The sequence below is a fragment of the Leucopleurus acutus genome (genome assembly GCF_964270905.1).
Source record: "Leucopleurus acutus genome assembly, chromosome: X".
NCBI classification, from domain to species: Eukaryota; Metazoa; Chordata; class Mammalia; order Artiodactyla; family Delphinidae; genus Leucopleurus; species Leucopleurus acutus.
This window is the reverse complement of record NC_139148.1, coordinates 103,712,770-103,784,858: the sequence shown is the minus strand read 5'-3', so window position 1 is coordinate 103,784,858 and position 72,089 is coordinate 103,712,770. Positions and strand designations below refer to the sequence as shown.

The 72,089-nt window shown below is 41.6% G+C and overlaps 1 protein-coding gene across 3 annotated transcripts; it reads left to right on the top strand.

Moving 5' to 3' along the window:
- Nucleotides 1-21,784: 21,784 nt before the first annotated feature.
- On the top strand, nucleotides 21,785-59,268 carry LAMP2 (lysosomal associated membrane protein 2). 3 transcript variants are annotated; one of them, XM_082865059.1, is made up of 9 exons: nucleotides 21,785-21,927; nucleotides 32,428-32,546; nucleotides 33,243-33,456; nucleotides 37,981-38,139; nucleotides 39,067-39,254; nucleotides 40,052-40,174; nucleotides 43,459-43,522; nucleotides 43,945-44,109; nucleotides 56,494-59,268. In XM_082865059.1, exons 1-9 carry the CDS (start codon nucleotides 21,864-21,866, stop codon nucleotides 56,634-56,636), a joined length of 1,239 nt encoding a protein of 412 aa, XP_082721185.1. In that variant the 5' UTR covers nucleotides 21,785-21,863; the 3' UTR covers nucleotides 56,637-59,268. The 3 variants fall into 3 exon arrangements, with proteins under 3 accessions (XP_082721185.1, XP_082721183.1, XP_082721184.1); XM_082865057.1 differs by lacking the exon at nucleotides 56,494-59,268 and adding an exon at nucleotides 53,650-55,485 and having other exon boundaries at nucleotides 21,786-21,927; XM_082865058.1 differs by lacking the exon at nucleotides 56,494-59,268 and adding an exon at nucleotides 46,457-48,929 and having other exon boundaries at nucleotides 21,786-21,927.
- The last annotated feature ends 12,821 nt before the right edge of the window (nucleotides 59,269-72,089 follow it).

Below are 72,089 nucleotides of genomic sequence, written 5' to 3'. Positions count from 1 at the left end.
TGGGCATGTTTCCTTTTATCCCTCATGGGGAGGTTAATTATGCTTATCTGGAAAGGGTTAGAAAGAGAGATTATCACTGGTTGTTGTTCAGATTTGCAGGGTTTGAAAATTGTAACTTGCAGAAGCAGCAACGTGGATGCCTATTAAACATGCTGATTCCTGGGTCTAACCTGAGAGATTCTGATTGAGTAGAATGGTGTAGAGGCGGTGGGTCTGGGAATTTAACATGCATCCCAAGTGATGAGAAACATTGTCGTGAGGCCTGATCGATTTCTGGGGCAGCCCTCGGCTAAGAGTTACTCTGCCTCTAGCCCTTACGGTTCCTCATCCTAACTTACCCTGCTCCCATGCTATATAAAACCCTACCAATAGCACAGGACCCGTTTGGCAATAGTCTGGTCTCCTTTCCTCTTGGGGAGAGCAAACTTTGCTCTTACGGCACATGTAGAAGTGTCTGGTGCACAGATATTTCAACTCACTTTTCCTCTATCAAGGGATGACTGCCAATCCTCTTCCTTAACATGTTGAGATACGCTTGGAATTCAGTGTTCTGAACAATCAGCAATTTGGTATGTGTTACTGCGTTGTTGGTTTACCCCCCGATGTGGTGGACACAAAGAACACACCCTCCCGATCCCCGTTCAAGGAAGGACCTGCTGCCCAGCTGCGGAGACTGTGCTCAGACCCCAGCGGTCAGCCACTTCAGGGTTGGCTTCCACGTCAGGTCACGAGGTCATGCTCTTGCCAGGGCAGCCTGCTTCCGGTGATTGAGAGAGAGAGGAGAATAAAGGCCTGGACTTGTCAGCCCCTTGAGGGATACTCTGCCAGGCAACACTCGCTCCAGACTTCCCCGTGGGGTGGCCACGGCTTTGTGACGCTAGCATCACTGTTCAACTTTTCCCTCTGCCCAGTCCCGCCTCCCACGCCTTCCTTTCACAGATATTGATCTCTAAACATCTTGCAACCCCAATTCCACTTCAGCATACGCTTCTGGAAAACCCAAGCCGTGACACTCCACTTCTTGCCCTCACAGCAGCTACACTAGAGAACATAAAGTCCAGGGCAGCTCAGCACCAGGTGACACAATCCAGGTCCCCCTCACGATGCTTCCGTGTCCTGGCCCACAGCCACAGGAAAGGCAGCAGGCATTGCATTGCAGGACGTGAGGCAGGGAAAGCTTCATGGAGTGAGTTGAATTTGAGGTGAACAAGGAGAAGTAAGGAGAGAAATGGGGGAAGAGAACTAATACCCACTGAGTATGCCTTACGACTCGGGCTCTCTGCTAGGAATTTTACTTGCTTTATTTCATTAACGCTCTGCTCACGATACTATGGGGTAGGTGGTTCCTCCACCAATAATAACAAAATAAAAATAGGTACCATTGATTAAGTGCAGTCCTTGCTATGTATCAGGTACTGTTTTGAGCCTTCACATTCATTATTATCTCATTTATGCCTTAAAGGTCTTCAAGGCCTGGGAAGCTTTCAGATTTTTTTAATATAAATTTATTTACTTATTTTATTTTATTTTGGCTGTGTTGGGTCTTCGTTGCTGCATGCGGGCTTTCTCTAGTTGCGGTGAGCAGGGGCTACTCTTCGTTGCGGTGCACAGGCTTCTCACCGCGGTGGCTTCTCTTGTTGCAGAGCATGGGCTCTAGGCGCGTGGGCTTCAGTAGTTGTGGCACGCAGGCTCAGTAGTGTGGTTTGGGGGCTCTAGAGCGCAGGCTCAGCAAGTTGTGGCGCGCAGGCTCAGTTGCTCTGCGGCATGTGGGATCTTCGTGAACCAGGGCTTGAACCCATGTCCCCTGCATTGGCAGGCAGATTCTCAACCACTGCGCCACCAGGGAAGCCCCAAGCTTCCAGATTTTGAAGACATTCATCAGACTCCCAGCCTCTAGCACCAGAGTTCCATGGATTTCACTTAGGATCAACACCTGTGTGATAGTCATTCTCCCATCTAGAGTAGGGGCTCCAGCCAAATGATCCCACTTTCTGCTCCTCCTCTGCTGACCCTGATTCACTCAGGACTCTGTGAGGGAGCTGAGGCTTAGAGAAAATAAGGGACTCACTTCTACTCACACAGCTAGCAGAGTCTGAGTAGCAGAGTTTGAGTTCAGACCTAGGTCAGCCTGACTCCCTAGCTGGATTCCTGACTCTGGTCCTGTTACATCCTACTGGTCTGTGATGTTTTCTTTTCTTTCTGTTTTTATTTGGTTTTGAGGCATGGTGGCTTTGTGTTTTCTTAGGTGTCACAGCCCTTATAAATAAAACACTAACGAAATATCCTCATCTAGGAAAAACTGTGCAAATAAAACCATGTGCCTATATTTACAGAAATTGAAGGCTTTAAAATAAGTAATAACTAAGTCACCCAAAAAGGGCAATTGATATTAATTTTTTTACCACTCAGTGACAGATAAAAGAAATGTAGTTTTGCATTTTATCAGTTACAGGCATACCTCATTTTATTGTACTTCTCAGATACTGCATTTTTTACAAATTGAAGGTTTGTGACAACTCTACATCAAGAAATTTATTGGTGCCATTTTTCCAAAAGTAATTACTCACTTGGTGTTTTTGTCACATTTTGGTAATTGTCACAATATTTCAATTTTTTCATTATTATTATATTTGTTATGGTGATGTGTGATCAGTGATCTTTGACATTACTATTGTAACTGTTTTGGGGCAGCACAAACAGTGCCCATATAAGACAGAGAACTTAATGGATTGTTGAAATGACGACAAAGGATTTAGAATATTACATAAACTTAGTTGATAAAGCAGCAGGGTTTGAGACGATTCACTCAGTGGACAAAGAATGTCATCTGCCATTTCAGTAAACAAAGGAGACGGTGGTCATCAAGGCATCAGTCACTGCAGCCGCCCCCAACGGTGCACACTGAAGGGATTCAGGATGGAGAAAAACTGGATACTGGCTCTAGATAGTTGAGGTGCACATCAAAGGGATAATTTCAATGACTCTTGCATCTTCCCACACATAGAAAAGCACTAAAATCATTAACGAGATGGCTGTTTTTTTGTGACTGGTAGTACTCTTTTACTGTTCGACTACATTTTTTTTTTACGGCAAAAACTCTCTCTCTCTCTCTCTCTCTCTCTCACACACACACACACACACACACACACACACACACACACACACACACACACACACACACCCCTCCTCCCTTATCTCTTTGGAACAGTCCCTCAGAGCTATCTGAGAGGCTGTATCCTGGGCTATAGTCCTCAGTAAGTCCAGCAAATAAAACATAATTGTCAACTTTCACATTGTGCTTTTTTTTTTTCAGTTGACAACTCCAATTTTGAAAGAAGTTCTATGTGGGTAAAATGCTATCAAACAGGGCTTCCCTGGTGGTGCAGTGGTTAAGAATCCGCCTGCTAATGCAGGGGACATGGGTTCGAGCCCTGGTCCAGGAAGATCCCACATGCTTCGGAGCAACTAAGCCTGTGCACCACAACTCCTGAGCCTGTGCTCTAGAGCCCGCGAGCCACAACTCCTGAGTCCACGTGCCACAACTCCTGAAGCCCACGTGCCTAGAGCCCGTGCTCCGCAACAAGAGAAAACACTGCAATGAGAAGCCTGCACACCACAACGAAGAGTAGCCCCAGCTCGCCGCAACTAGAGAAAGCCCACTCGCAGCAACAAAGACCCAACACAGCCAAAATAAATAAAATAAAAGAAATTTATTTTAAAAATGCTACTAAACTGCACTGCGTGTTATAGAGAAATCGTTGGTGAAAGGAAGAGTCAATCAATTTGGCAAACTTCATTTTTGCTTATTTTAAGAAATTGCCACAGCCACTCCAGGCTTCAGAAACCACCACCCTGATCAGTCAGCGGCCATCAACGTGGAAGCAAGACCCTCCCTCCACCAGCAAAGAGATTATGACTTGCTAAAGGCTCTGATGATGGTTAGCATTTTTTAGCAATAAAGTATTTTAAAATAAGGTATGTACGTTTTTTTCAGACATGATGCTATTGCATACTTAATAGACTACAATATAATGTAAATGTAACTTTTATATGAACTGGGAAACCAAAAAATTCGTGTCACTCACTGTGTTGCTGTGGTCTGGAACCGAACCCGCAATATCTCTGAGGTATTCCCATACTTACATAGTCTTGATTACCATTTATTAGTTAATCCTCTGTGTTCCTTTTAAACAGCTTTATTGAAGCATAACTGACATTCAATAAACTACACATATTTAAAAGGTACAATTTCATTAGCTTTGAAATATGCATATGAACGAAACAGTTGTGGTGTCTCTTTCTATCCAAGTCATCTACAGCCAACCCAGGAGAGGCGCCAGGCTTTGGTACAGATTCTTGCGCCATAAAGGATACCAGGTGACTAAGTGCGCTGGAGAAAGACTTCAAAGCAACTACTTTCAGTGAACTCAGAATCACCAACGTTAGACATAAAGGACCGCCGCACTTTTTTGTTCTTTTCTCCGAGAGGCCGTGACTAACTGGTCAGAATTGCAGGCTACTCTTGGCGCCAAGGCCAAGAATAAAGCAGCATCGCACTGCAAAAACAAACTGCGTTTAAGGGCTAGGCCTCCAGGGGGAGAAAGCTCCTGGAGGAATGCCTGGAAAGCGGCAAAGCCTCCGGAGTCACTAGCTCAAAGTACAATAGTCGCTTTGCTGAGCAAGGTCGCCTTGACCGCTGGCAGCAATCGCGGCCGCCCACAGCTGCAACGGGCCCTCCGAAGGTACCAAACGCAGGAGACACAAAAAGCCAATGTTTCGCCCAGATCGATCTGTTCCTGTTCCCGAAACGCTGACCCACATGTCCAAAGGCGCGACAGGCGGGCCAAGATCCCTCTCCTTCCGCCACCTCTCTCGGCCTGGCCCGTCCGGGTGCGCCCCGCCGAGGAACCAAAGCACGGAAACCCATGTTCCCAGCTCCTGTAACAATACCAAGAGGGGGTGGAGAGGGCAGGGAGCCAACCACTTCTGGTTAAGTTTCGTTTTTATTAAAATCTTCACGTGACTGCCCGACTCTTGACTCAGCGATTTCTCCGAACAGCCTCCTTTAATGTATTGGTTTGTCATCACCGCCTTCACCTTTTTTTGTATAGTCCTATCTACCAGTTTTGAACTTTTATGGGGAATTCTCCCATTGGATACAAAGAACAAATAAATCACGGGTTAAATTCATTTAACCAATTCATTTCAAGCCCGCAAAATGATAAGATACGGGTTTTAAATGATCACTTGACAGTTTCCTCCCTCATTCTCCACGGAAGCAACTGCCACACATTTTCTCGAAAAGATCTTAAAAGGTTTTTTTTTCTTCCCACTCCTCTCCCTTAGTTATTGGATTATTATAGACATATTTTTAAACAAATGGGAAAATTATATAAAAACTTCATAAACAGATGTCCTGGAATCCACCGCCCCTCACCAGACACACCCCAGCAGTGACAATTCTGAAAAGTTTTGTGTGAATTGAATTTTTAAAACTCAAACCTTGATTTTTATTTTTAAAAGTTTATTTTAATCTTTATGATAAAAATACTACAGCTATTATAGAAAATGTGGACAATCAGACAATTCAAAAGACAAAAGGAGACTTACCTGGTGGTCCGGTGGTAAAGAATCCACCTTCCAATGCAGGGGGATGCGGGCTCGACCCCTGGTCAGAGAACTAAGATCCCACATGCCGTGGGGCAACTAAGCCCGCGCGCCACAACTACTGAGCTCATGTGCCTCGAGGAGAGAGCCCGCGTGCTGCAAACTACAGAGCCCACGCGCCCTGGAGCCCGTGCACCACAACTAGAGAGAGAACCCGCATTCCACAACTAGAGAGAAGCCTATGTGCTGCAACTAGAAAGAAGCCTGCAGGCCACAACTAGAGAGAAGCCCGCATGCCCCAATGAAAATCCTATGCGCCACAACAAAAGATCCTGCATGCCGCAACTAAGACCTGACGCAGCCAAAAAAATAAATTAAATAAACCAATATATTTTTTAAAAAGACAAAAAGGAAGTTATTTACAATCTCAACACTCAGAAACAATCCATGTTAATAATTTGGAGTCTTTCCTTCCAGGCTTTTTATTATGTATTTAAAAAAATCATTGTAGGGCTTCCCTGGTGGTGCAGTGGTTGAGAGTCTGCCTGCCGATGCAGGGGACATGGGTTCGTGCCCCTGTCCGGGAAGATCCCACGTGCCGCAGAGCGGCTGGGCCCGTGAGCCATGGCCGCTGAGCCTGCGTGTCCGGAGCCTGTGCTCCGCAACGGGAGAGGCCACAACAGTGAGAGGCCCACGTAATGAAAAAAAAAAAAAAATCATTGTAATTATACAATTTTGTTTATTTCCAGTTTTTTCTCCCTCATTACAATGTTTGCATTTTCCCATTGTATAACTTTTAATGACCCTTTGATAGTCCATTGTATGAATGTAACATGCTTCACTTAATCCTCCATTTTGAGACATTCAGTTTCAGTATTTTCAATTGAGTGAACTATTTGAAATAGCCCTGTGGTAAATTCTTTCTGTGAAGTGAGGCATCCTTTGAAATGCAAATAACCACTCCCAGATCAAATCTACCTTTATAAGGGTAAGGGCGGAAAACTTTTCTTACCCTTCTAGATTCTTTGGCTGATCTAATAATTAAATTGACATAAGGCAGATTAACAGGAGAAAAACAATTTTAATTATATTTAATTACATATGTATAGAAGACCCACAAAGAAAATGACGAGTCCCTGGCAGTCAGGTACTTAAGGCTTCTGTACCTTCCTGAGCTAAGGAGAAGGGGGTAGGGGTCTGGGGCTTCAAAGGGAAGGAAAACAATTCACAGGAAGATGGGAAGAGGAAATGTTTAGTAAACAAATGTTTGTCATGCCTTGCAAGGGAGTCTTTGTGATATAAAAGTTCTCTCTGGGAATAGCTCTCTTCCTCGTATTGGCCCCCTACCTCAATTCTTCTAGGCAGTTAAGGGGGAGGTAAAAAGCTTTTCCTGAGTCTGCTGGGGTTTAATTGCCTTCATCTCAAAACAATACACATGGCAAAGTGTTACATCTTGGGCTGATCTGTTCTGCTGCCCCTCAGCAGTTTTTGAGTTCTCATTTATTGGGTTTGCTTAAGGTAATACACACCTGAACTTTTTTTTTTTTTTTAGTTTGGAAGTTGTTTGAGGTTTTCCTACAAATATATGTTTGAAAAAAACCCCAAAACTATCGTTCTAAGCATTCTTTGTGTTTTATCCACAGCGCTTCAACACCATGTATATCCATAAGTATCTAGATCAGGGACAGGAGTGATGTGACTCCCTTCCCACTCTTTTCCACTGAGTAGAGGAGAGAAACTTGGAGAGAATAGGCAAGCACCGGCACAGTGATTAGGCGTGGGGAGGAGGGGGAGATAGGGACTGAGCGCCTGGGGACTAGAGGGAAGTAAGAGTGTACTTGTCCCCAGGTGTTTATAGCCTGGCGGGTCAAACTAAATCAAACCTGGGACTTCCCTGGTGTTGCAGTGGCCAATGCAGGGGACACGGGTTCGAGCCCTGGTCCGGGAGGATCCCACATGCCTCGGAGCAACAAAGCCCGCGCGTGCCACAACTACTTAAGCCCGTGCACCAAGAGCCCGTGCTCTGCAACAAAGAGTAGCCCCCGCTCTCCGCAACTAGAGAAAGCCCGCGCACGGCAATGAAGACCCAACGCAGCCAAAAATAAATAAATAAATAAATTTATTTTTTAAAAAAATCAAACCTGTGTGTAATATTGGGCAGGCCGATTCTAGGTCACACAACGTTTTATTCTTTCATAGCTGTACCCTCTGATCTGGCCTAGTGTCAGCACAGGGAGGAGAATAAATCCATTCCTTCAACAATGGTTACTGAGTATCTTTTACGTACCCGGCACTGTACCTGATGCTTAGGATCTATCAGTGAACAGCAAAGGCACAAATCCTGCACTTTGTGTTATTAGCATTTTAGTGGGGGAAGACAGACCCTAAACAATAAACATAATAATTAATAAATTATATTTTATGTTAGGAGGAGATAGGGGCTGTGAAAAAAAATGGGCAGGAAAAGGGAGTTTGAAAGTGTTTGTGTGTGGGTATGTGTGTGTGGGTGTAGGGGGGTGTTTCAGTATTAAATAGAGTAGTCAAGACAGGCTCCATTAAGAAAGTGACAGGTAAGCAAAGACTTGGAAGAAGTGAGAGAGCCATCTGGATATCTGAGGGAAGACTATTCGGGGCAGGGTGGGGGAGGGATAAATTAGGAGTTTGGGATTAGCAGATACACACTACTCTATATAAAATAAATAAACAACAGGGACCTACTGTATAGCACAGGAACAATATTCAATATCTTGTAATAACCTATAATGGAAAAGAATCTGAAAAAGAAAATATATATATATATATATATATATATATGAATCACTTTGCTGTTCACCTGAAACACTGTCAATCAACTGTACTTCGATAAAAAATAAATTAAAAAAAAAAAAGAATGTTCCAGGCAGAGAAAACAGCCAGTGTTAAGGCCCGGGGGTGTGACTGTACATGAAGAACAGAAAGGCCGCTAATGCGGATGGAGAGGGGCAGAGCATCTTGCTTAAGTGAGTAAATGGCTAGATACTAGATTACAAAGCAAGATGTTAGCAAGGATTCAAATTGAAGGTATGAGTACTTGAGCAGCCCCTGAGTTGGAAAGAAGTCATCAGATGAAGATGGTTCTAGGTAGATTTCCTGGAACTTGAGTGGCAGAGGGGAGGGAAGGGTGGGGAGGGCACGGAAAACAGAGACAGGGCCTCACACTGCCCCACAATTGTTGTCCAGATGTGCAGGTTTCTAGAGGGCTAGATGAGAAACCAAACTCTTTATTGAGACCATTGAAAACTGGCATGTGCTCTTATTCTGGGACTTTTAAGTGGCAAAGGAAGCAAGCAAACCAACCAAAAAAACAAAAACATTTTCCATCAAAATCTTATAAATGCCAACTTTGGGGGCAAAATGCTCAGGGCTCTTAGTCCCTAAAACTTGCTAGTCTTTCATACAGGGGTTGTTGTATTAGTTTTCTATTGCTGCTTTAACAGATCACCACAAACTTGGTGACTTAAAACAACACAAACTTATTATCTTACAGTTATGGAGGTCAGAAGTCCGAAAATCGAGGTGTCAGCAGGGCTGCATTCCTTCCGGAGGCTCTGGGGGGAGATGAGTTTCCTTGCTTTTTCCAGTTTCTATAGGCTGCTTGCATTCTTTATCACGTGGTCCCTTTCCTTTTATAACATCGCCGTCCTTTGTATTTTCATTCACTGTAAATTCCCTCCTTTAACAACTACTGAGGCACGAGGAATTTCAGAAAGCTGTGGGATCTAAGTTGATAGAGTGCTTAGAAGTCATCTTATCTAACTTTTCTTTTAGTGCTGAAATGCATTTTGCATTTTCTGGATAAATGCTCCTTCAGCTTCTTTGTAATACACTTTAAGTGACTCAGAACAAGTCAGTGCGAGTTCTTACTTTTTAAGATCTTATGGTTAGAAACTCTTCCTTCCTACTGAACTGAATCCTGGCTGCTGACTTCAAACTAATCTTCCTATGTCCTCTCCAGTTCAACCTGTAGGACTTTGAAGACAGCTACCCCGTTAGGACTTCTGTTCTCCAGCATGAGCAAGTCCCCGTGGGGAGATCTCGCAGTTCCTCTCCATTCTGGTCTCCCTTTCCTGGAGACTTTCTGGTTTAATGTCCCAAAACTGTGGTAACCCACCCAGAACTGGATCTATGACTCCGGGGCAGAGTCCATGGGGATATCACCTCTTTTGACTCGAGTTTTCTACCTAAGTGGTCCAAGCTTGCACTTTACACCTTTTTTTTTTTTTTAAGAGTCACTCTGTTGACTCACATTGAGTTTGTCAGTAATAAGCACCTGCAGATCTTTTTCGCCAAGTATGGTCTCTTCCATCCTGTACCTGTGAAACACTAAAAACAAACAAACAAACAAGTCAAAGCAGACTTTATGTTGATCTCTGTTTAGTTTTATCTCACTGGTTTGGACCCACTGTACCAGTCTGTTCCACATTGTTAGAAATCTTGATGCATTTGAATCTGAATCATCAGAATAGCTCGAGCTCCTAGATTTGGATCATTTGCAAAGTTTATGACCACTTAATTTTAAGGAAAATATTCCTATCATTTAAAACACAATTTTCTTTTTTCTCTTCCATACTTATACTCACTTCTAACGCATTGGAAATTAGCATTGTCCTTCGGTGTGATTCATTAAACACTGAACAAATCTTGGGTTTTTTTTTTCTTTAGAGCAGAGAACCATAATTGCTTTTCCCATATCTGACTTACAACAGCGACAGATTAATTTTCTGCCAAAACTATATTTTTAAGCAAGTAAATGGACCACAGACTTTTCTAGATATGTTTTCATTTAGGATAGAGTTTCTCAAAATGTATCCCACAGACCAAATACACCTGAATCACCTGGCTATTTTCTACAAATGCAGATCCCTGGGCCCCAACCAGACTCTTAGATTCTCTGGTAGTGAGGCTCAGAAATTATCATTTGACATAAAGCACAGGTTATTCTTATGGACACTAGAGTTTAAGAACCCTGCTTTAGGACTTCCACACAGTGATCTATAGCAGTGGGTCTGAACCCTGACTGTACAGGAGAATCACGCAGAGACCTTTTAAAACCTCTGACAAACAGACCACACCTGGCATTAAGTCAGAATCTCTGGAGGTGGGATCCTGACACCTGTATGTTTTAAAAAGTTCCTCAGGTGATTCTATTGTGCAGTCATTATTGAGAAACACAGATTTTTTTGAAGTATAGTTGACTGAGAAACACGAATTTATATGTTCCACAATATAGATTTTTTTCACATCTTTAGGTAAAATCTATATTTTATATATAAAATTGTATACCTAAAGTTCTGTTTTCTTTTTTAAAATTTTATTGAAGTATAGTTGATTTACAATGTGTGTTAATTTTCACTGTACAGCAAAATGATTCAGTTATACATATATATATATATATACCTTCTTTTTCATATTCTTTTCCATTATGGTTTATCACAGGGTATTGAATATAGTTTTGTGCTATACAGTAGGACCTTGTTGTTTATCCATCCTATATATACTAGTTTGCATCAGCTAATCCCAAACTCCCCATCCATCCCTCCCCCACACCCCTCTCCCTTGGCAACCACGAGTCTGTTCTCTATGTCTATGAGTCTGTCTCATTCCACAGTATAGATTTCGGGGTTAAATAATATTTAACAACGTGTCAAATCTCAAAAAAAAACCCTTTGAGCTCATAAAATGTCACCTGCTTACTTTGGACTTTGAATTATTTGTGCTGGAGTAAAAAAAGAACTTATTGCAAAAAAAAAAGAACTTATTGAGAGGAGAGACGTAAGGTGCCTCTTATTCAGCACTAAACATTCCAATAGTTTACAGACACCATTATTATTCAGACAAGGAAGGTTGATGACTGCAGCACCATGTTAAGCACTGCTGGCAGCGCTGGGGAAAAATATGCTAGTAGAAGGCACGCTCCTCAAGGAACTTAGTCTAGTTGGAAAGTCAAAATGGACCTCGGAGAAGCTAGAGTGAAAAGCTATACAAAACATTGTAATGAAGTACCGAACTGTAGGACACATGTTAAATGCTAGTTTATAAGCTCACCAGAGAAGGAGGGTTTGAACTGCATCTTGAAAGCATTTCAGGATTTGAATTGTTGGTGGAACAAATGGACATCTTCATGGATGAAGGATATTAGTTCTGATGACTTCAAGTGCAAGCAACAAAGTTCCCCAACTAACAGTGACTTAAGGTTATACAGACTTTTATTATCCCACTTAACAAGAAGTTGCGAGGTGGGCAGTCCCAGGGTTTGTGTAGCAACTCAACCATATCATCGACATTTTTGTCTTTTTGCTCTGACATCCTCAGTGCAACAATGATGTCTCCCCTCATGGTTCCAAGATAGCTGCCACAGCACCAAACATCACATCCTAATTCTAGTACCTCAAGCAAGAGGTTGATGGAGTGTTTTTCCAATTCATCTCATTTTGTGAGAGGAAAAATCTCTCCCAGAAGCTCCCTCAGAGTCCTCCTCATGTCTCATTAGCCAGAACTAGGTCACTTGGTCATTCCTATATCCATCACTACCAAAGGCTTGCATGAGTGGTTTAGAGCAATTGTGACTCATCTCTTGGAGCTGTGCACATTTTCACCTGTAACATAATCAAGGTTCTGTCACTAAGGAAGTAGGGGGAATGACTCTTTGGTAAGCAACAAGTCGTGTCTGCCACAGATGTAATGTCAATGAAAACTTATGTAGCAATAAGGAGACCAACAAAGCTAGAGAAGAGAATGTATAATGTGAAGATAAGATTGGCTTGGTAGAGAGGAACTAGATTGTGGAGGCCTTAAAAGCCAAGCAGAAAAATCTAGAGTTAATATAGTCAGAAAGAGAGAGCTAGTGAAAGGGTTTTGAGTAGTAAGAGGATGTGGTAAGAGCAATATCTGAGAGAGATCAATGTGACATTGGTGTGTAAGAAGGATTAGAGTCAAGGAGAGCAGCTAGACAATGACGGCCTGGTCTAGGGTGGGAATAGAGTGCTAAGGATAGATTCAAGAGAAATAGTAAAAGAAACATCAACAGCATTTGGTGAGTGGCTAGTTTGGGTATGGAGGAGCTGGATTAAAGATAAAGTTAAGACATTAAAAACAAAGTCTAGAAATCTTCATGAGGACAAAGGAAATGGGAAGGGTCATCTGGCTTGGGGAACAAGAGAAATGATGAGTTTGGTTTAGGAGAAATTAAGTTTGAGGTGACAATGAGCTCTTTGAGTGGGTATGTCCAATGGGCAGATGGATTTTCAGAGACTAGAAACAGCACCTGGTGCTAGAGACTTTGTACAACCAGGGTAATGGTTAGGAACATGGACACTGGAGCTAGACTGCCAGGGTTTGCACTTAATAGACATGTGACCATGGGCAGTGCTATGATCAAATGTTTGTGTCCCCCCTAAATTCATATGTTGAAGCCCTAATGCCCAACGTAATGATGTTTGGAGGTGGGGCCTATGGGATGTAATTAGGTCATGAGGGTGGATTAGTGCCCTTATGGGAAGAAACATGAGAGAGATGATGTCTCCACCATGCGGGGACACAGAAAGAAGGTAGCTGTCTGTCAACCAGCTCTGGCTCTCACCAGACACTGAATCTGCCAGCACCTTGATCTTGGACTTCCCAGCCTCCAGAATTATGAGAAATAAATATTTGTTGCTTACGCCGCCCAGTCTATGGTAATTTGTTATAGCAGCCCGAGCTGACAAAGACAGGCAGGTTATTTAACCTTTCTGTGCTTCTGTTTCCTCATCTGTAAAACAGAGACAATAATACCTACTTTATAGAGTTGTGAGAATTCCATGTGAAAGGCTTACAACAATCCCTGGCATATAGGACACGTGTAGCCATTACTATCTTTTTGGTGCCACCAGCTTAGAGGTGACCCTAGAGGCCTGCCATGGATGTGCTCTTCAAGTCTTCTCATTTTAGCTGCTCTTTTTAGAACAAAAGATACCAGAATCCTTCATTATTAGACAGGCCTATCTTGGAAACCCAGAAAGAAGCTAGGATTTTAGACTGTTACAGCTGAAAGTGACCATGGCGATTTTCTAGTCCAAAGTTTCTTGCAGTTTTTTTTAGCCACAGAGCCCTTTGTTCAAGCAAAATTTCCCACAAAAACCCATGATCTAAAACAGAGAAAACTGGGGACTTCCCTGGTGGTGTGGTGGTTAAGAATCCACCTGCCAATGCAGGGGACACAGGTTCAAGCCCTGGTCTGGGAAGATCCCACATGCCGGAGCAACTAAGCCCATGCGCCACAACTACTGAGCCCACGTGCCACAGCTATTGAAGCCTCCACGCCTAGAGCCCGTGCTCTGCCACAAGAGAAGCCACTGCAGTGAGAAGCCCGCGCACTGCAACGAAGAGTAACCCCCGCTCGCCGCAACTAGAGAAAGTCTGCGTGCAGCAACGAAGACCCAACACAGCCAAAAATAAATAAATAAAATAAATAAGTAAAGATCTAGCAGTAATTTAAAAAAATACATAAAACAGAGAAAACTGGAGCCATTCTTGTTGGTGTGGAGTGAAAGTCAGGACGTCCTGCCCATCTGCTCTGAGAAACCTCCTCTGAGCCCATGGACTCCCTGGAACACACTTTGAGAAACACTGCTGTTGTCCAAACCCTTAGACAGCAGAGGAAATTGTGATTAAGTGGCTAAAGAGATTAAGTGACCTGAACAGGCCACGGAGTGAGTAGTGGCCAAACTGGGCTCAGAAACCAGCTTTCCTGGGTTTTATGCTGAGGAGCGTGAGCGAGTGTTAGGTGCGAGCCCTGTGCTGGATGCGGCAGGAAGGTTGGTGTCTGAATCCTGGTTTCACAGGTCTGCAGGTGGCTGTGTCTACCCTGGAAGCCACCCTGGCTCTCAGAAATCACTGTGTCTGGAGAGAAAGGGGGGGGGATATGGATGGAAGGAAAGGGATGGAATCAAGTGAAGTGTACTTATTGTTCGTGCCTCCTATTACATCCCTAATGAAGGAGTTGACCAGATGGACTGTCTTCCTCAAAGCCCATTGTAAAGCCAACAAGGACTTCCATGAACAGTCAGCCGGAAAAGGGAATAAATAACATCTGGAAGATGAAGTTGCTAGGAAACTTACACATTTCAATTCATAAGAGCGCTAAGGTCTCCATTTAATAAATTCCGGAACTGAACAGGGCCCTCAGTGTTTTCCTGGCCTTTCTCAATGACATGAAATTTTAATGAAGGGGGCCTTTTAGAGCACAGGGTCTGAGCTAACTGAGAATAGAGCACTAGGCAACAAATACAGAGGTAAGAGTTCTATTCCCAGCTCTGCTGCCTACTTGGCCAAGTAACTTGACCTCCCTGGGCAAAATGAAGGGGTTGAAGCAGACAAGAGCTCTTCTGATTTTAAATGTCTATCATTCCCTATCAGGAGCCTGCAGTAAGTGGCTGCCATCTTACTCCAAAGAGCTGGCAGCAGCCTTCTCAGTTACACTTGAAGCCTCAGGTTATTGTCACCATCAACAATGTCATAAAGTGGGGAGCTAAGAACCTCTGACTCTGAACCCTCTCCTCCAAACCCCAACTGCAAAGGAAGGGAATGATATGACATTATTGCCTAAGCAACACACAGTCTCACAGTTTTGTGGGTCCTAATGTCCTGGGATCCCTCTCCTTCATAATCTATTCAGTTGAAAGAGAATGTGGAGATTCCAGTGAAGAGTTAAGGGAGGGGTGTGTGTGTGTGTGTGTGTGAGAGAGAGACAGAGACAGAGAGACAGAAAGAAAGAAAGAAAGAGAGAGTGCGACAGAGAGACATATAGACGAAGAGAAAGTGGTAGAAGCGGAAGTTAGCAGTTTGTCCTCGGTCAGCGGGCTGGTCTAGTGGAAAGAAGGCATGTATCTTGCCACTTTCCCTGATGTGACACAGATGGAAAAAACTTGGGAAATATTCTGCTGGGGAGACCATTCCGCCAGCTCAGCACTTAGGCCATATGATCTCCAAAAGCGAGAACCTATTCTGAGACTTGCCATTCATTCGTGAATTTGATAAGCATTTACTGAGCGCTTACTATGAGCATAGATCGGTGAAAAAAATGGCCATGTCCCACTTGCTGTACAGCATAAATTATTGCGACATTGTAAATCAACTATATTTCAATAAAAAATAAATTAAACAAAAAATGGCCATGTCCTCTGCCCTAAAGAAGCTCACAGGCTCCGGTGGGGTCTGGGCCAGTGAACAGACAATTACAGTGTGCTGAACGCCATGATGAGGGAAGTCCAGAGCTTTAGGGAAGCACGTTGGTGAAACCCCCTTAACTCAGCCTTGACTGGTTAAAGTAGATTTCTTGGGAGAGAGTCATGTCACCTGAAGGAGAAGCAGAAGCCAGCCTGGTGTTGGAGGAGGTGGGAGGAGAAGGAATGTTCTAGGCAGAAGTAGGACCACAGGTTATTTTAATCTTCCCCTTGGTGTTTAGCAATGTTTTACAAGCGTTCTTCATTGGACATGTATGCATTTATATAGAAAAAAGTTTTAAATATGAAGGATAGCAATGGCCCTTCCTTAATCAGTGAGCACCAGTGAGAAGTCATTAGGTCTATGACACACTGGCAGAGAGAAGGGAACCCTACAATTACTACGACTAATAACTGTAACAGGAATGTTTGTCAAGTGCTTACTACTTGTCAGCGTTTTTCATGTACCTCATTCAATCCTTGCCATAATCCTATGTCATAGGTACTACTATTATTATCTCCATTTTATGGATGAGGAAACTGAGGCCCAGAGGTCACACAATTAGTAAGTAGTAGAGGCAGGAGTCAAATTGATGCAGTACAATGCCAGAGCCCCGCTTTCAACTACTGCACTATACCACCCCTCTTTAAATGATTAAAGTGAAACACACACACACACACACACACACACACACACGAGACCAACTAGTGTTTAAAGTTGTCCCTCTTCTAAGAAGTAACTTCCTTCCATCAGCTATGTCCCTTCTCCTCCAAGTCGGGAGGGGGGTGTGTGGCGAGGAATATCAGATGCACACAGAGCATGGAATGACCTTCCTAATGTTGCATGATAATCAGATGGCTGAATGGGTTCCAAAGATCCACTTCAGCATCACAATGGCTGGACCTCACTCTGCTCCGGCCACACCAGCGGTGCTTACCTTGTGGCAAGTTTCCACTTTTCAAAACAGTGACTTTCTAAGTAATTTATTAAAATTCCCTTATTATTAATGATGTTGTTATGTGATGCAATTCCTATGTTAACCACAGGGTGATGCTGCAGACAGATCTAGGGATTTGTTTGGGGAAGAGGGGTTTAAGAATATTTGCGTTTTATAAATTATGGTACAGGAACTTCCCTGGGGGCGCAGTGGTTAAGAATACGCCTGCCAATGCAGGGTACATGGGTTCGAGCCCTGGTCCATGAAGATCCCACATGTCGCGGAGCAACTAAGCCCATTCACCACAACTACTGAGCCTGCGCTCTAGAGCCCACAAGCCACAACTACTGAGCCTGTGTGCCACAACTACTGAGCCTGCATGCCACTACTACTGAAGCCTGTGCACGTAGAGCCCGTGCACCACAACAAAGAGAAGCCACCGCAATGAGACGCCCGCGCACCGCAATGAAGTGTAGCCCCCACTCGCTGCAACTAGAGAAAGCCCGCATGCAGCAACAAAAACCCAACACAGAGAAAATTAAATAAATAAATATAAATTATGGTACAGCTATGCAATGAAAGCTAGTTAGAAGAATGAGGCAAAGCTATACGACTTTTAAAGACCATCTTCAAGATATGCCACTAAGCGAGAAAAGCAAGTCAGTAAACAATATGTAGAGCATGCTCGTATTTATCTAATTTAAAAAATGTAAATATATATGCAGGTACATGCATAATTTTTTTCCCGAGAGTTGAGAAAAAGAGATTGTTACCAGTTATTACTTTGAGGAGTGGGACTGGAGTCCAGGAGCTAGTGGGAAGCAGCCGCATAGCACAGGGAGATCAGCCCGGTGCTTTGTGACCACCTAGAGGGGTGGGATAGGGAGGGTGGGAGGGAGATGCAAGAGGGAGGAGATATGGGGATATATGTATATGTATAGCTGATACACTTTGTTATACAGCAGAAACTAACACACCATTGTAAAGCAATTATACTCCAATAAAGATGTTAAAAAAATTTTTAGAAAGTGTGTTTCCCTTAAATTTCATACTTTAAAAAATTATTTGATTTCTTAAAATGATTTGCACTCATTAATTTAAAAACCATTATTACAAAAAAAATCTGATTGCTGTAAAAATTGAAATACTGTAGAAGTTAATGAAAGTCTCTTCTCCCCCACCTCTGAACCCCATTCCCCAGAGGACAGGTGACCTCGGTTTGGGGTCTCTTTACTCAGAGTGTGGTTTCCAGAATGGCAACATCAGGATCACCTGGGAAGTTGCCAGAAATGCAGATTCTCGTGCCCCACCCCGGACTGGCTCAAACTCCACAGTAGGGCCCAGTAATCTGTGTTTTCAGAAGCCTTTTTGGTGATTGTGATGCATGCTGCAAGTTGAGAATCATTAGCAGGTTAGACCAGATCTTTGGGGGACAGGTCGAGAAGAATCCTGCTGGGGGAAACAAATAACTCCAATGGCCTGTTTCCACTCACCCAGCGCACTCTAGTTCGAGGCTGGCAGCCCTTTGAGCCCACTGTGACCTTTCCGTTGGGGCTGAGTGATGACCGTACAGTCACAGTTTGGAGGCTTACCCAGAAAAGGGGGCCATGCCAGAGGGGAAAGGAAAAAGGAGTGTAGGAGAAACTAAAAAAAAATGAGTAGGGAAAGGAAAAATGGCAGAGAAAGAATGCAAATAAAATAATTGCATGATGTGGGGAGAAAAAAATGTAGCCTGCCATTTCAGTAAACAAAGAATGTCGCCCGCCACCAAGCCAGCAGCCTCGGCAGCCACCCCCAACAGTGCGCCCCAGGGGCATTCAGGATGGAGGAAAACAGGATAGTGGCCCTAGATAGGGAAGATGCATATCTAAGGAATAATTGCAATGAGCCCAGATTCTTGCATCTTCCCATACAGAGAAAAGCACTAAAATCATTAACTTGAGATGTCTGGTTTTTTTTGTGATTAGCAGTAATTTTTCATGTTCGACCACATTTTTTTTTTTCCAGCAAAAAACTCCTCTATATCGCGGCTCCTCCCTTGCCTCTTTGGAACACTTCCTCAGAGCTCTCTGAGAGGCTGTCTCGGGTGCGGGCTATAGTGCTCAGTAAACTCCCCCAATAAAACAGAACTCCCAACTTTTAGACAGTGGGTTTTTCTTCGTTCAACAGATGGCACCAGTACCTCAGGGTCGCTCGTTTATTTAATAAGCATTTGTCATTTTTTCCATTCTAAATCTGTATCTTTTTGTTCATTTCCTCCCTCGGACCCACACATCTCATTGTTTTGTCATTTACCAACTCTGAGAGGGTCATTATTTCTGCCACCATTCAGTGTGTTCACATTTAGGGCAGCGTTTGCCGGTGACTCCGGGTTGCCTGGCTAAAAAGTCATGAGCTCTCAGAGCTGCTCCAAAGAGTCAGAATCTAACTATGGTGGTGGGGGACTGAGGAGTTTTGCCCTAGGTGGGGGTACGAGGTCGGGTAGGAGAGGAAGTGCACGTAAAAGCGCTCTGTTTACAGCAGTATCAATAATCAAGTCCACAGATGTGAAGCTCAGATCCCAGGGGATCTCACAAAGTTCCTCAAACCAAACCATGTACCCTAGTCCCACATATGGATCTGCCTCTGCTGCAGAAGAGCTCTGGTCAAGTTCTTTCAACTGGGTGGGGGTGATGGGAGACAGTGCACAAAAAAGGGAGTAGTTCTCACAGTGTTGGAGGAGGGGACATTAAACAACTGCAAGTATGGACACTCAGACCAAACAAAGTTTTGAGAATTTTTGGCTTGTTTCTTCTGACAAAATAACCCAACCTTTACTCACCACCCCCAAAACATTGTTCTGTCTCCTGAAGGAGGCTGTCCCAGTCAAGGAATGAGCATTTGTTTTTGTCAGGGGAAAAGGTGGTGATGGTGGTGGATTTCGCTTGTAAGGCCGCTGATATCTCTCTGTGTTCCATGCTTTCATTTGATGACATCTGCAAGAAGTTCAGGACAACAATTTGTTAAATGGAATGTTTGACTCATTGGGACACTTTGTTTTCTTTTTACTCTCATAGAATCCTAGAATTGTAAAGCTGGGGCTACCTTAGAGAGATCATGTCTGGCCCATTAATATTGCCTTGGGGAGTTTTGAGAAAAACATAATGCCCAGGCCCACCTCCATATCAACTGAATCAGAATCTCAAGGGGCGGGACCAAGGGGCATCTCTAGTTTTTAAGCCCTACAAGTGATCCCAATGTGCAGCCAGGATTGAGAAACAGCTCTAGTCACACTATGTTATTTTTGGATAAAGATATAGAAGCTCAAAGAGATGAATTGACTCACCCAAGGTTATGCTGCCAGTAAGATGTATCTCATACCCAACTCTTCTGACTGCCCATCCAATGTTCTTTCCATCATCCTCTTTTGTCTCTTCTCCTGGAACTTAGAATTTCACTGAACATTAAAGTTAGGCAGTTTACAGCTGAGGGAGAAGGGAGAGAGTTGCTTCATTAAGAATGGGGGGACAACTTCTGAGTGCTCAACTCAGTTGTGGGTTCTTCAGGACATAGCTGTTGCCTAGGCTTATTGATGGTGGGGCAGTCAAATGACTTTGTTTTGCTAAAGGCAGTGCCTAATACTGTAGTGTATGTCAGTCCCTCTTAGAGGAAGTCACTTGCTCATGACTCAGTTTCACCCATGACAACACATTCATTGCTAAGTGTTCTCACTTTCAGGAATTAATCACATTAAAGCAAAAGACAGTGGGGGGTAGATCTTAATATTTGAGCAGGGGCGAGTGTTAGGGTGAGGAGTCACAGGTCCCACTTAAGAACCAGTAAAAGCTATAAACTTCCCCAGAAAAATACACATACAGAAACCTTGCATGTAATTTTTGGGGATTCACAGACACCCCCCGACCCCAAGTTCATCCATTGGAACCAGATTAAGATCTCCTGGACTAGGTGATTTTGAAGCTCTATTTTAGTGTTGCTCAAAATGTAGTCTGGGGACCATAGGAATCAGAATTACTTGGGGTTCCTGTTAAAAAAATAAAAGCAGATTCCTAGGACTGCCAAAGATCTACTGTTTCAGAATCTCTGGGGAATGAGGTTGAGGAGTTAATATGTTATTAAAAATCCCCATATAATTCTTTTGGAAACTAATATTTGAGAATCAGTGCTTTATCCCAACTTGAGATTTTTATAGTTTTTGAATGCTTTCGTTTGTTGAATATTTTAGGTTTCATCCGTCCAATTGTCAACTATACCAAGTAGTATGTTTAGTATGAATTCTAATTAAAGAATATTTACATGTGTATAGGCAGAGGAAAAACAACCTGAAGGATGGACAGATAGATAGATAACAGTGTCTTTCTGTGTAGTAGGAATATGGATGATCTTTGTTTTTTTCCCTTTGTCCTTCTATTTTATTTCTCTCTTTCTCATTTTCTTTCTTTCTATGTTTAAATAAGACTCTTCCTCTTTCTGAGTTCAGTTTCCCCATCTGAAAAACAGGGTGTTGTAACTAGGTGAACTTCAAGGCCAAGCCCTGCTCTGGCGTTCAGTGACTCTGTATCACCCTCTAGCTCCCTTGTCCTTTTAATGACATGAACTGCATGGGCATCAGTGTTTGGAGAATAATCATGTATTATTTTTGTAGGTATTCCGTTGCGATGCCTAGCAACCATTTTTACTCCAGCAAAAGTATCCTCTCCTTCCTCAAGGAGTCGGAACTGAAATAATCTCTGCTATCTAGCCCCCCTGCCCCCCCAAAAAAGTTCGTTTCTCTTTAGCCTTAGAAACGGCCGTCCGCACCCATCTCCTAGGAGCGCAAGAATGAGTGTGAACCAAAAAGCCAGGGCGTGGTCACCCCGCCCACCGGGCCATGCATCACCACCCCTCTGGCCGCCTTCGAGCGCGGTGACTGGCTGAAGGCAAGAAAGAGTCCCGCCCCTGGTCTTATGACCGGTGCTGAAGCGCCGAGTCCTGGGTTTTGCAGCGTTGTGGTCGGTGGTCAGCGGCGCTCTTGACCCGGTTCCGCGAGGCTTTTCTCTGCTGTCGCTGCACTTCTCGCCGCAGCAGCCTGCCCTGCGGGATCATGGTGTGCTTCCGCCTCGCCCCGGTTCCGGGATCCGGGCTCCTTCTGCTCTGCCTCGTCCTGGGTGAGTTGTCGGGCCCTCCTGCTTAGTCCCTGAGCCTGGGCCCGGGGCGCCCAGTTCAGAGGCCACAACCTGAAAGACTGGTCCGGGGAGAGGGGGTTGAGAAGCTGAACGACTGATACTGGGCCTCGGCGCTTGGCCCGAGGTGACGAGCGATGACCTAGAGAAGGCCCGACCGAGGGATGGCAGGGGAGAAGGGCCCATAACGGGGCAAGTAAGGGGGGGGGGTGGACGCCGAGGGAGTAGGTAGGGAAGAGAGAGGAGTGGAGCACATCGGGTTAGAAAGAGTAACTTGGGGGAGATACTAAGGAGTGATGAGCATAGGAGGGCGGTACGTGCAGATTCTGGGTGTCATAGACATTTAGAATCTTGGTCCTAGTATCAGGCAAGAGTTTTGAAGATGGTGGAAAACTGTGGGGCGGGAGAGAAAACTGAGGGAAGAGACTGCCTGCGTGGAGAAAAGCTTGGGGTAAGTGGGGATACGAGTAGATTCTGAGAGGCAGTGAGAGGCTTGGGTGGTGGGGGGTAGGAATTTGACGCTGTGGAGGAAGGGTGATTAAAGAGGTGAAGAATGATGATGGATTGGAGTTTGGTACTTGGGGTTTTGATGGGGAAGGGATCTAAGGTGGCTGGGGCAGTTTCCAGGGGAGAAAACTTGGACCCAACCTCTGGAGACTAAAAGGGATGAGTAGGAACTTTGGTGGGGAGTGAATATCTGACTTGGAGGTGCTGAAGACATCGTGGGGTTTTTTTTCTTCTTCCTTTTTTTTTTTTTTTTTTACCAGTTTTGTTACTTCCTCCCAGCTAGACCCTGACAAAAATGTCCCCAGATGTTGAGGTTTTAGAGGGATGCTATATCTGAGTCTTGTATACTGCCTCTTTGCCTTGAGAAGCTCCATTTCTTCTTCCCTCTCACACAACTGGCCTATTACCTCGTTTTCGGAGGAGGAGGAGGGTAGGTAATTTCCTAAGGATTGGGTTGTTACCAGGTCCTAAGAATGACTGGCTGAATGTTGGCTGATGGTGCTATGATGCACCCCACCCCCAAGCATTGGGTCCCTGAGGCCTTTTAATGCCTGAAAGGTGAACTTTGACCAGAATATCTCTTCCTGAACTGATAAATCCTGTGCTTGTTGCTACCACTGACTCTTGCTGTTTGTGACCTAATAAAAGATCAGAAGGAATAGATCCAGATGGGAGTAGAGAGGAAGTAGATATATTAGGGGCTTGAGAAGGCAGTGAGAGGTGCACATTTTGTAATTCACATTTCAGTAGAATAAAATCAACACCCTGGAATGGTGGATTCTCAACCAGGGGACATTTGGCAATATCTGGAGACATTTTTGGTTGTCACAATTGGGGATTGCTTTTGGCATCTAGTGGGAAGAGGCCAGGGGTGCTTCTAAACATCCCACAATGCACAGGACAGTACTCCCCCACCCCCGACAAAGTATTATCCACCTCAAAATGTCAGTAGTGCCAAAAGATGAGAAATCTCGCTCCAGATCCATGGCGTTGGAAGGGGTCTTGATGATCTAATCTAGTGATTCTCAAGGATCTTTCCGGGGGAGGGGGTTCTGTCAGATCAAAACTATTTCTAGAATAATATTAAGACATTTGTCTTTTTCACTTTCATCCTCTCATCAGTACAGTGGAGTTTTCCAGAGGCTATAGAATGAATGTGTGATGACATCACCACTCTCAGGGGTCTGATGTGTTTTATTCACTTCTTAGTTTTAATTTCTAGTACAGCAAATACCAATAGATGTAACTCACATAAACCAAAGCTCTTTGAGGTCTTCAGTGGATAGAGTAAAGGGGTCCTGATGCCAAAAGAGAGTCCAGCTGTGCACACAGTGCAGGAAACTCTTCTGTAGCCCTTCTTGAAAGTGGGCCACAGAGGCTTTGCTCAAACACAGTTCGAAGCCTTAACTCCCCTGTGAAGTACTCAGTGAGGGCCAAGCGACCCTAAGAGAGGATTGTTTACAACGAAAAGCACCTTATCACTGACTAGAACACATCTGACCAAGGCATCTGGTAATCAGTAGTTCACTGCCAATTGGATCTGCACAAACAACACTGTTATTGTTTAGAGAAAGTGAAAAAACATAATCATTGTCTTGTTGGCTTTCATGTCATTAAATTTTTTTTTAATGAAAGCTTTTTTTTGTTTTGTTTTTACAAAAGCAGTGCTTGCTCATTGCAGAAAATAAACAGGCAAAAAGAAGCACATAAAAGAACCCATCAGCTCATCTGATAGTTTGCCATTTATTGATTGGGACTAACTAGATTCATTCCCTTGGAAGATTTCCAAGATTGATTCCCTCCACTTTCAAGTTCAGAACAGGGTTTGGAGAAGTAAAAGTTAATAATGTAGGTAGGTCAGATTTTTCAGAGGTACCGGGATGAAATGGAAACTCCCTTTTCTCTACAGCTGCTTGTGCTCCCAGCTATTGGTTCAATGTGGAGCTCAAACTCCTTCCATGTGTTCTTTTTTTCCTTAAGAATTTAGCAATTCTTCAGTTGCGTGGTGGGTTTTGCATGTTACTTTTATATATCAAAATGGATACCAAGAATAGTTTTTTGAAAAGTCAAGAAATATTTGTAAAGTACCTGCTATGAATTTCATGCTGTTCCTGACTACTGCAGAGGGTACCAACGAAGGAGGATCTGTTCCTGAATTTATGGTCTCATTCGCTTCCAGCTGGGCCGTTTTCACTTTGTAACTTTATAACACTATCCCAGCTGCAGCAGGTAGCTTTTAAAAATAGTTGCTCTAGAGTAAATATAGAAAAGAATTCTCAGAGCCTATGTATTTGTCTTTTTCACAGAGATTAAGTTATGCTGGTATTTATTTGAATGAATTATAACTGACTAGAGACCTTTATGAAGAAAAGCTGTATAGAGGCATTACAAAGAGAGTAGTGGATGAAAAACTTTTCGTAGCATCACTGCTTATGTTCCCTTTGTGACATAGATTTCAGATTTCTGTGGTTATTGATTGCTGTAACTAGTCTGACGTCTGGTTTTTATAGGGTTGAGGCTTTTCTGGGTGGGGAAAAAACCTGATATAAGTGTCCTGAGTGTGTACTTCACTGGTAGGAGTCCCTCCTTTCCACAGTTGTTTAAGGAATGACTTTTGTGTACCAGCCACTAGGTGAAAGGGATAGATAGAGCAGTGGAGAAGACAGATCAGGTTCCTGCTCTCACGGAGCTTACATTTTAGTGGGGGAAGACAGCCCAACAGGTAAATAATAGAATTTCAGTGATAAGCACTGTGAAGAAAATGAGGCAGGTAATGAGGAAGAAGAGCAGACGATAGGGAGTGGGCGGTGGGGTTGACCCTCCTTGACATTTTGTGGTCAGAAGGCCTTCACTGTTGGCTGACATTTGAGCAGAGACCTGAGTGTTGGAAGGAGGCCAGCCAGGTGACTTATTTGGAGGAACAGGAGTAAATCTTGTCTTTCCCAAACTCTTAGGTTATTAGGCTAGCCTATTTTCCACTCTTTTTTTCCCCCAGTAATAGTCAAGTCTCCCCTGTGGTCTTAGTCTCTGAGAGTGGAGACTGTCTTCTGTACTGTTACTTCCCATTGCCTCCCTAGCACAGGGCCAGGTGGCACATGGTTACCTCTCAGTAAATTTTTGTTGAGGGTCTTCATTGGTGGGCACTGGGGATATGACGGTGAACTAGACCAACTCAGTCTCCTTTTTCTTCTGTGAACCTTAAATTAGGTCTTGCAAGATATTTTGTGTGTGTTTTCCATTGGAGAACTTCAAGATCAGTGCTAAGCAGTACAGATAGCAACTTATTAAACTATAATCCCATACAATAATGCTAGTATCTTACCTGTACCCCTTCACATACACCTACATAGTAGTGGAGGTTCACCTGGGGAGCTAGGAAGTCCTAGGTGAAAAGGAGAATAAGGTTTCCACAAAGAACCAATCTCTATCTTTTGGAGGTGATCAAAAAGCAAGAAAGTAAGCACTGAGATTTTTCTGTAGCCTTACCACTGATAACTTTGATTTCAAGATTCTGCTGAAATTATTCTAGCTTTAATAAAGATACTTGAAAGGACAGGCTTATTGTTCATCCATTAGTCCTTGGTTATCACATCTGATAGGATTTATAGATATTCACATCTGACTTCAGTGCTCCATGGTGCAGGAAGACTGCTCTTCCTCCTGTAGTGACAAAAGCATTCCAATCATAATTTCAGATTAAAATGATCAGAGATCCCATGAGATCCAAAAGTGTACTTTATAAGTACTTGTTGGTATCCTGCTGTGCATTGCAAAAGAATTCTGGAGGTCTGCCAAACAGCACTCAGCAATAAGCCCTTTCCATTAGTTGAATGGTGTTGAGTCTTATTTCCTTACCCACTCTCTGACCTTAAAAAAATTATTTCATAGCTTAAAATCTATTATTACTTTTAGTTTTTAAGAGATTTACCAGAAATCCAGAGTATCAGAAACCGAAACGGTAATCGTACTTATATTAGGAATTGAGGAACAGTCAATTTGACTTAACAGACCTATGAGTTGAAAAGAAAGAGTAAATAGATATTGTTGCCTATGTCCTGATTTTTTTTTTTTGGCTTGTTTTGTTTTTAAGACCCTTTGCTCAACCTCATTCTGAATTGATGAGTTTGAGGACAAGAGTCCATAACTAAGTATGATGAAAGTAGACATACCTAAAATTAGGGAAGGATCCCTTTAGGTGCTGTGTTTACTAGAAGGGAAACTTTTTTTTTTTTTTTTTTTTTTTTTTGCGGTACGCGGGCCTCTCCCTGCTGTGGCATCTCCCATCGTGGAGCGCAGGCCCAGCGTCCATGGCTCACGGGCCCAGCCGCTCCGCGGCATGTGGGATCCTCCCGGACCGGGGCATGAACCCGTGTCCCCTGCATCGGCAGGCGGACTCTCAACCACTGCGCCACCAGGGAAGCCCCTAGAAGGGAAACTTTTAAGCTGGAATCTCTAACTTGCTTGGCAAAGTTCTCTTAGCTCTGAAGGGCTTTCATGCTTTCGAAGAATGTATTGGAGAAGTGAAGTACACACTACAATTCTTAGCAAGGTTAACTTGCCCAGAGTCTCACAGCTAGTAAATTGGACTGCCTGATTTGAATTCTAGCTCTTCAATGCCAGTGATGGGACTCCTAATCGTCCCATTATATTGCCTCTTAGATCATTGTTTTTTATTGGTTTTGTTTTACCACTAGTGTTATGTTCCCACCCCACCCCCATATTGTTTACAAATGTATGTTTTTCAACTACACTTTGGGTCAAATAGACTTATAAAAACCTAGCCACTTTTTGCAGTGTGCCATGCTTGGAGAACAGAGTTTGTTCTGAGTTCTAAAAGAACCTATAAATGATCTCTTTGGAAACAAGACTAAGAGGATATTTGAATTTGAGAAAGTTGATTTTGCCTTTTTCTTCTCTTTGGAGAATAAACTGTCAGCTCTATAACTACATACTCTAGGATATATTCAGCTGTGGTTTTTTAATGTCAAAGCATTTTAGACAAAAATGGTTTGGCCATTCGAAACTCAAACACTTCAGTAAGGATGGAAATGGCTTGCTGAAGGTTTCTTTAGCAAAGTGTAAATGTTTCAACTATAAACTTAACTTCTGGGAAAAGGATTATTCCTAGCTTGAAATCCATGTCAAAACTTATTGCGAAAAATGGACATGGGGGTTGAGGGAGTACCCAGAAGCCTGATAGGCTGGGTTCATGATTTGGAAGAGCTAAAGGCTCTTCCTGTAATTAGATTAAGCTGTGTTCTGGGTCGTTATTGCATGGTATTTTCACCTTGATCTAATCAATCAGTATTTATTGAGAATCTAATACGTATTCAGCACTGCTAGGAATGATAGGAGATAGAGGGAAGTAATAAACATGGTCTCCCCCACCATGACACTTGTGATGGATGACATTCATATAAAAGACACACGCCTGGGGGCCGTGGCATAGATAAGATCATCTGTTTAAGGGAGCATATTGAAATTCAAATGAGTGGCAAAGACCTTATCAAAAGGGAATCTTGAATCTACCCATGTATATCATTCATTCATGGACTTTGTTACTTTTTTATTAGTTAACAAATTACTTGCTGTATACTATAACTTACCATGGCACATCAGTTTGTTGCGAAGTAACAGTTGAAAACTGTTGTTTTGGAGCTTATGACTGTAGGGGAGACAGGATTTACAGGCATAAAATAAATGAATAATTCATGATAGTGTAACATACACTCAGGTGTGGGGCTACGCACTATGACTGCTCCTTGAGGGCTTTTGTAGTCAAGGAAATCTTTATGGAGAAAATGGCTGCTGAAAAGTGGACAGCATATCAGTTTGGGTTCTTAATTGTAAGAAACAGAAATAAAATCTCATTGTTGTTTTTTTTTAAGCAGAAAAGGAATTTATTAAAAAGATATTGGGACATGTGCAAACCCTCTGACCCTGCAATTTCATTCCTAGACACATACCCAATAGACACACATACACCTGTGTTCACCTGTGTTCACCGATGTGTCCATTTGTAATAGAACCAAACTGGAAACTATCCAAATGCCCATCAGCAGTAGCATAGACAACTAGTGAAAGAAGGCTATACACAGAGAGAAATGACAAACTGCAGTTACACACAACAGCATGGGTGAATCTCACAGACATAATATTGAGTGAAAGAAGCCAGATACAAAAGAGAGCATAGTGAATGATTTCATTTACACCAAGTTGAAAAACAGGCAAAAGTAAACTATACTATTAGAAGACAGGATGGCAGCTGCCCTTGGGAGGGAAATCGTAACTGGAAGGGGGAACTGGAGGACTTTGAGGAGTACTTGGAATGTTCCTGACACAATGTTTCCTGACACAGGCGGGTTCAGTTTGTGAAAATTCTTTGAGCTGTATACTTTGTGCACTTTAAATCCCTTCCGAATGTATGCTGTGTACTTTTTTGTATGTAACACATCAGTAAATTTTTACTTTATAAAAAAATGTTCATTAGGTAACTCAGAATTACTGGAGCTCTTGACTATATACCCCAAAGCCTAGTTCAGTACCCTAACGCATGCCACTGAACTGCACTGCCATCACCAAGCATTAACCTGCAGCTTGCACTGCTGGCCACTGCCATTAGCTGTTCTGGCCTTGTTGCCTGGGACCCTGATCCTGCTGTAGCTACTTCCATCTGAGTGTGATAGTTCCCTTCTTGGCTGCATTTCACCGCCCTCTTATTCAGAATCTGGGGTGGATGCCTTTGCTGGGTGGAGCCTAGTATAAGTAAGTGCCATCCTTACCACAAGGGAGGCTGGGAAAGCAAGTATCTAACATTTTCAGCTGTTGTGGTGGGTGGGGATATTTGCCAGAAATTGTAACAAAAAGGCAGGGTGGCGGGTGTTTCAGATTTTGGGACAGCGAGAAAGAGTGAAATCCCTCCTGAGGTGAACAAGTAGATTTCAAATGTTAGGAGCAGTAGAAGCCTGGGAGGTTGACTAGAGCATGGCGAATGGGACCAGTGGAACAAGTTCAGGCAAATTAAAGGGTGTGTTCTGGGAACATGGCTTGAGAGAAGTTGAACGAATAGGTTGGGACAAGATTAAAGATTACTTTGAAAGTCAGGCAGAGGAATTTAAATTTAATGTGGGAATTTTGGAGCCAGTAAAAGGTTTTGATCAAGAAAGTATCCTGAGAGAAGAGGTATTTAATTTTAAAAAAAGTTTTTATTTTATTTATTTTTGGCTGTGTTGGGTCTTCGTTGCTATGCGCGGGCTTTCTCTAGTTGCAGTTCGTTGCGATGCTCAGGCTTCTCATTGCAGTGGCCTCTCTTGTTGTGGAGCACAGGCTCCAGGCACGCAGATCTCAGTAGTTGTGGCTCATGGGCTCTAGAGCACAGGCTCAGTAGTTGTGGCGCATGGGCTTAGTTGCTTCGTGGCATGTGGGATCTTCCCGGACTAGGGCTCGAACCCCTGTCCCCTGCATTGGCAGGCGGATTCTTAACCACTGCGCCACCAGGGAAGCCCCAGGAAGAGGTATTTAAGGACCATTAATCTGACAGCAGTTCTAGGGGTAGCTAGGAGGTATCTATAGTAAGTTAGGGGTGTGGTGGTGGAGTTGGAATAGAAATAAAAGGCAAGGGATTGGATTTCAGAGGGGATTTGAAGGGAAAAAAATCAATAGGACTTAACAAAGAGAATGAAGTAGAAGCTAATTCCCAAAACCTTTTGAGCCTGAGTGTCGGGACAAGGTCCTGCCTTTCCTTTCAAGCCAGTGAGGCTGAGAAGGCGGGCTCCGATTGGAGGAAGTTGAAGAGTAGATTTTCATTGTGGAATTGTTGAGTTTGAGGTGATAGGCATTGAGTAAAAGTGGCTCCTGTGCAGCTGGAGATGTAGACTGGGATGCCAAGGAAGCCCTGTGAAGGCATAGCTCTCACAGCGACAAGGACTATGAAGGCATGAGAACAGAATGTTTTGGACCCTCGGAGCATTTCTCAGTTCTCATTTATGGGTTGGCAGATAGGCTGTTTTGATATTAATGTAGTGGCAAATGTGAACCACAACCTGTGCCTTCTGCTCCATAGCGTGGAGTTCTCCACCCCAGCACACGTTGATACTAATCATTGTTTTACACTGTTTTGTTTGTTACTCTAATATCTTTGGAAAGAAAATGATTAATACGTGCCAGGCTTTTCTTGGTTGTTTCTGATAGTTTTGAATGCTTTGATTATTCACGAGGAGAATATGTTAAAACGAGGGACTTTAAACAAGACCAAGAGAGATTGTGTATGGACAGCAGGCCTCCAGGTGATTAGAAGAATTCTAAGCTGCAGTTCTCAACACCACTGCAGGGTAGCCTTGGATCAGTGATGCCAGCTCCATTCCAGATTGTTCTGAGAAAAGAAAGCCTGTAAAACCTACTTGGGCCTCACAAGGTCTTATTGGGGCCTTAGCCAATACATTTAGGCATTGTCAGCAACCACAAGCTTTAGCATATCAGATTCAGGCTTGGTGAGGCAGCCCGGTCTCCAGAGCATGCAGAGCATGACGGGAGCTTTGTGTACAGCTTGAAAGCTGTTGCTGAGGCATGCCTTCTTGGTATTCCTGTTAGGACTTTATTCTCTGTAGTCTACAGCATGTCCCCACTTGTAGGTGACGCTGGTGTGCTCAGGTATCATTCAAGGCTATGCAGCTATCTTAACAGGAAACAGCTCACCCCTTGGGTATATGTGTGAGACAGTGAAGAAAATCCTTAGATGATGGCCCATCATTTCTGCTGCTGGTAAGTGTGCTGGCGTATCGTATTTTGAGTCCTTGGGCTCTTCAGTGCAATAGGTAATGTCCCCATGTTTAACCTAGTGTAGAAGATCAGAGTCAAGTTAGCTGAAAAGTCCCAAGGCTCTTTTGTCCCTGAAAGGTTTCTCTGCTAAAAGAGAGGTAGCAGGTTGAGAATGTAGGAAGGGACTTTAAGTCCGTGTCAAAAGATTTTTATTTATTTATTTATTAGTTTTGGCTGTGTTGAGTCTTCATTGCTGCGCGCGGGCTTTCTCTAGTTGCGGCGAGAGGGGGCTACTCTTCGTTGTGGTGCATGGGCTTCTTATTGCGGTGGCTTCTCTTGTTGCGGAGCACGGGCTCAGTAGTTGTGGTTTGCCGGCTCTAGAGCGCAGGCTCAATAGTTGTGGCGCACAGGCATAGTTGCTCCGTGGCATGTGGGATCTTCCTGGACCAGGGCTCAAACCCATGTCCCCTGCATTGGCAGGTGGATTTCTGAACCACTGCGCCACCAGGGAAGTCCCATGTCAAAAGATTAATTAGGCTTTCTAATCAATTGGATTTTATTGTGAAACAAAAATGATGAACGCTGCATTTATAAAAATTAACCTTTTGCTTATGGATCTAACAACCTTTGCAGTACTGTTCCTTTGGTCATGTGGTACACACGCTTAGCCCTGGCCCACATCATCATTTTTTCACATTGGAATAAAATAGTTTGCCAAGACTTCTAAGTGTCATAGGTCACATAGCTTGTGAGAGGATTTAAAGCAGCAAGACCACAGAAATCAGATCTATCATTATTTATGTAGAGAAAGTTCCACCAGCTGGTTTGAGAAAAGCAGGAGTTTAACACCCCTCCCACGCTTCCCCTTCACCTCATTTACCTTAAAAAACAAAAGTCCTAACAAGTAAACTATAATTGCCCAAAACAAAACTAGCAAGGCACAGAGTGTGGAAACGATTATTAGGAGGTAAAAGGCAAACGTCACCAGTCTGTGCCATTACCTGAGCATCCTATGTTGAGTAAACTTTTTGGGGAAGGGGTATTGCTAACTTTATCAACAGGATTTTGATAAAAAGATAATCGCCAAGTTACCATATATATTAAAAATACTTTGTTTCATTTTAGAGCTGGTTGAACTTCAGTGCTGGATAGAGCTTGTTTTTATTTTATGTATGTTTTTATAGGCCAATTTAAAAATCTTACTCTTTTTAATAAATCTAGGAGCTGTCTCGTCTTATGCATTGGAACTTAATTTGACAGATTCAGAAAACGCCACTTGCCTTTATGCAAAATGGCAGATGAATTTCACAATACGCTATGAGACCACAGACAAACATAATGTAAGTATTTTTATTTGTCTTTGAGTTTTATAGTAGGAATTTACTTCTACTCTTTTTTTAGCCTTTGTATTCATTTATACAAATAAGATTTCATATGTTAACTGACTTAACGTGTAAATTCTGTGGAGCTATTTTAGCATGTACTCTTGAAGGTATTCTATTTAGTGTTGGAATGAATATTTTTATTTTATTTATTTATTTAGGAATGAATATTTTAATTCATCAGTTCTTCAGAGGTTTTTTGGAGTTGGTTAAGGGCAAATAATCTTTAGGCTGTATGGTGTTTCTGTATGGTCTAACTACTTCTATCGTGTTTGTAACATGTACTAACATCAAAGCTTGTCCTTTTTTTAATAGCTTGCTATTAAAGTCTCCTTTGGGGGGGGTGGGGTATCCTCTCAATCCTTTTTGCCTTCTTATTTCTTTTGGTTAAGGTCCTGCCTGCTTACAATCTGATTTTTTTTAAAAAATCAACTTAATAACAGAGGTTCAGGTCGGTTTTCCTTTTCCTTTTAGACTTGCATGGATTTGTCCAGAGGGACTGGTGTGTAGCTGAAGAATATGAGACTGGTCAGCACAGACGGGCCAGGCTGGCCACGGGGGGTGTGAAGTCAACTGCAGTGGCACCCCGCTTGGAAATGCTTGTGCTCATTGCTGCCTGTTTGGGCCTAACTCCCAGATTTTTTTTTCTTTTAGAAAACTGTAACCATTTCAGACCTTGGTCCTGCAACGTACAGTGGAAGCTCTTGTGGGGATGACCAGAATGGTCCCAAAATCGCAGTGCAGTTTGGATCTGGTTTTTCCTGGATTGTGAATTTTACAGAGGAGAAGTCTTTTTATTCAATCGACAGTATCTCATTTTCCTACAACACGAATGATAGCACAACATTTCCTGATGCGAAAGAAAAAGGTAACCTTAAGAATTGGATTGTGTTGTGTTCTCTTGCTCTTGATTAATAATAAAAAGAAATGTAAATAATTTAAAAGCCATCCTTATGCAAGTCTGTCCTCCTGTTTGTAATGGAAACATCATGTCTTTGTATTCCCTTGCATGGCATAGTGTTTGACACAGTAAGGATATTTGCTGTCATTGCTTGGTGCTTTACTATGTACCATGTATCAATAGTATCCTAAGTGTGTTGCCAGCAGCATCTCACTTCATCTTTAACAGCAACCCTGGGAAGTAGATGTTATCTCAATTTTACAGGTAAAGGGAATGAGGCTTGATGAGATTAGATGTCTTTCCCAAAGGTCACACAAGCTAGTAAGTGCATGAGCTGGTGTTTGAACCAAAGTGTGTTGAGCTTACAGAGTCCATGCACTTAACTACTATTATTTATTTCATTCAATAGTGGGCACTCAACAAGTGTTGAATGAATGAGAAAATCCTTTACTAATAACTATTTTATTTTATTTTATTTTATTTTTTATTTTTTTCTTTTTAACATCTTTATTGGGGTATAATTGCTTTACAATGGTGTGTTAGTTTCTGCTTTATAACAAAGTGAATCGGTTATACATATACATATGTTCCCATATCTCTTCCCTCTTGCGTCTCCCTCCCTCCCACCCTCCCTATCCCACCCCTCCAGGCAGTCACAAAGCATCCGAGCTGATCTTCCTGTGCTATGCGGCTGCTTCCCACTAGCTATCTACCTTACGTTTGGTAGTGTATATATGTCTATGCCTCTCTCTCGCTTTGTCACAGCTCACCCTTCCCCCTCCCCATATCCTCAAGTCCGTTCTCCAGTAGGTCTGTGTCTTTATTCCTGTCTTACGCCTAGGTTCTTCATGACATTTTTTCCCTTAAATTCCATATATATGTGTTAGCATACGGTATTTGTCTTTCTCTTTCTGACTTACTTCACTCTGTTTGACAGACTCTAGGTCTATCCACCTCATTACAAATAGCTCAATTTCGTTTCTTTTTATGGCTGAGTAATATTCCATTGTATATATGTGCCACATCTTCTTTATCCATTCATCTGATGATGGGCGCTTAGGTTGTTCCCATCTCTGGGCTATTGTAAATAGAGCTGCAACTATTTTAAATGTGTACAAGTTTAGTAACCTGAGACCAGCAGAAATAGTTCATCTTCAAATCTTTTTTACCATTTAGGTAGGATTTTGGCTGAAAAGTAAAAAAGGTAAGGGAAAAAAGTTTTAAAAAAATGTAAGACGACTGAAATCAACATTTGCTGCTATTTTGAGAGAATTTTAGGTCAAAATGAACTTGGGAAGGCATTGGGAATTAGGCCATTGTTGTGACTACTAGAACTGAAATGTGTGTTAAAATATTTTGAAGGCATGGATAATGGAGATTTCAGTCTTTTTTTTTTTTTTTTTTTTTTTGCATTACGCGGGCCTCTCACTGTTGTGGCCTCTCCCGTTGCAGAGCACAGGCTCAGCAGCCATGGCTCATGGGCCCAGCCGCTCCGCAGCATGTGGGATCTTCCCAGACCAGGGCACGAACCCGTGTCGCCTGCATCGGCAGGCGGACTCTCAACCACTGCGCCACCAGGGAAGCCCCCAGAGATTTCAGTCTTGTTAGGGATATAATTCTCTCCTTTCTCCCCCCTCCACTGAGATTGGGATATTAACACAGTGTTTGTAGTAGCTTAGCATTTCTTACAGATAGTATTTCATCCTGACCCCAGAAGCACAGGTAGATGGGCTTTAGTTTCCTGGACTTGGGGATGAGTGATTCATTTGGATTTATGGGATATCAAAAGATCATACTTTAAAGATCCAGAAGTGAATGAGCTCGTGTAAAACTTGGGAGGTATCACTAACTGAGACTTGGAAATTAAATCCTAGTTTTCTTTTTACTGATATCTTCGCTTGAGAGGATAACTAAAGAAAGTTTATTATTGGGTATCTTGGTATTTAGCTTTCTGCCATATATTGTCTTTCAGAACTAGTATTAGGATTTGCCCCTGACTTTCACCGAGCTTAAAAACTAGTTGGAGAGACAAAGTGAAGTTGTTTACCCAAGTTACATGGATAAATTGGAAAGCATTGAGATCCTTGTGAATTTGTTATTGTTTGTGTTTTGGGCATGGAGGGTTCATAAATCTTTTCTGACAATGTGAGGAAAGCTCTAGACCCTCTCAAAGTACAGAGTAAACTTTGCATATGGTACACAGTCCCTGAGCCCATCAGTGGATGCCTGTGGACAAGAGGTCCTGATGAGGAGCAGAGGTCAGCGTGCATTGAAGGAGTGAGAAAGCTTGGTGTAGAGAAGGAGGGCCTGAGCTGAAACTCGGCCTAATGGTAGATTTTGAATAAGTGGAGAATTTTGAGCAGAATATTTCCAGCAGGGGGAAGCATAGTATGCACAGCAGTAATTGGAGAGGTGCCTGATTAAAGTAGAGGCTGTGTGTGTAGTGGAAGGAAAATCAAGTTGGCTAGGTGCAGTGAGTCTAAATTATAGGGGGCCTTGGAAGCCAAGGAAAGGCATTTATAGCTTGATGGGGTAGGCACTGGGGAACCATTTTAGGTTTTTAAGCAGGAGAATGATGTAACAAAAGCAGAGACAGTAGTTTATAAAGAATGTTCTGCAGGATTAATTGGAAGTGAGGAGACTACAGGCAGAGATTCCAGTTTAAGAGGCTGTTATAGGAATCAAGTGATGATGTAATGAGTAGCCAGACCAAGGGGGGTGGCAGTAAAAGCAGATGGGGTTTAATTTGACAGATTTGATGGAAAAACTGTGGACTCTGAAAGGTTAATGCCAGTCTCTCCCCCCTTTATTTATTTATTTATTTATTTTTATTTTATTTTTTTTGGCCACGCTGTGCAGCTTGTGGGATCTTAGTTCCCTGACCAGGGATTGAACCTGTGCCCTCAGCAGTGAAAGCATGGAGTCGTAACCACTAGACCATCAGGGAATTCCCTCATCCCTTTTATTTTAAACAGGGGAAGATGCAATTTATATTGCTAGCTTCTGTGTAATATTTGCAACTATTTGAGATTTTTAAATGGCTTCCTTAAATAGACTGTTGATGATGTTTTTTTTCTTTTTTTAAATAAATTTATTTATTATTTATTTTTGGGTGCATTGGGTCTTTGTTGCTGCGTGCAGCTTTCTCTAGTTGTGGTGAGCGGGGGCTACTCTTCATTGCAGTGCACAGGCTTCTCATTGCGGTGGTGGAGCTCGGGCTCTAGGCGTGCGGGCTTCAGTAGTTGTGGCTCGCAGGCTCTAGAGTGCAGGCTCCGTAGTTGTGGCGCACGGGCCTAGTTGCCCTGCGGCATGTGGGATCCTCCCGGACCAGGGATCGAACCCATGTCCCCTGCATTGGCAGGCAGTTTCTCAACTGCTGCGCCACCAAGGAAGCCCTAAAAATGACATAGTTTTATAGTGTAACTCCAGTTTGTCTACAGCTTGTTTTTGCACTCGTTTTGTTTTTGAGGCCTATCTACATACAGCTAGTTCATACATCTATTCACTGATGTTAACAGTGGGAAACAGTTTTGGAGAAAAATGTTCTGGTTCACTGGTTTAAAATTTTTTTTCCTTTGGCCGTTAGGGGGTGCCAAGGCAGCATAAGTCCTGCCTTGCTATGTGATGGAGAGGCACAGAAGGCAGCCTATATTAAGGGCCTTGAATACGTTCCTTCCTTGCTTCTCCAAAAGAAGCTAAGCCATTTGGGTGGATAAGTGTGATCATAGTCTTTTGAAGTTTCACCATATAGGCATTATAATAACTCTGCACAGAAAGGTGGTAACTTTTGCTTTCATATTCTGAATTTTTCCTGAAATGGAATAGTCTTTAAATCCTATCCAGGAAAAGGTTTCGAAAACTCATTTTAGTTACTATAACTTACTTTGGGATAGTAGCACAAAAATAATCGTTGATTATTCCATCTCTCTTCTTTGTTTCATCACTAAGTCCTGTTGATTCTACCTTAGCTCTGTGTCTTCAATTTGGCCTCTTTACTCTCTTCTTACTGCCCCTCACTATCTTGGTTTAGGCAACTCCTCCTCGCCTTTCCCCTTAACCAGCTCATTGGCCTTCTAACTAGTTTCCCTCTTAAATGACTTTCCTTAAAAGTTTTCTGCTCTGCCTAACCTCTGCAGTTTTGCTATGTTCCTTAAAATAAATGATACATTTGTTATTCCCAGCTTTAAAAACTGAAGCTGACCTGCTATTGCTAACAAAATAAAGCCCAACCTGTCCTTAGATCATAGAAGATGCTTCAAAGTGTGACCACCTGCAACTTACCTTTCCTTCCTAATCCCCATCACGTCTTTCCTCTTACTCCTTGTGTTTCAGCCACAGTGAATTTGTCAGTTCCTGAACAGGCCTTGTCTTTTGTCACTTCAGGAATGGGGTGGGGCAGGCAGACAGAAGAGATGAAATTCTAATGTATATTTATATGATCACTTTCCTCCTACCTTCTTGGAAATAGCTACTGTTAATCTTCTTTTACAGGAGTTTTTACTGTTTCTGACCATGTGGCATTCAGAGTTCCATTGAATGACATCTTTAGATGCAATAGTTTATTAACCTTAGGAAAGAATGATGTTGTCCAGCACTATTGGGATGTTCATGTACAAGCTTTTGTCCAAAATGGCACAGTGAGCACAAAAGGTGAGCACTTAAAATATATATATTTCTATACTTGGGTCCTAACTTAAGATTAGAGTGTACCAGGTAGCTTTAGTTGAAGTCGTTATCTTAAAGTATTTATATGTTAAGACTTACACCTTACTCTGCACTGTAAAGTTTTTATAAATAACAGCAATTCTTATTCTTGTGGAACTTGCACTTTTAAGTTTCTGATGTACATGTTGTGGAATGGTCTTTTAAAATGTGCTACCTGCAGTGTTTTCAGTGGATAAAACCTAATCTTTGTTTGAACAAATCCTCAGATAGCATTTGATCCTCAGCTCTTCAGCTTTTGAAGATCCAAGACGAAGGCTGAGAAATGGGATTTCTGTGTTCTAATCTTGACTTTTATAAATTGATTTTGTAACTTTTCTGTGACTTTATTGGCAATACAATAATTTCTCGTGCACCAGTTCTGGAAAACTACCAACACTTCCTAAGAAGAGGTTGAAATAAAAGGTTCATTTGTATTTAAATCCTTCAATGATTTTTAAACTTTTTTCAGTTAAAAACAGTATTTTTCCTTATAGTGGTTATATGTGGAAAAGAAGAGGGCAGGCCTAGGTAGGGGCAAACTGTTTTCAAACTTAAACCTCTGATTTTCACCTCAGAGGCAGATGAAGTTTTGGGGGAACAAAGGGACTTAAGGGTATGAAAAGATGAGTGTGTGGCCACGCATGAGCAGATAATGCATTTGTATGTGTCTGGAGCCTGTCTGCCATGTCATAACTCTTAAGACTGTCTGCATATGAAGCAGCAGTTTGAGGACCTCTGCCTCATTTAGTTTAAAATAATACTATTAAGATATTCTCTACCCTAAATATAACCCTTTTGGACTTTTATTGTGAGAAATATTTTGCTCTTCCCTGGCCTTATGAATTAAAAAATTTATTTTGTCCTTTGTTTCAGAGTTTTTGTGTGATAAAGATAAAACTTTAACCACAGTGCTGCCCATTGTTCCCACCACTGTGCCATCTCCTACTACAACACCCTCTCCAAAGGAAAAGCCAGAGGTTGGATCCTATTCAGTTGTAAATAGCAATGGGACATGTCTTCTGGCTACCATGGGGCTGCAGCTGAACATTACTCATGATAAGGTATAGTTGCCTGTTTTTATTGATACATTCTTTCTGTATCTCCTTTCAAATGTAGTGGGTCCAGACTTCACCCCAAGAGTAGTGTTATTAGAATGATGCAGTTTTAAATAGAGATTTGTGTTGACTTGTAGAGTTTTGATTAATTTGAGTTATTATAACCGTGAAGAGTTAATGTCACTGTCAAGGTGTTGTATTGGCCAGCAGGAAACCTAGTAGTTTAAAGGACTCTTCAGGGTGTAGATTTTTTTTGCCATCAGTAGATCAGAATACGAGCAGTTGATCTTTATTTCAGTTAGTTTAAAATATAACTCCTTCACACTTTTACCTGAACCACACTAGGTGTGGAACAGTGCAGCTGTTTCTCCAGCTATTTGGTGACTTGAATGGTATAGGTAGATAGGCAGGTAGAGGTAGGGGTGTACGATGGCACTTCTGGTTGCAGTGCTCCACTGGGGCTACAGAGGGCGTGCCAGCAAACCAAACCCATTTTCAGAGTCCTGGGATTTTAAACAAGCTAGACAGATGGCTCTTGTTCTCCATTAAAAAATGTGTTTTCATTTGGCTCATTATTTGAGGAAGCTTTCCTGTTGTCTTCCTTTTTTTTTTTTAAGTCTTCTGAGTCATAGCTTGAGGACCTGGGCCAGCTTTGAAAGTAAGGTATCAAACACTTAAGTATCCATATCTAGGAGACAAAAGGATTTTTTTGTTCTCCACGAACTTGGTCTTATTAGAGTATAAGGTTTTGCTGTAGATTTTTATGGTTCATCTGTACCTCTCTCCCTCTTCTTCCCCTGAAGGTTGCTTCGGTTATTAACATCAATCCCAACACAACCAACTTCACTGGCAGCTGCCATCCTCAAACTGCTCTCCTTAGGCTGAGCAGCAGCAGCATCAAGTATCTGGACTTTGTCTTTGCTGTGGTGAGTAACGGGTTTATCAAAACTTACGGGAGCACATCTGAAAGTCTAAAAAGGGGTGTGTGTGTGTGTGTGTGTGTGTGTGTCTGTGTGTGTGTATTTGTTGAGAGGGATAATTACCTCTATTTTCCATTTCAACACTACTCAATTATAAAGTGTATACAGTCCATTGATCCCTGTTAATCCCTCAGGGTCACTTCGATGTTCTGTGGGCTGGACTCGAATTCTGCTATTCTGTTTTTATGTAGACCTTAGGGTAGGAGTAAGAATTAACCCATATTAAAAAAAAAAGTCTAATCTATCCATATAGATATATGTTACAATAAAGTTTATTTATAAAAGACAAAGTAAGTTCCATAATATTTTTTCTACTATTGGTTAGAAAATTCTCATGTTTGTCTGTTATAATATTTTAGGCTTTTTCAAGGCTATATATTTATAATAGTATCAGTAATAATGATAGCTAACACTTATTGAGTACTCACTATGTACAAGGCTCTGTGCAAGTACTTTACGTGCATTACGTCAGGATAGTTTATAATGGCAGCATTCAGGTTTTTGTTCATGATCGCATCAAGGGCTGAACCCTAAGCAGAAGTTTCCATGCATGTTCTGCTTCTAGGTAGCGTAAATTGATCATTGGGGACCTTAATTTCCACCTTCTCAGAAGCAGTTGTTATCCCCATAATTTTTCAAAGTGTGTGTGTGTGTGTGTGTGTGTATGTGTATGTACACATGTTACAGCAGATTGGAATGGGGAAGAGGGGCTATCAATGAGGGAAAATGTTGGACCACCAAAGTTATTGTATAAGGGCCTAAAAAACAGTTCTGCTTTCAAATCGGATTACTCTTATCTAGGGATGGGGAAATAGTCTCAACGTCTGATATATGAAAAGTTAGGTATGTCTTTGTTTTGTGTCTGAACTTGGTATTTTGAGTCTAAAGCCTCTTTTCTCTATGGAATACATGCTGAGTAATTGAGGATTATATTTTAGAAAGGTTTATAAAAACCTTCCCCTTTCCAGCATTCAAATAATTACTCCGTTGTAGTACATATATGACCAGTGAATTACTATTAAGAATGTCTAGTTAAGCTTGTCATCTTCAGTGTGATAAGAGCAGGCTTCCCAAGTTACCTCACAGAGATTATATTATAGTCAATAAGAATGAAGAAAGTAATATTTTAGATTCACTCCCTTCTGAGTGATTGAGCTTGATCTTTCTAGCTGAGGTAAGATCCTAACAGGAACATGGTTTCTTCTGACTCTCATGGGGAAACATGTAATATTTAATGATTACAATATTTAATTGCCCAGCAGACTATTCTAAAATGTAATTCAAAATAGTGACATTTTAACCATGATATAGGCACTTTGAAAAATCAAGAAACGTCTGCAGTGTCACCAGAGTTCAGTGGGGCCCATCTCACCTTCAATCCTATCATGACACTTACTTCTAAGGATAATTTATTGAATTTGGTGTATATGCAGGATGTTATGGTAGGATACAAAGAGGAAGGCCTGTATTCAGATGCCCATGGATTAGTGGTAAAGATAGCAATGTACTAATAATTACCATTTTTATGGAAGGCCTTGAATGTCATGCTGGCTTTTGGAATTGATTCTTTGGGCAAGTAGAGTGCTGTGGGATGAGTGCTAGACCAGAGGAAGATACAAAGTGCTATAAGAGTGTAGAAGAATGAGCCATAAATTCTAGCTAGAGTAGAGTCAGGAGGGTTTAACAGAGGAGATGGCATTTAAGCTGGACCTTCAAGGATGGGTCAGATTTGTACACATGGGGGAGAAGGTGGGGAGTAAGTGAAAAAGTACAAGCTACCCCTGGATAAAGGAACACAATCAAGACCAGGTGGAGAATGAGACATGTAGCATGATTAGTGAATGATAAGTTTGGAAGAGTACTTGGGACTAATTGTAGAGAGCCTTGAATGCCAAGCCAAGGAGAGATGCGATAAGGTTGTTCAGGTCCTCTTTATGCTTCCTCCTGAAATTCTCTTAGTCTGCCCCCTGGTTTTCATTCCCTACTGATTCAGGCCTGCATTACCTCTTACCTGGATGTTTCACACAGCCTCCTAACTAGTCCCATCTCTTCCTCCCCTCCCCCAATGTACTTTGGCATCAGCTTGATCTTCCTGAAGCTCAGCTCTTCCTCAGAAACCTGCAGTGGTTCTGTTTTGCTGACAAGAAAACATCTAAATTCCATGCCAGGGTAGTTTCACGCCTCCCCTCCCTGCCATGCAATGTAACCTGCATATCCAGCTTTATGATTCCTTCTTTCCCTTTATATGAATCTCATGCTTCCCTTACCCTGTTCCCTGTGCACATCCCAGGCTCTGCAGCCAGACTTCCTGGTGCCAAATCCCAGCTCACCGACTACTGCGTAGCCTTGTGGAAGTTACTCAACACCCTCCATAATTCAGTTACAAAATGGGGTGTTGTAATTCTTCCATTCCGTGAAGCCTCATGTAAAGTTTTAAGAACAGCGCTTGTCACTTTGTAAGTTCTCAAATGCTCGTGTGCTTGTGATTATGCTCATTTTCTGACTACCTTTACTCATGTGGTTGCTTTCTCGAATACTCATTTCTGCTTGTTTCCTAATTGAATCCTACCCAATTCAAATGGCCCATCCCTAAGCTTGTGTTATCTTTGCTCCTCCCTTAGTTGGAAGTAACTTCTCGTCTTTTAATTTTCATAACCTATCACTTTTTTGTTATATGGTTATTTATTTATACCTATCTTCTCTTACCTGGCAGATTGCAAACGCGGTGGGGGCAGGAACCATATCTGGTCCATTTTGATGGCTCCCTGGAACACTTAGATATGTTACCTTGTACATACTAAAAGCACTGATTAGAATGACTGGCTAATCAGATGAGTGCTTCAGAAAGAAAATAGCAGCGAAGGAAAGGTTAGAGCTGGAGAGGCTGAAAGGCAAGGAGCCCCGTTAAGAGGCTGTTGTGATCCAGGCTAGAGGTGGTGAGGGCTCAGAAAGTGATAGAAAGAATGGAATGGAGGGAGTGAATTGCTGAGTGTCTAAGAACCATATGAGCACACCTCTGGTCCAAAAGTTGGAAACAAAATGAAGAGGGAAAGGGTTTCTGTCACATTTTGAGTCCCTTTACTTAGTTGCAGTTTATTCTACTGGTCCAGGTCTAATCCATGGTTTTATCTTCTGGGTAATAGTATTAGATTGCTTTCTTTCTGTAGACATTAACTGTACCTGTAGACAGTTGTGATGCATTGATTAACTGGAAGCTCTTTTTCACACAGAAAAATGAAAACCGATTCTATCTAAAGGAGGTGAATGTCAGCATGTATTTGGTTAACGGCTCTGGTAAGCAAAACATTGGCCTCTGGGAAAAAGAGTATGGGTTACACTGAAAGAATAGAAACTGTAATTATCTTGTTACCAAATAGTGCCTTATTTAATGGACCAGAAGATTCTATGTCAAAATTGTACTTTGACCATAACTTAAAATCAGTAACTTAGAACTAGAGTGTTCTATCTTTTGCAGTATCCCATATTTTGAAAACATGGTAGATAATAGTTAACGATGTGAGTGAGTTTTAGACTGTAGAAACATCTATAGAAAGATACGGAACCTAGTGATCTTAAGAATGGCTTTTTGTGGGCAGACCCTGTACCCTAAGCCCCCATATTTCACAGAAAAATCCTGGGGACTGTCCCATTTTTTTTTTTGTTGTTGTTGTTGATGGGATAAGAAGTTACTAACATGTTTTTTTTTCCCCTTAAAGTTTTTAGCATTGCAAATAACAATCTCAGCTACTGGGATGCCCCCCTGGGAAGTTCTTATATGTGCAACAAAGAGCAGACTGTTTCAGTGTCTGGAGCATTTCAGATAAATACCTTTGATCTAAGGGTTCAGCCTTTCAATGTGATGGAAGGAAAGTATTCTACAGGTAAGAATCAAGCAAGTTTTATTAATAATTTATGGTCTTAGGTTGACTGCTGGGTGGCTTTTCCTTTGAGTCATGGGAATATAAGCACTGAAATACAGGAATATGAATTCACCTCTCGACTCTGTTGTAGAGTTCTCATAGCCTTGAGCAAGTTGTGTAACTATATTTAGCTCATCATTTTGCTCAAATTAGATTTGTTTTGTGATCTCAAAACCATTTGCAACAAAGTTTTTAAAGCTAAAACTGAGGAGATTTAAGTGAGCTTTACTTAAGGTGTAGACATTTCTCCATGGGTTGTAGTTTGTGGCCAGGGTGGCACTTGGGAGCAGCAGTTTTTGAGCATCTTGCTCTGCCTTCTTGGGGCCATCTTCTCGCTGGAAACATTTTCATACCAGAATTAAAGCAGTTTGGTCTCATTTTGTTAAGACAAAAGATTGCAGTAGGAAAGCCTCAGATATCATGACCTATGTTTTGGCCAGCCAGAAAGATCTGGAGAGTTTTAAAAGCATGTGCCAGTGTGAATGAGGCTTTTTGAAGGTCTACTCAGGGCTAATGGTGGTATTTATCAGATTTTTAGTGAAAGCTTTGTGAAGGGCTTATTACAGTGTGTTTATATGAATATGAAAGATGCATTTGGCATTACAAGATTAAAATTTGCTTGAAGAGGAAAAAGTACATAAAATTCCTTAATTGACTCGTCCTTTAAAACCAATTACTTAAAATTGACGGTTTGTGGATCACAGTTCTGCCCAGCAGAGCCATCCCAGTCATCCACATCCTTTTTAACAATTAATTCTATGGTTTAGAAGGAAATGTGGAAGCTGTGTTTAAAGTGAATGTGCTGTGAGCTGCTCAGCAGTTTTGCAGTAGTGCTGAACACCTAGCCTGACTTGGTTAGGCCAGAATAAATTGGGCTCTTCACCCTACCATTCTTGTGATTAGAAGGGTTAATCACAATTTAAAAGTACTTTCAAGAATTCATTTCCCCCTTTGTCAGTTTTGCTTACAAACTTCAATTATTTTGATCCTTTAATAGTTTTACTTTTGAGTCTTTATTGATCTCCCCTACATTATTACCTTAATTTTAGGTCCAAATTTGTGTTTAGAACTTAAAATCATTTGCAGTGTAAAATCCGCTCAAGCCTGTTTGTCTAGTCAGCTGTAATAGACATGAGCTATGGTTTTTCTCTAATTTGAAACTTTGGTTTTTATGTACATAGAATTAGAAATGTCACCCAAAGGAGTATACAACATTTAGTACTGATAATGAATGCGTAATCTATTTGTGGAGCTAGGTTCTTGACTGTGGGTACCTATAAATACAACACACTGGTAATAATTCACTGTTTAGGAGAGGAAATAGACTTTCAGTAAGGTAAGAGTGTTGATTGGATTTTACTGGATCAGACTACTGTCTAGAAATGGGGAAAATAGCCCCTGTGGGCTGCCAGCCCTGACCAGATTGATAAATGTGGTAAACACACTCAAATTAGTAAGAGGTCCCAGTTTCTTGACTTTTGCAGCCACTAAAAGCATATACTTGAAGTCGGGAATCTGCAAACTTTTTCTGTAAAGGCTCAGACAGTAAGTGTTAGGGTTTGGAGGCCATGTGGTCTCTGTCACAATTATTCAGCTCTGCTGTTGTAGCATGAAAACAGCCACAGGCAATAAACAAATGAGTGAGGCTGTGTTCCAGTAAAGCTTTACTTGTGGATACTGAAACTTGAATTTCATGTAATTCTCATGAATCACAAAATCATCATCTTTTGTTTTTTTTCCAATCATTTAGAAATGTTCAAAAGGCATTTTTAGCCCTTGGGCCAGATTTGGCTCACGGGCTATAGTTTGCCTGATCTTTGCTCTAAAGGATTCCAGAGTCAGCATGGCTGTTTTAATCCCACAGTTAAACCTTCCTGATCTGCTCCGAGTTTCCCAAAAGACATTCACTCTACCACCAAGAGTCTAATCCTGCTATGTAGCTATGTGGCTAGATTAGCTCTCTTCATTTCTGATAAAGTAATACTCCTATTTTGGAAAGCACTTGGAATATATACAAAGAAATACAGACACATGTATGTGTTTTACTCAGATATAAATGAGTGTATATTCATATATATCTATATATATATACACATACATGAATGAAAGGACAAATAAGGTTTAGGATTTTAATTCTAGGACACTGCATAATTTTATGTAGCTTTATCACTAAAATATACCTGTCTTAATTACTTTAAGTTGATCTTATAAGAGCATTTCTGAATTTTGAATATCAACATCTTTTACTTTTGGACATCATTTTTTTTATTATACTCATTATTTGTTACACACTTTTTCTCACCTACAGCCCAAGAGTGTTCGCTGGATGATGACACCATTCTAATACCAATTATAGTTGGTGCTGGTCTTTCAGGCTTGATTATCGTTATAGTGATTGCTTACCTAATTGGCAGAAGAAAAAGTTATGCTGGATATCAGACTCTGTAACACTAATCCACATGTGACTCTGTTACAAAACAATAAAGCAAGTACAAGATCCAAGATCCAACATGCAATACTATTCGATTTAAGGTATATATAGTTGCAGTTCTGATCTTAACAACAGGTGGTACAGAGGATTTTGAACTTAAATAGATAAAAATACCCCTAAAACTATAAACTATAAATTAGTCACATGATTTTGGTTTTCCCAACTAAGGAATTTAAAAGTTATTTCTACAACAAAAAACATGTGCAAAATCACGTGGATTATAGATTCTATTTTATTGTCTTGAATTAGTATTGCATTGTTCTCACTTTAAACATTCTGACTAGAAATATACAGCTTAGGAAAGGGTTAACCGCACCTCCACATGTAGTCGATTTGAGACAACACATTCTACGGTGGATTTGTACTTGCTCCTTTGCATTTTTTGGTGATTTTGTTTGCAGGTTAACTTAGCTGCTTTGGCATTGCTGTGTATTTGACTATGAGAGATATGCCAATAGATTTGAACAGGGTCTAGTATTATTATGTTCTTAGCAATGCATGCTTTTCTAATGCCTTTTGAATCCATTTGTATTTAATGTGGCTGTAGTGACAAAAGATACAAAAGCTTTAAAATTTTGGAATAGGTGTTAATCTTATTGTTTAATCTTTTTAAGAAAAAAACTGGATATTTCCGTCTTTTGAATTGTAAGACACGAGACTATTCCAACTGGGCATTTCAATCCATTTTCTAGATGTTTTAGAGATAATTGCTAGGCAGTGCCAATTTGGGGTGTTAGTCCCTTGTACCCGTAAATTGGCTTCTACATGCAGTGCTAAAATTAATGTAGATTTCTCTTTAGCTTTCTAGTATCCTTGTTGGTGATGGTTTGTTTTATTCTCTTCTTTTCTTTTCCTTAAAGAAGAAATGCCAGTATGTCCTAGAACCTAGATAAAGAACTTGCACCTAACCCAAAAGTCTTGGCCTTCTCTTTGTTCATGAAAAAGCTGTTCTTTGTTTCCAGCTTGTGTTGATTGCTACAACATTTACTAATTTGGCTTTCACATTTAAATAGTTCTGTGCTAATCAAAACTTACATTATTATTTTTCATTATGGTAGCATCATCATTAATTCATGTACTTTGTGTTCAGCTCTGTGCTCTGGGGAGTTGCACCAATTGTCCATTTAACCTGCACCACCTAATGTTTATATGAGAAAGCAAAACATTTCTGCTTGATAGTTAGCACATCAAGTATTTCTTGCTGCTTTTGTCTTTCTTCCTTTTTTTTTTGGTATTGAGATGGCTGAGCAAATATTAAAAAATTGTTAACATGCAGCAATATATGGCAGGTTCCGTGTTTGGGGGGATGGGAGATTATGTGTGCCTCCCATTCACTAGAAAATGAGATATCTGGGTTCCAAAATGTTGTTTGCGTTGAATAAATTTGGTAGTCTAGTGACACACACGCAGAGGCAATTGCATGTTAGCATGTGTATGTCTATAACTACCTTTCGAGTTATATTGGCATGATAAATATTTTCTCCCACCTAAATTTGCTCTCTGTTTAGAGTAGCCTGAAAATCTTACTGGCTCAGAATAAGATTCCTGACTAAGCCCCTCTCTAAAAGCTACATTGAGCTGCATTGCCAGCTTAAGGCACTTTTTAAAGGCTAAATATAAATCTGATTTTTTAAAAAAAATTTTTATTTAAATAGTGTTTTAGTGTAAGATTGTTAACGTTGTCAGAATGGATAATGCTTGCAAGAATGTGAGCCTTAGATATTTCTCATGAGTCAAAACAAAGCAGCTTTTTTAAAAAATAAAAATTGGAAGCACAAGTGGGTGGCACACTGGCTTAATGCTGTTAATGTTTCTAAAAGTTTCTACCTTTAGATTATATATCTGATTTATATTAAAATACCTCTAATTAGTACTGTTTTATAGAAAATCTGACCTAATTGAATATTTTTGTATTTTACATGGGCCAGTTTATATGCTATCATTTACACTATCATTTCCTATAGCCATGTGTTCTTTGTACCTTTTGTAGTTTTGCTTTAACGGATTTACACCTTGATGATCTAACACTCTATTTGGTTTCTGGGTGTTTTTCATGGGTTAGCATTTGTATAAAGAAACTGGTCCATGTAAATACTTTCCATGTTTTTTCCTCAGATGTTTAAACCACTAGTTGATGTATGGTATTTCTCTTCAGATATTTGCCTGTCCATTTGCTCAACATATTGCTTCTAAAACAAACAATAAAGATTCTTTTATTTCTTAAGGAAATTTGCTCACATTTCTTTCCCATTGGCTAAAGTCTAGATTTTGTATACTACATAATGGCAATTTCTTCCAAAAGGAAAAACTTAAGAAATGCTTAGAAGTAGAATTAATTATTTCCAGAATGTTCTGTGTATTGCTGTCTGGAAGAGTGGTCCCATACATAGGTCCCTACTGATGTTGGAGTGGCTACAGAGTAAGAATCAGGTCTGGGATGAGACGTGTGTGGCGTGCACTTTGTGTGTGTGTGTGTGTGTGTGTGTGTGTGTGTGTGTGTGTAAACTCCCCAGCTGAATCTAATGTTTAGGCAATTAGGAAACCAGTGATCTAGAATATTTATTTCATAGTAAAAGTGACAGAATATCTCTGTACACTTTTCTCAGGTCCTAAATTGAGGCTGATATTTAGTATCTGTACTAGGTCAGCCACACAAACTGACCTATTGATCCGAGCCAAAATAGGATTGTGTGTAATTTTTTTTTTTTTTTGGTGGTACGCGGGCCTCTCACTGTTGTGGCCTCTCCCATTGCGGAGCACAGGCTCCGGATGCGCAGGCTCAGCGGCCATGGCTCACGGGCGCAGCTGCTCCGCGGCATGTGGGATCTTCCCGGACCGGGGCACGAACCCGTGTCCCCTGCATCGGCAGGCGGACTCTCAACCACTGCGTCACCAGGGAAGCCCTAATCTTTCTCTCAGATCACCTTAAAATTCTTGAACCTTCCAATTTCCAGATAGCTTCCCAGTCCACCTTAGTATATCACACACACAAATTTAGCAGCCTGGCTAGTCGCTTTCCTCTGGATTACCCAGTTAAGCCACGTGACTGCCAGTTACTCATCAGAGCTCCCAGCTCTACTAGCTACCATGTGACTTGGTCAAGCTACTCAACTGGGGTCTCTCTCGTTTTTTCATCTGGGGACTGAGGGCTGTTAAGTCCTGTTACTCTTATTTCTTTGAGTGATAGTTTTTCATTTCAATGAAGAAAAATATACATTTGAGTATTTTTAGAAGGAACCTGATTAGAAGCTACATCTTAGGCATCAAGAACATATTTACATACAGTGTAAAACACACCATCTGAAGTTTCTTGCGTTTTTTTAGGAGGAATTATAAATTATGAGACTCAGATATTTTTAGGATTATAGCCTTTTATCTCTGTTTATTTAGATAGATAATGTTACATTGTCTTGGGCTCAGCTCTCTCCTACCTATCTCCTGATCTTTTACCCTGGTATATAACTTTCTGCATCAATAATTACCATATCTTATTTTTGAAACTAGTATAGAATAGCTTCAAGTTTCTTTTCAGATTCATGTAATATATTTCAAACAGTTTGACTATAGATCTAAAAGGTATATAATAGATAAGATGTCACATAAGGATGTGCTTCTAAATGCTGATTCTTCCAAAGAGAATTTTTGACACATTGGTTTTGAAGAGCTGTTTGTTTTATACTTTATTATAAATGTACATCTTGGCTTTTCAGCCCTCACACTGAAAACTGGATTTGAAAAATTTCTGAACTAACAGAAAATTGAAGATTAACAGCATTTAAAAAATCTACATGAACCTTTCCATTGAAATTTCAATGGTCAATGAAACTTTGTCTTTAAAAATCTTCATTGCTTCCGTGACTATTAAACTCTTCTACAAATACACTTTTCCTTTCCCCAGAAAGGTCTCAAGTGTACATTAGGCAAATAGATCAGGTCAAAATGACTTATAGAATGAGGTTTTCTTTTCTTGGATGTGATTTTATTAAAATTACTGTTTTACCAAAATTTCTTTCATTACCTAAAGAATTTTTAAAGGCCGAATTCATAAAAATCAATTATTATAAATTAATACTTCACATACTGAGCATTTTAAGTAAATGACAGCATCTAGAAAGATCTTTGTATTAGCAGAATTGCCTTTTTGATCTACTCTGGGAATATTTGTCTTGCATGAAAGCCTTAAGAAAGCCTTATTGGCAGTATTTATGAAAGTCGTTTCAGTACTAGGTCAAATACCCAATTTGGGAAAGAGGACTATGAATTCGTTGCCAGAATAAGAAATTAATCTAATGAATTTTTTAAAAACCAAGTTATATTAAATCCAAGACATAATACTTTATGGTCATGTCACCTAATAGTTTATATGCTGGGTGGTAATTTGGGAAATTGAAGGGGAGGAGCTAACTGGGTGCTCTTAACACCATATATTCACAAGTCACATCTGGCAACCTCAGCTATCTGGATTTTTAACAAAACCAAGAAGCAAGTAAAAAAGATCATTGAGCTGGCAGCCAAAATTGATGTCATAAAGTCCATAAACTTTAGGATTGCATCTTGTTCCCAGTTATTGCCCCAGAGACTAGCAAAAGGCTGGCACATTTCTTACATGCAAACACAATCAGATGTGCCTTGCAGCTATTCATTTTTATTTTCGGCACAGTTCTAATAAGTTTAATTATCTGATTTATCAATCCCTGGTAAATTGCAAGCTAGGAGGAGAACTAGGGCAATAAGAGGCAAGGAAATGGAAAATAGAAGCGGTGGTTCAACACGCTAGCCACCTCCTCTCTCTGCAAACATATCTCCATCTGCACTATCCCTTTCTTCTCCAGTCTCAGTAGGTTTTCTTCTGGTCAGTGCTTCTGGAATCCCATTTCCCCTGCCTCCCAGGAGACTTTGTGCCATCATCTTCAACCTGTAAAATGCTCATGGCTCTTTCCCACATCCTGTAACCACAAGTCTCTTCCACCCTGAAGGTATCCTTTCTTGACCCTGTGTCCCCCTTCTACCTACCTACCTTTCTTCTAAACGTCTCATAATGAGTACTGTGTGTTCCCCATCCCAAGTTCTTGATCTCCTAACCAGTCAATCATTTCCCATTCACTCCTAAACCTGCAACAATTTGACTCCTAGCCCCCACCCTCCGTATTGCTACATCCAGCGGACATTTCTCAGGCGTCTCTAATATTTTACACTGTTCTCCCATGATAATTGAAACTGTTTCCTTCCTTGGCTTCTGTGGCACCATTTTCTACCTGCCTTTCCTACTTTTTCCTGCTCCTTGATTCTTCACATATTGGTGTTCCCAAGGGTTTTATCTCTGATCCTCTTATTACTCTTATCTGCCCTTGCTGAGAAATATCTTTGTCCCTGGTTTGAACTAGCACGTCAACCACTTGGTTAGGACGTAGGTATCTTAAACTCAGCAGATCTAAAACGGAATGTCTTCCTCTTCCACATATCCCTCTCCACCCTCCCCCGACATGCAAATTTTAAAAATTAAATTTAAAAAAACCCACACAAAAATAACTACAAATAAAACTGAAATGCATATATTCCCCCTGTATTCCCTATCACTATGAATGGCACCAGTGTCTACATAATCAAGGGATTGGAAGCCATTCTACAATATTGTCTCCTCCTACATCTGTTTGGTCAGTTCTGTCTTCTAATTGGATCTCTAGTCCATCCCTTCTGCATCTGCACTTCATTAACCAAGTTCAGGACCATATTATTCGTCATCTGACTTCTAGCAGTAGAGTTGCTTCCTAACTTAATACCTCCAGTCTTCCATCTGCCATAACTTCTGAAAAAAATATCCTGCTTAAAATTCTGCAGAAATTTTTTTTGCGGGGGCCATCAGTATAAGGCCAAACTACCTAGAGCATATGGTGCCTTTGTGAGCTGATCCTAGTACCGTTTTCCACCTCTTTTCCAAGAGTACCTCTTTTATTTATTTATTTATTTATTTTTGCGGTACGCGGGCCTCTCACTGTTGTGGCCTCTCCCATTGCGGAGCACAGGCTCTGGACGCGCAGGCTCGGCGGCCATGGCTCACAGGCCCAGCCGCTCCGCGGCACGTGGGATCTTCCCGGACCGGGGCACGAACCCGTGTCCCCTACATCGGCAGGCGGACTCTCAACCACTGCGCCACCAGGGAAGCCCCAAGAGTACCTCTTAATCCATTGTTCTAGCTATGCCAACCTGCTTGCATTTCACCCGAAGTGCTGTTTTCTTACCCTCCATAGTTTTGTCTGTGCTTTCTATACCTGGAACACCCTTCACCCATTACCTGCATGGTTAATTCCTACTCATTCTTAAAAGTTCAGCTCTGGTGTCACCTCTTTCAAACTGTGTCTTGTGTAACAGGGCTGAGTTGAGTGTGCCTCTGAAATATTTCGATGACACTGTGTGTTCCCTGCCCCTATTACAGCACATTTTGAAATTATAACCGCTGATTTTCTTATCTGACTCCTACACCAGACTGAAATCTTGAGGCAAACAGTTATGCAATCAGGGCCAGTTTATACTTTTTCTTACTACTAAATGGCCCCATATTCCTATGCATTGAGTTCTTACATCTGCTTTATGTAGTTGTTCATTTGGTTCATTTCATTAATACTTCCCAATCTGCAGTGTTCCAGGCACTGTGCTTCTTCAACATCATAACAATTTGCCTCTGAAAGCTCACAGCCTGATCATCAAGGAAAGGCTAATTATATTTATCCATTATCTTCCATTTGAAAAATCTGTGAAGTATGTGATCATTTTATATATCTTTCATCCAAAATGACTGCATTTTTGGGGGTACTTAAAAGTATACGATTTGGTTATTTGGAAAATCACTTTTGTGGAACATCTCATTTGCTGGTAATGAATTCCAATGACTTGTTGCCTTGGTGTAAAAAACAAATATGTGTGTTGGGAAGTACTGTCATTTTAACTTAAAATGTACAGATCTGAAATTTTGTCACTGTTTCTGTTCTCAATTGTGCTTTCTCCACATCTAGCTCAAGACTGCAGTGCAGATGACGACAACTTCCTTGTGCCCATAGCGGTGGGAGCAGCCTTGGCAGGAGTGCTTATTCTAGTGTTGCTGGCTTACTTTATTGGTCTCAAGCGCCATCATGCTGGATATGAGCAATTTTAGAACCTGCAGTCTGATTGATTATATAAAAATACATGCACATAACAAGATTTTCTTCCCTTTCAGTTTTGAAATACTTTGTTCTTTAAGATTGATATATTGAAACTTTAATTCTTAAATCAGTCCCAGCATTTTGAGATAATTCTTTATTAATAAAAACTGTTAATAGAACAGCATAATTTTTTTTTAAATGTTGTATTTACTGGTCCTGAAGACAAACTTGTTGAAAAGAACATCGGTGTGCAGTGTTTTAAGGTCTATCTTAAGAAGCCTTGGCCAAATTTTGATTCTAACCCAAGATGCCTTAAACTTATTAACATGGCCATTATGAAGATAAAATATGTAGTTGTCTCCTAATGGAATTAATAAATATTGTTTCACTACCGGTGTTCTGTTTCAGTATATAAGAATTATCCTGATTTAAGCTCATCGCAGTGCCTTTGCATATAGTTCATTAAATAAATGTTGATGTGGCATAAATGCCCATCAGATGCTTAAACTTGGTTTTCAGTTGAATGTCCTCAGGACCATCAGCATTTTTTAGGTTATGTGACTTTCTTTGAAGATGAAGTCAGTATCTTTGGCTTGTGATTTTTCCCTAGGTAAAAAACAGACCCAAGAGGCTGCAGCAGAGCTTCAACTGGCTTCAGAATTAGAGTTTTCAAAAAACTGTTTCTTTTTCAGCAATAATAGACAGAAAGGATTCAAGCATATTTAACCAGTTGCCTTTTTTAAAATGTTTTTCTCTTCCTTGGATGCCTGATTAGCATTGCAAGATAGAAATATTCTATGAACTAATTAGGAGAGATTGTGTTGTGTTTCTCTACCTCATCTTGTTGGTCTCTAGAGCATTAAAATCTATTTAGTGTTGTCATCAGACTGGTACTTATGAGCTGTAAGCAGCAGCAATCTCAGAAGGGAGGCAGCGAAGCAAAGCAGCAACTCGGCTCCTGCCTTTTCCAAGACGGCCCCTGTGGGGCAGAGCATAGATGGGGTGTAGACAGAAGCTGTTGGCATGAAAATGAGCTAGATATTCAGCCCCTGTTGAGGCACGCTCCATGTTAGAAGTGCAGCACAGATATTGAATGTATAGACAAATAAATAAGAAGGAAGCTTAATCAGTAGACTCGAGAATTTCACATGGAAGTGATTATTTTATTAATTCATTCTGTGTATATATTGGCTTGTTCAGAATTTTTGTAATTCACTGATTACAGCATTTTGGTACCCAGCTATCAGTCTCTGAAGGCTTTCAGTAAAATACAGTAAATCTTTTTAATAAAAGCTAATGTCATTACTAAAATCTGTTCTATATACTCAGAACCTCAGCAGCATTTTTTTATGAATGACAAAAGTGCAAGAGGAGGAAGAGATAAAATTAGAGGAAAAATGCAAGTTATTATTCAATCATAAATCACACCAAGTATCACATTTTGTTAATTGCATTAGACTTATACTGGAAAGGACCTTAAAGATTCCTTACTATAACCCCATAATTTTTTCAGAAAGAGGAGTGACTTCACTGAGGTTATATATCTAGCGGGCAACAAAACCATTATTAGCATTTTGATTAAAAATTGTCCCAATGAAGTCTAGTCACTCAATAGTAAGAATAGTTTAAACTTGAAACTGGGAGATCAGAACTGGGCACTTTGAGTTTCTGTACTAACTAATTTCAATAAATGACACATGATACCAACTTTGTTTGCTTAAGTATTTTTAAAAGTACTGAATATTGGCTTTTTCAATGGCTCCTATTTTGACCTCTGCTACTTCAAAGCCTAAACCTCCTTGGATGGGATCACAAACATGGGAGGAAAAGAGAAGGGAATGAACACTTGTTGACCTCCTGATGTGTATCATATACTTTAGAAATATCATTTAATCCTCAGATACCTTATAATATAGGTATTCTTCTCCCCCTTTTACAGATGAGGAAAGTGAGGCCCAGTTTAAATTACTTGACCAAGGTCCTTTAGCTAGTAATTGAAGGAATCAAGATTCAAACTCAGTTCTGTCTCAGTCCAGAGCTCAGAAGCTACATTGCATGTGCACACCGCCTTCCTGGTGGTCCAGTGGAGTGGACTGCAATGTCCATTGGACTCTGCTGTTATTCTTCCAGGCCACTGCTCAGCTAAAAATAATTACATATAACCTGATAGCTACCTAATGCTTGTATGAAAAAAATTATACTGCATTTTTCTTGATCATGAGTCCTTTTTAACTTAGATGTTATTACTCATACAGAATTCTTATTTGTATTTTCACGATAGCTGTGGCAGGGGAGAAAGGGAGTGGGGAAATACGCAGGTAGTGGTTTTAAGTGAAGATTCCCACAGTGCTGCCCTTTCCCCGCAGTGCCGCTCTTTCCCTGCAGTGCCATTAGACAATTCAACATAAAATCTTCCCATATTAGGCAAGCACAATTCTTTGTTTTGGACCCTTTCCCGTTCTTCCCTTAACTTCTGCTTTTCGTACTGAGGAATTAGGTGTGATTTGAGATGAAGTGACAGTGAGAGATACAGGAGGATCAGTTGCTTGGAAATACTTGGGTGGACATAGTGGAAAATAAGAAAATAAGGGTAATGCTGTAAAAGACTAACCTATGTACTCTTTCAAAATGCTTGTTTCTTGTTTTCTTGTTTCTGCTTAATTGCATTCCTTACTAATTTCCTTTCCTTGCTTTCTGTCTGTTCTTTTCTAACAGCTGAAGAATGTTCTGCTGACTCTGACCTCAACTTTCTTATTCCTGTTGCAGTGGGTGTGGCCTTGGGCTTCCTTATAATTGTTGTCTTTATCTCTTATATGATTGGAAGAAGGAAAAGTCGTACTGGTTATCAGTCTGTGTAATCAATTAAATCTAGTGCTTTTTGGGTTTTTTTTGCCATTAGAAGTTATGTTTTCCATTGGCTAAAAAGCCAGGAAATGCTGTGCAATTGATTGTTTGAGATACGCAGATTAACCTCAGTGAGTTGCTAGCTAACTTGGGCATGAGTAGCACTATTAGGGCCGATTTCTTCTTTTTTTTCCTATTTTTTTCTTCCTTTGTAAAAGTGTAATTGAAAGAAAAATTGTGGCTTAGAATATGTTTTTTTTAGTGAATAATGATTCTAAGCCTCTGGATCCAATTATGAAAGCATTTCTACTGAAGTATAATTTTATATGTTGCAGTTACTTGTATTTTGCCTCTTTGACATTATTTGCATAATCAAAGCTGTTAGAGAACTTAACTTGCTTCAGGAAATAAACTCAAGAACATAGTGACTTCGTTTTCATTGGTGGCAAACATAAAATTTGGTTTGTAATAAGACTTAGATTCCGAACCGCCTAAACAAGATTATTTAAATTCTGATTTAATTTTCCTGCTAGTTAAAAAGAAAGAAAGAAAGGAATGTCTTCATAATATTGTATTTAATAGCAAAAGTCTGGCTGTTTTCTTTATTACTGTTAGTGGCTACTATATTTTAACAAGGATGTCGCAACTAAGACTCGGTGCAGCCAAAATAAATAAATAAATATTTTTTAAAAACCCCAAACAAACACGGATGTCTTTTTTTTTTTCCTACTGGAGTTTGGAATATATTGATTACCTCAGACTTTCCATTTATGCTGAAGGATGAAGTAAGATCTATGGCGTTTTTTTTTAAGGTGTTGATACAGAAAGGGTTATTTTTTTTTTAGAGTTATGATTTAGAATTTTTTTTCCCTTACAGCCTTAACTTGTTCACAAAGTTAATTCATCTTCCACTATAAAAACAAAACAAAGCTTCTCTATTTTGTGTGCCTCCTGTACTCTCTCATCCCCTGTATGAATAAGTTCTAATTGATAATTTTAATGTATTGGTTTCGTTTTTCTCACAGCAGCATGTGCTAACTTTAGAGGCTAGTGGCCCTGAAGTATCATCAGTCAGATGGCTGCCTGGCCAGAGCTGGACCAGGATTGTTCTGTAAATTTGTTGATCTTGATACAGACTTATATCCCTGTAGGGACCTCTAATGGCTCTGGCTACTGGAGTAAGGTACTAGAGGCCACTCCTCCCAGTGTCTGCTTGATTGGCTAGGCTATTGAATTGTCCTTTGATTTGGAAGCACACTGTTGTATTTCTCTAGTGTCCAAATGGCTGCTTTGCACTCCTGTTATTAGCATAAGGCAGATGTTTATTTTATCAAACTATTTTATCTCTATATAACTAAAAAAGAAAAGTTTCCCAAAGATCTGCCTTCACTTTTAAAATGTTCCTTGGATTGGGACTTCCCTGGTGGCGCAGTGGTTAAGAATCCGCCTGCCAATGCAGGGAACATGGGTTCGAGCCCTGGTCCGGGAAGATCCCACATGCCGCGGAGCAACTAAGCCCGTAGGCCACAACTACTGAAGCCCATGTGCTTAGAGCCTGTACTCCACAACAAGAGAAGCTACTGCACCTCAAGAAGAGTAGCTCCCGCTCACCGCAACTAGTGAAGGCCTGTGCGCAGCAACAAAGACCCAACACAGCCAAAAATAAATAAATTTTAAAATGTTCCTTGGATTAAAAAATTAAGCCTAAACCTTAAATAAAGTTAGTTATTACATCCAAGGATTAGGTCCCCATCTACCTCTTAGCACAATGCAGATGCTCACCACTGTATTGCTGCCATTAACTGATGCCAGAACTCTTTGCCGATAAGTGAAGTTGGAAATTTTTGTTTTTTTTTTTAAAAAGAAAATTCATCAACATCTTTCTTTACTATCTTTATATGCAGTGCATCTCAAAAGCATATATTCCAAACTGGAGTAGAAATAGATTGCTCAACTACATTTCCCTTAGAACTCTCTGGTTCTGACTTGTAGACTCAAGCTCTCCTCTCTTTGCTAAGTATATAAAGAATGTTTCCTTTTAAAATGTTCTCCTTTGAAAACAATTGCTTATTTGTTATTTGGTCAAAATGATGGCATCATAAAGAACAGTGGCTTTGTTTCAAAAAATATTTTTGAGATGATTGTCTAAAAGCCAGATTATTTAAATCAGCTTGTGACCTTGCTAGGTATATGGATTGGAAAATTCAGATACATTCAAAATTATGGGTTCATTTAAAAGTTTTCTACTTTTGGGGTAGGAGACTAACATCACTAATTCTTCATTGGGTATCATGGTTTTATCTTAGATAATTAGCAAACATGTTTTAATTCTTTGAGAATTAAGATTAATTGAAATATAAAATATTAACAGAGGGTTCAAACAATAACTGCTTCAACTCCAATAAAATACAGGAAGCCCAAAATCTATGAACTGAGTGTTCAATAAGCTTTGCTCACTGAGTTCATTTTTATTGTCAGTACAACAGGGGGGTCAAATAGTAGGACTTGAACTCATAAAGAATTGTTTTTACCTAAGCTTCTTTGGAAGAACTGATGCCTGCTGCTACCTAAAGTTTTGTATATATCAATATAGTAAACTAATTAATACCTACAAAATAAATACTGTGGTACTCCTGTTTGATCTGATGTGTGTGAATTTTAGATTGATGGATTAAAATATAATAAAGATCATACAATCTATATCACTATGGATAACTTCATTTTTATTCCATGTTCTCAGTCTTAAGAGCTTGGATTGATTTATAAAATCTAAGTTCCTCAATTATTGTCTTTTGAATTGTCGGTAGGACTCATATGATCTCATAGGTCTGCAAATTAACCAAGTGCCGTCATTAAGAAGGCGTTAGAACCTTTAATGCAGACATTTCAAATATGGGGGCCTATGTAGTCATGAAAATTACAAGAAAGTATTGAAAATAAAATATGGAAATCAAATTTAAGAGCTTCATAATAAATGTACTTTGAGCATATTATGTCTGCATTGATATAATGTACTCACTGTTGAAGTTCATTCCATTCTGAGCAAGATACACCTCAGGGATATGACGGGCTGAGAAGGAGCTATCCATTTTCTGAAAATTCCTTATAACCCAGCCTAATGCTTAAATGTTATATGATTGGATTAAATGACATACATTCCTTTTTACATAAGAGACATTTTTGGTGGGAGAAGGAATTGAACTTTGGATCTCTCCACAGTTCCTGAGTAACAGGGTTTCATTTTCTGATAAATGTTTAGTGGCTTCTAATTCAGTCCAAAAATGGCCTTACCTTGCGTTTGTGGGACTGGGGAGGGGGTTCTCAATAGAACCTGTCTTGTCTCAGCTTTGCTGAATATATTGCGCAACTCTGCACCTCATAGAGCCTCTGAAAGAAGCACTTTAAGATTATTGATAGCAAGTAGAGTGGTTCTATGTATGTTGCCATGTATCTAAAAAGTCAACTTGGAGGTCCATCTTTTTAAATTCAGTGTGTACACTGTAATGCTAGAACTGCCTAATTCTAAGGAAACGTTGCGCTTTCTCTTTGCTTTTATTGTCTGTATGTATTTTGATGGCAGTTGTAAATTTGAGTTCCTCTCTTTCAAGAGATAATGAACAGGAGAAATCTTGGTATACAATACATTTTTAGTAGGAAAATGCAGCTATAGTTTTATTTGTTTATTTTATAATTTTTTATTTATTATTATCTTTGGCTGCGTTGGGTCTTCGTTGCTGCGCGTGGACTTTCTCTAGTTGCGGCGAGCGGGGCCTACTCTTTGTTGCGGTGCGCGGGCTTCTCATTGCAGTGGCTTCTCTTGTTGCGGAGCACGGGCTCTAGGTGTGCGGGCTTCAGTAGTTGTGGCTCGCGGGCTCTAGAGCGCAGTCTCAGTAGTTGTGGCGCACGGGCTTAGTTGCTCCGCAGCTTGAGGGATCTTCCCGGACCAGGGCTCGAACCCTTGTCCCCTGCATTGGCAGGCGGATTCTTAACCACTGTGCCACCAGGGAAGCCCTATAGTTTTATTGAGCAGTTACAATACTGTGCACTTTACACACATTTCATTTAATCCTCATAGCAACTCTCTGAGGTTGGGCAGTATCATTCCCAGTTTACAGAGGAGGTAACTGAGGCTTGAGTTGGTTACTTAACAAAAGTCCCACAAAGAGTAAGTAACAAAACTGACATTTGAGCCCAGCTCCGTCTGCCTTCAAGGACCATACTCTTAACCACTATGCATCCTGGCTGCTAAGAAGCAAAAGATTTTTAAAAAACCGTGTACCTTACATTAAATGGTTACAGAAATCTGACTTCTGTACTCTTCTGTCCTACATGTAGTTACCCTGTAAATGTTCTTCCGTATTCTTAAAATAACTTTAGTTTTGTCCAGCCCACTTGAAGCAAGGACGGATGCTGTGGCAGCATGCCTTCTGAAAGATCAAACCAAGGCCAGTTTGTGCTGTACCTCATTAGTAATGTTAAGCCCTGAATGTCACTCTTTTTTTCAGAGTAGCTTCATCTAGTTATTCTGATCACGTATCATTATCATTCTGCCCTCAAACTGTTCTGCACCATGAATCATTTTGACTGTGCATTAGTGTGTTTAAGAGACTAAATGGAACTGTCTCTCTCCTCACTTTACCTAAATTAATGCCATCTCTACCCCACAGCCGTCCCCCAGCCTTAAGTGCAGTGTAGCCATGACACTCGGCAATCCTTGCTAGGTGGTTGTGAGCCCCAATACGCAGTTCCTACTCTTAGATCTAGAGCCTTTTTGAGAGGATTTCAAGAAATCCTTATCCACATACTTAAAGTTTCCAACTATAATCTGCAGCACTTCCCCCTCCCACCTCATTTACCCTCCTGTACTCGCTTCTCTCCAGCCATAATGGCCCTCTTGCTACCCCTCAAAGACCCTAAGGGTGCCCTCACTTCAAGGCCCTTGCGCTTGCTCTGCCTTCTACCTGGAAAGATATTCCCCCAGCTATCCTCATGGCTCACCCTCTAATCCCATGCAGGTCTCTTCAAATGTCACCTAGTCAGGGCAGCATTCCCTGTGCACTCTGTCTAATAGAGCACTCCCTGCCCCCACCACTTCCCATCCCCCTTACTCTGTTTCACTTCTGTTACTTACCACCTCTTACCATCTGACATACTATATACTTGTTAATCTGTATTTCATGTTTGTCTCCTACTAGAAGGTAAACTTCATGAGAGCAAGAATCTTTGCTGTGTTTACTAGTCCGTCCCAGTCCCTAGAACAGTGCCTGGCACATAGTTCACACTGAAGAAATATTTGCTGATGGATGAGTGGTCATCTTGTGTAATAGCTAAACACTTATTAAGCACTTTCTACCTTATTTCATCAAATCTAAGATGCCATCAGTTGTAAGATAAATACTGCCAATTAAACTGTGAGAGACCTACTGGTTTCAAAAATGTGAAAAAAGTACATCTTTTTTTTTTTTCCTTTTTGGCCACACCACGCAGCATCTCAGTTCCCCAGCCAGGGATTGAACCCGGGCCACGGCAGTGAAAGCCCAGAATCCTAACCACTAGGCCACCAGGGAACTCCCAAAAATGTATGTCTTAGAGTTGATATGTACCAGGCACTGTGGAGAGTGCTGTATGTGGATTATAACACCATTAATCCATTGAATGCATCTGGGATTCAGACCCAAGTGGTCAGAGCCAATGCCTTTCAGCACGCTACCATTACAACCTCCTTTTAGTATGACATACTGCTTCTTGTGTCATTTTCAATTCCAAAAACAGAAGTCTGTATCTGTGGTGGCTATGATTTTCAGTTTTAAAGCAGACAGAATTTTTAATAGTCACGTTTCCTTCTTTTAAATGCTACATAGCTTAGGATGGCAGGTATATCAGAAAAGAATTTGAATCCTGGCTCTTAACACGCAGCACAAGTTACTTAACTTCTCTAAGCCTAGGTTTCTACATCTGTAAGATGAAGGTGGTACTACTACCTATCTTGTAGGGTTTTAAAGGGAATTAAATAAGATAATGCCACCAAATATACATAGTAAGCAATAAGCGTGAGCTTTTTTTTATTATATAGATTGGAATCTTCTTCCTAAAGATGATAGGTGTCAAATGTTTAGATAAGATCATGGAAGGAGGAAGTGAAGAGAAAGAATAGGGCTGAGATTAAAGACTTAAGGAACAGAAACCTACTCAAACTAGGTTAAAAAAAAAAGAGGAATGGGACTTCCCTGGTGGCACAGTGGTTAAGAATCCGCCTGCCAATGCAGGGGACATGGGTTTGATCCCTGGTCCGGGAAGATCCCACATGTCACAGAGCAACTAAGCCCGTGCGCCACAACTACTGAGCCTGCGCTCTAGAGCCTGAGAGCCACAACTACTGAGCCCACGTGCCACAACTGCTGAAGCCGCGTGCCAGGAGCAGGTGCTTACAAGAGAAGCCACCGCAATGAGAAGCCTGTGCACCACAACGAAGAGTAGCCCCCGCTCGCCACAATTAGAGAAAGCCCGCGTGCAGCAACGAAGACCCAATGCAGCCAAAAATAAATAAATAAATTTATTTTTAAAAAAGGAATGAATTATGAAGTGATTGGATAAGCCTCACAGAATCCAACTGAAGAAGTACATCTGGGACTCAAAGGAGTAGAGTTAAATTGTAAAGCTTCAACTGAGAATACACAGGTGAAAACTACCAAGAAAGTTTAGAAAAAAATAAATGAGTGATAACTTGTACTGCATTTATTAAGATGTGCTATAAAGCTAGGATCAAATGTTAGATGGATATAATAATAGACCAACAATTTAATGGACAACACACACACACACTGTGTGTGTATTTGGTATTTGATAAAGATGTTCTTTTCAGATCAATGGGGAAAGAATGGAACATTGAAAAATGATGCTGAGATACTAGGTTGATTATTTAGGGGAAAGAATACATTGAGACTTACCTCATAAATACCAAAATAAATTCAAGGATGATTAAGGAGTTAAATTTTTAAAAACTGTAAAAGATACAGAATCAAATATAGATGGTTGTATCTTATCTCAGAATAAAGGCCTTCCTAATAAAAGAAAAAGAAGAAATGACAGGGAAAAGATTTCAATATGTAAGAAGTTAATACTTCTGACTATCAAAATGCCACCACACACAAATTTAAAGATAAACAACAAACAAGGGAAAATACTTGCATCTTAAGTATGACAAAGGGTTAGGTTAATATCGTTACTATCAAATAAATACAAAAGAAGATGAATATTCCATGAGTACACTGGAATAAGGACATGAATAGCTAAGTCATGACAGAAGAAATACAAATGGATAAGCAATTTGAAAAAATACTCCATCTTTCTAATCAGCAAAGAAATATAAATCAAAACAAGATATCTTTCAAATTGGTTAAAGATATTTTAAATGATTATATTTACTCTTGGGCACAGTACAGAAAACTCTGCACACTAACCCAGTGTTGAGTGTGAAATGAAAATTTGGAAACAATCTAAATACCCAATGAGATAGAACAGCTTAAATAAATTGAAACATTGACATGACAGCACGTTACACGGCCATTTAAAGTCACATTCTCAAATAATTCAAATATGAGACAATGTTCGTGTCTTACTGTTAAGTGAGAAACAAATGTAGGAAAGAAGTATGTACCATTTTTCTGTTTTGGTAAATAAATCTATATCTATGTATCTATAACTGCTCCTCTGCCATCCAAGAAGTGCTTCTCCCAATCCCTATACTTTCCCCCATGCGGGGTGTGGAGCCCACCACAGAAAGGATCCAGATTTGAGCCACTACTTTCACAGTTGAGGAGACTACAAAAAAGTATGTACCGTATTGTGTCTTGGTATATATGTATGTGGGTATATATATGCATATGTGTGTGTATATAAAGTAAATACATTAAAATATAAACAGCAGTTGCCTCCAGGTTTTGGGATTGTGCATGGTTTTAATTGCTTTTCCTACTTCTTGTTTTGGTGAATCTAGTTTACTTTGACAGTCAGAAAGGCCCTCAGGAAAATGATTTCCCAAGAGAGTGGGTTTTAATCTCCTTGGTTCTCTCTTGCATCCTGCTTATAAATAAGAGTTGGCTCTGTGAGAAGACAAAGCCTCCACTCCTACCGTATATCAGGGCTCTGCCCTCATTTGAAACTTGTTTTTATCAAAGGAAACTTTTTATTTGACACTGCTCATTAGTCTGGTTAGCTGCCCTTTGCCATGCATCGGGCACAGCTCTCTCACCCACAGAGGGATGCAGAGGCACACCTATTATCGATCGGTCTTTTGTTGCCTCCTGTGACACCTGAGGTGCTTCTCCCAATCCCTAAACTTTACACTTGCTGCCTGCAGAGGCCCCCGCAGGAAGGGTCAGCTTGGAGCCCACTACTTCTGCAGCTGAGTGAGACGAATGGGAGTGGAAGTGTTGATGGCAAGGGGCTCGGTGGAGGTGGGGCAGGGAACGTGGCAGCCACCGCATGCTGCCTCAGCCTTCTGCATCTCTGTCTCTGCAGCTTTCACCAGGCTGACACCCCTAGAAGCCATGTCCACACTCCTTCCAGCACCTTCTTTTCTAGCACCAACACTCCACAGCGACCAAGCCTGACTCTTTTGCCATCTCCACTCACTTCCCTCTCCACCAGACGGCCTATGATTCAGAGTCCTTCCATTATCGTCAATTATATCCATCAAGGTATTGACAGACCCTGTTAACTGCTATTAATTGGTAAGGGTACAAGGTTGAGGCTCTGTGATATAGTAGAAAGGGCATGGAGTTTGGTGCCAGGCAGACTGGGGTTAGAACCCAGGCTTCACCGACTCCCAACTGAATGACTCTGGGTAACTTATTGAGTTGCCACATTTGTAAAAATGGGAGTAAAATATCCTCCTTGAAGAACTATTGATAGCTATCTATTATACTTATACTTTCCGGAGCTGTGATGGTCACCAATGGGATAATGGCCATACAGTGTCACATAGTACGTACTCAGTGGTATGAGAAGGCACACAGTGGGCATCCTTTATACCCATTACCCCATCATCACAGAGAAGAACCCTAACAGTGGGGGAAGGGAGCCAATACTTTTGGGGAATCCGAGAAATTCACTAGTTTGTTTTCGGTCACACAGCTAGTGAATGGTAGAGCAGATGTATGAAGCCAGTCTCTCTGGCTCCAAAGCCCAGGCTCTTAAACAACTTGCTGCCTTTACCTGCATGTGCCCAGCCTAGAACAAAGGGATGACTGACAGCCAACCTCAGTGATTCTGGCCAAAGATTCATGCAGGTGGCTATGAAAAAAGTCAGCCCTGAAATATTAGGTGATCACACTGAGCTATGGAAGAGTTGTGCCTGGGCTGTCTGCTTTCATACAGGTCTACAGATGTTCCAATGGACATCAGAGTGTGTTGTGAAGCCCTAAATGAACCAACCATAACGAGATCCAGGGTGATTTGTTCACACTACAATAGGGGTTACAAAGGTTCTCAAACTTTAGTAAGCACCAGAAACACCTGTTAGGCCTCACCTCCCACAACTTCCCGAGTCAGGAGGTCTGAGGTGGAGCTTGAGAATTTGCATTTGTAATAAGTTTCCAGGTGATCCTGATGCTGCTGGCTCAGAAACCATGCATTGAGAACTGCCAGATTAAAATGTACTATAATATTCCCAAGTCTCATCTGTGTCGCATCCTCCCAAAATTCCAGGGAGCTATCAGCATACACAAGTGTATCACAAAGCCATTCTCCAACCCAGAAAGCCTAGCTTTGGGTGGATGTCCCTGATGGTCCCCTTCCTCCCCAGCGCCCTCCCGAGTTACCCAGGCCTCCTGGTAATCAGGACTCCGAGGGAAGAGAGAATGCTGGTGGGTCAGGTTCACGTCTGTTCTCTGCCCCTTCCCTGTCTCTACACCAAGCAGGTAGCCAGACTCTACCCCCCTTTGCCTCAGGGAACATTTGTCTTGTTAGCTGACTGTCTAAGCCTGGCTGTTCTCCAGAATCCTGAGCACCTTGATGGGATTATGCATAGGAGGGAGGGGGCAGTGCCTTGCAGGGCAGAAATGCAGGGGGGAAATTTCTGCTCAAGGGACCTCTGGGATACAGGGCCTCAGGGAAATGGCTTCTCGGTGCCTGTAGGGAGGCTGGACACCAGGCATTAGGGCTCCCAGCCTAGGCAGAAGCCCCCTCCTCACCTCACCTCTCGTGCCCCACGGGCCCAGGAGTAGCAGAGATGCCCACCTTCAAGGAACCGTGGGGACTTGGACAGTGAGGGGAGCAGGGACAATCACAATGGATTGACGACCCTGTAGAACACCCTCTGCCCTCCCATTCTTGAGTAACTCACAGGAAGAGGAGGGCCCCTTCAATAGTGAATGAGATTGGATTTTCTGTCACCTCAGTGGGATGGAGGGAAGATGCAGATTCAAACTGCCGCTTCTGAGCAAACCTGCCCCGAGGTACACACTACACAGAAGACACAGCAAGTAAGTGCACACTCTTCATTACTAGTTAGAATCAGAAAACCTCTGACAAATGTTGAGCTTGGTGAATGGGGATCTCCTGGGGGAACTCAAGGACACTTTTTGTTCAGCCTGGAGGCTGACCTAACTTCCCAGCCCCTGGGCTCGACCCTGGCTCCCCGTGGCTTGCAGCAGCTGCCTCAGGGGAGCAGAGAGCCTGCAGAGAACACACCAAGTGCAAGAGAAAGGCCCAGGGGCATTGTCAAGACTTAGGGTGCTTGTCCCAGTCCAGTTCTATTTTTAATCCAGTAGGTACTCCCAAGGGAAGCACCATCCATAGCATAATGCCTGTCCTTGGAATCCATTTCATTCTTCATCTACTCTTGATTAGAAAGGGGCTCGGGATGGGGGCAGCCTGAAGCTGAGGGTTCGAGTGTGTAGCCAACACTCTCCCAAAGCATTGTCTTTCTTAAAGACAGTGCAGTCGTCTTTCAGACAACTGAGAAAATAGCTGTCCCTCTCAAGGGGGGAAATCAGCAGGAGTATGAGAAAAGTCCTCCTGTACTTTTGTGAGGCTACATTCCCAATATATGCCCCTGCTCATTCATTTCCACGGGGATTAATGTGATGAGCAGTTCAGTCATTCAAATCCTTCCATGAAAGTCTCTTTGACATTGCCCCCAGAATCGTAGAAATGGATCTTGACTTTATTTCAATTGGGTTTACCCTAAAGCCATACTATGTGTAAGGCAAAGAAGTCACTCCTGATATAATTTGTACGCCAAATTAGGCTCTCTCCTGTCATCTAACCAAACTTATCCAACTGAGTTAAAATGTGTGTACCAGATAATAACATACAATAGTAGTTCCTAGCACATAATAGACAATCAATCACTATTTGTTCGATGAATTAATGAATGCAATTTGACAAACTTTCTGTAACCCCTACAGTTTAATACTACCCTCCCACCCCCCTCTTTGAAAATCTGCTATGTCTATCTCTTGTCCCCAACAGAAGCATTAAGTTTAACAAAATTTGTCTGCCCTCCCTTGTTGCAAGATGTGTGCCAGAATGTTTCCTTTTCTCTGATACTCTTTACCTCCAGCCAGTTGAGATCTCACTGAGGTGAAGGTTGCTGAGAGCCAGAAGGGTATTTCCTAAGGATTCACACACTGGGAGCTGGACCTCCTTCAGCTTCACACGAAGTTCCTGGAGCTTAGAGACACAAAGAACAGGCCCAAACCAATGAATGTTATAAAAACAAATCAAGAAACAAATATGAACACTGCCGCAGAATACAGCATAACAATAGCGTTCTCAAGGAAAAGCAGTGTTCCTAGAATAAAGTGTATCTTATGTTCTAAGAGCGTGGTTATTCTCAGCCAAAGACCTGGTATTATGGGAGAGAGGAAGTTAGAAGAATACAGAAAGGAGAAAAAGAGAAGGTTTAATCACATCAGCCTCTCGAGGGTGTCAACCAATCGGTAGCAGCCATCCAAAGTCTACCAACCTGTGAACTTAAATGCAATTGGAGAAATTTTCCTTTAAAGGATTAATTAACATATTCAATAGAATCTCATCTTCCTTTAAAACAATACACATTGTATACACACATATACATATGCATGTATAATATGAAAGTGGGAGAAAGAGATCCATATGTAGAAACAGATATGTTATATCTGTTATTGCTTGATGGTAGGATAATGAAAATTTTTGTTTGATGGATTTTCAAATTTTTTATGATGTAAATAAAAGAGTTAGTTTTTGAGCAGAAGAGGGCCTCCAGAAATTGATTTCTCTTTAGACTATGTGTCCATTCTTTTTCTACATCCCATCCCTGAATTTAATGAGGAGCTTGTTTTGGCCAAGACTTTCCACCTCACTTAGTATCTAGATTTTCTGGCATTTATTGCAAGGCAAGTATCAGGAAAAATTAATCCCACTCTATACCTTAGGCAGTCCCAATCCCTCCTCCTGAGGTCTGGGGCAGGTTTCTCCTCTTGCTGGGGTTTAAAGGCTTTCTTACCTCTGGTGGCCTGGGCGTCTGTTCCTGAGGTTGTTGCTTCATTGGGTCTTCTTGGCTCCAGCTGTGCCCCGAGGGATTTACGAAGTGGGGGCCTCACAGGACCTTCCTCTTGGCCTTGGATCCTCAGGTCCCACTGCAGGGCTACCTCCTCCTGGGACACGACTGCAGGCTGCATGCCAGGTTGGTAGATCCCCCCAGCAGGCATCTGGGGTGGGAATGCTGCTGCTGCGGCTGCTGCTTCTGCTTTTGAGACTACCCTAGGTGCGGGAGGTGGTGGGTATGGGAATGGCATGTGTAACGGCATGGGAGGAGGGGGCTGAACAACGTGGGGCCAGGAACTCGGGGGTAGCGGCACGTAAAGCACACCACCTGCCGAGGCATTCTGGGCCTCCTCCATCTGCCTGCGCTGCGACATCGAGACCAGCAACGTGTTTCGCTCCTCTGGGGTCAGGGGCCACATGTCAGCCCAGAGCTGCTGGGCTTCAGACCGGGATACGAACTCCTGAGGCTGCATCTCGGCCTGGAGCAGCTGCTTACGCAGGGCCTCGTGCTCTTTCAGCATCTGCTGCAGGTAGCTGCGGGTGCAACGCAACCGCCTGACAATCGCCTCGCGCGCCTCGCGCGCCTCGCGCGCCTCGCGCTCGCGCAGGCGCTGCAGCTGAGAGGTCACAGCCCAGGTGGCCGTCTCCCGCTGCCCCACCTGCTCCTGCAGCCGCTGGACCTGGCGGGCCTGCTGATCCTGGTGCCTCGTGGCCACACGCACGCTCAAGGCCAGCACACTCCAGGCGCAGGCCCTCTTGATGGCCAGTGGTACCTACAGGTTGGCCAGGATGGACTGCAGCTCGTCCTCGATCTCGTTCCAGGGCCGTGAGCGGAAGGTCAAGTAGAAGTCTGGGCCGCCTCCATTACTGAGCACCTCTTCGTTGATGAACATAACTACCTCGTTGTGGCGGAAACCGCTGCTGGGGTCTCTGAAGTCCACGGCCATGGCCGCCGTGGCCTCGTCGGCAGAGCCACTGCCTCTGTGGTGAGCGGTGGCCCTCAACCGATCCGCCTCTCTGCTCCTCACTCAGTCCTCCTTCAGCCCTAGCTCAGTCCTGGCCTCCTCCTCAGCCTCCTTCCCCTCTCACCCGTGCGTTCTCCTAACAAAGAGTGAAGCCACCCACTCGCCATACCAAACCCCCTCAGGGCGACGAGCTAGCACTTCTGAGATGTGGGCTCCGACTCACGCCGCAAAGCATGTTGGGAACCACCGTACTCTACCCAGCGGCCCCTGTTGGGCGGGCAAGTTGGGTGACTGCTCCAGGGTCCACCTGGGACGCGCTCTCCTTGGCACAGAACCTCCTACAGGGCAGGCTGGCTGGTGACTGTGCTCCCAGGGACCGCAGTGCGCCTCACAATGATTCTCGTTTCCAAGAGCTTCTGAAGGACGGCACCTGGATACGGCGCAACAAATTTCAAACCCGGAAGTCAGGTGAGTGGGCGTGGGGGGGGGGTTCTTTTGGTTCAGCTCCCTCTCGCTTAACTGTCAGCTGCTATCTCAAACTTTCTACATGGTCTCAAGCTGTCTGCTCTCTTACCTCATCCTAAAGCAGACAACCTTGGAGTTCGTCTCATCAAGAAAATCAAGTGGCTGAGCCATGAAGCCCCTCGGTTTTCCTTGCTAAACCCTACCTTCATGCTCTAGATCCCAGTCCCTCCTATTCCATTTCCTCAGGGACTTCATTACATCTCATTTCCCCTGTATTTCCTGCCTCTCTGCCGCCCCTCCCCCCTCCTGTGCTACTGGATATTTTTCTCCCAGAGGGTAAACCTGTTCAAGTTCCCTCTGTACTTGGAATAATTTCCTCCCTCTAACCCAAGTCCTGGCCTTTCTCTCTTCTCATTAGAGAATAGTCTACACTATGTCCACTTCACTGTGCTCCCTTAACCCTTCAACCTGCTGCACTTTGGTTTTCATCCCCCAAAACTTTAGTGAAAATTCTCTGATAAGGTCACCAGCAGTCCCTACCTCAGTACAAAAGCGAGTGGATACTTTGAATACGTGATTTTTCAGTAGGGTTTGATTCTCTTTCCCATTCCGTCCTTGACACTCAATACTGTCTTGGTTTCTGTGACATCAAATTCTTCTGATGTTCCTCCTATTCCTCTGGCTTATCTTTCTGTTTCTTTGAACTATTTATTCTTCTTCTTCCCACAGCTCCAAAGTTAGTATTTTCCCAGTTTTGTCTTCAGACCCCTCCTCTTTTCATTCTATATGTTCTCCTTGGATGAGCTTATTCACTCCTATAATTTTATTTTACTTTTACTTTTTTCCTCTGGGCTTCAATTCCATCAGCTGTAAAATGGGAATATAGGACCTACTTTATAGGGTTGTGAAGATTAAATATGGTAATCTATAAAGTGTTTATAATATGTTAATTCTTATTGCAATGATTAGATAGTTGCTGCTAAGAGAAGTCATAATAGTGGTGGTGTGGAGTCATAGTTCTAACAGTCTGTGCCCAATCACAGCCCCAGATCCTGTCTGGTTATATTATACACACACACACACACACACACACACACACACACACATATATATGTAGAGAGAGAGTTAATTTACAAAACTATATTAGTTTCAGGTGTACAACATAGTGATTCAAAATTTCTATAGATTATACTCCATTTATAGTTATAAAATATTGGCTATGTTCCCTGTACTGTACAATATATCCTTGTAGCTTATTTTATACATAGTAGTTTGTACCTCTTGATCCCCTACTCGTATCTTTCCTTTCCCCCTTCCCTCTCCCCACTGGTAAACACTAGTTTGTGGTCTATATCTGTGAGTCTGTTTCTTTATTGTTATATTCACTAGTTTGTCTTATTTTTTAGATTCCACATATAAGTGATAATATGCAGTATTTGCCTTTCTCTGTCTGACTTATTTCACTAAGCGTGATACCCTCCAGGTCCACCTATGTTGTTGCAGGTG

Excerpts from the sequence above, each read along its gene's own strand:
- LAMP2 (XM_082865059.1), top strand. The coding sequence starts at position 21,864 with ATGGTGTGCTTCCGCCTCGCCCCGGTTCCGGGATCCGGGCTCCTTCTG. Across the intron at positions 39,255-40,051 it reads TGAACATTACTCATGATAAG|GTTGCTTCGGTTATTAACAT; the intron begins GTATAGTTGCCT and ends CTTCCCCTGAAG. Across the intron at positions 40,175-43,458 it reads TGGACTTTGTCTTTGCTGTG|AAAAATGAAAACCGATTCTA; the intron begins GTGAGTAACGGG and ends TTTTTCACACAG.